This window comes from Triticum aestivum, chromosome 2B (assembly GCF_018294505.1).
Source record: "Triticum aestivum cultivar Chinese Spring chromosome 2B, IWGSC CS RefSeq v2.1, whole genome shotgun sequence".
Lineage (NCBI taxonomy): Eukaryota > Viridiplantae > Streptophyta > Magnoliopsida > Poales > Poaceae > Triticum > Triticum aestivum.
Window position 1 is genome coordinate 370,641,678 of NC_057798.1, and position 71,476 is coordinate 370,713,153.

Here is a 71,476-nt window from a genome sequence, read left to right on the forward strand (position 1 = left end):
ACCCTAAGAACAGATCTAGGTCAAGAAGAGGAGAAAGCTTACCGGGAACGGAGAAGATGCGGAAAGATGCCGCAATGCTCTGGTACGTTCAGGTTGATGCAGCGGCCCAAGACGAGGCAGAGGTCGACGGCGGTGGCGGAGCTCCAAGGCTGGCGACGCGAGGAAGACGAAGAAGAAGGGACGAAGGGAAAGGGAAAGAAATGACCCTTCGGTCTTATTTATAAGGCAACAGAGCTAGGTCAAGCGCGCGGATCCAGGAGCTATTGTTAAAAGAGGGCGTTATAAATGAAAAAAATTCATGATGACGTCATGCCGGCTTACAGTAACCAGAAATGATGATGACACGGCGGTTTACCAATTACCCGAAGATGTCCAAGACACTAGATTTTGTGAGGGATTGACATGAACCAGTTCAAATCAATCTGGGGCCTAATGTTGGGGATATTACCACTAGGCGTGAACCGGCCTGCTTGGGCCGGGATAACTTCATTAATGGTATGAACAGGTGAAGGCCCAAGGCCTGTAGCCGGTTTAGACCCTGTAGCCGTAAACGGGCCTGATGTGCAACTTGTATTGTAAGTTAGGAACAGAGAGATACCAACCGGGATACGAGTATGGACTGGTTGGGACTCTATGGACCGACGGGCGTCACCCGTGTATATAAGGGGACGACCCGGCGGCGATTCAGGGGGAGAATGACAACTCGAGTCTAGGCGAAGCTTGTTTGCTCCCTAGCCATCGAGACCACATCAATTCCATCGCAACTAGACCTAGGCTTTACCTTCATCGAAGGGGCCTAACTAGTATAAAACCCTCGTGTCTTTGTGTCCGCCTTAACCCCTTCAAGTAAACTCGTAGCGATGGCTCCACGACTAAGTCCTTTCGCTAGGACATCTGCCGTGACAAATCCACGACACTTCTCGTGGAGCTTGAGGAGCGACTGGCCCAAAAGAGGTGGATCACGGTCTCTTCGCCCGACGTCGCCAAGGAAGCTGATGACCATTACTGGCGGTAGGCACTCAATCAACGGGCTAGAGTATGCGGGTATGTCGCTGGCGCCGGATATGATAATGAGATCATCGTCAGCGACGGCCTGAGGCAGACTATGTCACAGGTTAAGTGGCCTACCCCCAACCCCTCGGGTTCAACCATCGCCGACATCATCCATGGCCCCACCGCTGATCTCCTCTGTCTCACTATCAACAATTTTCCATACTACATCACCATCGAGCCCCTTTTGTCATTTCTGAAAGACACGTTCTGCGCCGCTGGCTTGGGATCCACAGCTTCCAAGTTAGACCTCATCAACGGCAACCATGAGGAGGGCACCCTCTCCAGCTCTTCCAAGGGAAAGAGCCCATCTGCTCTTCCAAGGGGAGAGAGCCCTTCTGCGACATCAGGGAGGGCACCCTACAGTCGTGCTCTTCCAAGGGGGAGGAGCCCATCTGCAACAACATGGAACACATCCAGGATCTATGCTCTTCCCACGGGAACGAGCCCATCTGTGACAAGTGAGGAAACCCATGATTTGTTTTGCCATGCCTCTTCATAGGGGGGAACCCATGATTTGTTTTGTCGAGTCCCTTTTGTAGTGTAGTGAGAATATGCCCAGTTTTAATTGCTATATTTTGCTGTTTCCAGTATGCCTTGTTTATTTTAGTTGTTCACAATGTGATGCTCTATATGTGCAATTATTTACTATAGTACATTTCATCAATCCAGTTTTAAACATAGCGATAGGGATGCATATATTTGCTTGATGTTAATTCTATTATAGCTAGCATATGCCTCTTTTAAAGTTTTTTGATTGTTTGGTTGTTTGTAGTTAGCATATGTCCAGTTTCAAATGCTATCTTTTGTTGTTCTTAGTATGCCTTGTTTATTCTAGTTATTCACAACATGATGTTCTATATGTGCAAGTATGAACTGTGCAGTTCAATTTCATCAGTGCAAGTTTCAATAGACTACATTTGGTTACTGCATCTTGTAGTTAACACGTCTTTCCATTTTTATTTAACAATAACCAATGTACTTATACCGGCACAATACAAGTTTGAATGGTTGTTTGCTTGTTGATAAATGTTAGGCCTATTGCAGTTAACACACCTTTCCACTTGTTTTGCTTTACTAGTGTGCTTAAACCTTCACACTGAAGCTACCTTTTGGAGATTATTTTGTCTACCATGGATAATTTTGGTTGATGTTTAGCCTGTTGTGCTTAACATGCCTCTCGATGTACCTACACACGACAATTTTGGGAACGATTGCTATTTCCCATCGAGGTTAGTTTCATCACATGGCTTATATATACTCACTGTTTAGGATATCGGTAGCTGGTACCATATAGGTCGGGGGCTGATAAGGGAATAATCGGTGAATCGGACTTTTAACTGAATATATGTGCAACCCATTTATTGTTAGGTTAACTAGGGTCGTATGTAATATATCTGAGGCTACATAGCAACATGCACTATACTTAATGTTTAAATATGCAATCCTAGGCTACATAGCAACAAGAAAGAGTGTTACCTTAATGTTTTGATGATGTCTAGATATACGTGGATACTCAACTTAGCTAGTGGTTAGAGTTAGTTTCTAGCTCATGACTAACCCTGAACTAACTCCAATACTCCATCCAAAGAGGTGTTTGGATGACAAGTTTAGATTGATAATAAATGCACTTGGAGAACTAGCTCCAATTAGCATCTCTTGGATTGGATATTTTTTGGGTGGTTGGATGCAACTAGCGCAAACTAGCCCTCATGTTTGGATATACTTTAGGGCTATTTGAGCCTGAACTAGCTCAAACTAACTCTAACCCATGGATACGACAGTAGTTAATCAGCCGATAATTTGTAAGAATGCAACAAACTCCTTCCGGCCCATAATATAAGATGTTAATTCATCTAATATGTGAGTATATTGGATGTTATAAGATATTATAAAGAGTGTTGTACTACATCATTGTGCAATTGTTGTTTAGCTTCTAATATTAACTTGGTGCTTTTAGGTACATATGTCATTGGTAAAGATCCGCGCTTCTACCCTTTCTGCGTATGGGGCAATGAGATATCGGTGAACCAGCATCAAGTGAGGAAGATGATAAAGATTGTTAGTAAAATGGGTCAAAAGATGGCAATTAAACTATTTGTTTACACTTTATCCAAGACAATAATGAACTACATGATGGTAAGTAAGAACTCTGCAACCTTCTTTTTACTGCCCATAATGAGTTGTGTCAGATGAGAATGTTTGAATCTTTTTCCTTTGTAGTGGTTGCCAAAGCAGTTTACTCAAGATTACCTCTCAAACTACATGATTGGTGCGCATGCAAAGGTTAAAGTATTTCTACCAGAACACGATGATTATCTATATGTTTTCATGAAGACCGTGAAGGATGGGTGGTCGGCCATCACAAGGGGTTGGAATAGAGTCGTGCGTGCCTTCTGCATGGAGGAGGGCACAATATGGGCATTCCGCTTCACCTTGTTCAGCAACCAGAATGTATTTCACCTCTTTCTTTACCGTCTTTAATAGTACAAGTATACAACTGTGGTTCATCATTCTTTATTTGGTTCTTATGTAATTCTTGAACATATGTACCTATGAATCGAATAATGCATTGGTTGTTTGAACCTGATGGATGTGAATAAAGCTATAGCATACATTCAAACTCAAATCCGGTACAACTTGAAATAGTAGCAATTAAATTACGGTAAAATTATGCTCTCCGGGTCGTTACGGCACACACGGTTGGTAAAACACAAACGTTTGCGATATACACCATAACCCGACACGATTCACAGAGAGGAAACGTGTGCAAGCATGCATACAGTTGCCGTTTGCAAAGCGTGTGCGATGTCAGACAACATCACAAATGGTGTGGGCAAACTAAACATTTGTGATAGTTGCCTTATCATACACGATTCGCAACCATGAACTGTTTTCGATGAAGTATGCATCGTAAACATTGCACCACAGAATAGCGTGTGCGATAGTTGTCGTGTACGACGATGTTACGATGGTCCGACGTTTCGTAATCCTTTCCAACACTCGTATGACGATTGGCTAATCTCATTAATTAGTTATCGCATATGGTTTGGGAAAAGCAAATGTTTGTGATTGTATGCTTATCATACATGTTCTATAATAGTGAACCGTTTGTGATGGGTCGCGCATCGTAAATGTAGCACCACAGAATACCGACTGCGACGGAAATGTGAGAACAAACAAGTAGGAGTATTGTATATGCTTCTTGGCTCCCTATCCCCGACGGTTTCTGGGTCATGTGGGAAGGACCCCCTATTGCCCACACTCACTTGGCGACGGTTCCAAATGGCGTCACGGAAAGGGGTTAAAAACCATTTGTAGAGCACCGACGCGTACCAGTGAGCAGTAGTACAAGGAGGGGCCTTGAGACATTCCAATCTCTATTTTTGTGCAGATCAACTAAAATTAAGCACCCCAGTTTGCAGAAACACATAAACATTAACAATGGGACTAGTTGATGAAACATATACTAACAAAGAGAAGCACTTTCTTTATCTACATTGGAAATGAAATGATAGAGAGGACACTAGCTCTATTTTAACTGTATTATTACTTCATTTTATCAGTGGCACTAGGGTCGAGCAGGTGGCAAGCGAGGTGTACCGTGTGTCGCAAGGATGGAGGCCGGGGGTGCTTAGACTGGGATGCCAAAGCTGGCTCTTTCAGTCCCTATCTTCCCCCTGATGTTTCTGTGGTAGCTTTTGGGTTGTAATCCAATCTTGGTCGAGCTGGGGCTACGTCCCCCTACCTGCCAAACTTATGTGGCAAACTTGTCTCCTGCTAGTACTCAGTCTATTCTAGTAGTAGTTGCATAACTCCTTGTTTACATTAAGATGTTGTCAGAAAATGGTTCTCTATGGTTGGGTTTCTTTAATAAAATTGGAGGAAACCCCCTCTATTGATATAAAAAAATCAGGGGCACTAGCGATGCCAAAACATTGCCTCAAATTAATAGTGCCACTAGATTAAGGTGAAAAATAATAACATTACTGCTTTATCATGGCAGTGCCAAAATAGTAGCACAAGAGCAGAGTCAGCATGCAGGATCTTTGGCAAACGGTCGGACCAAAAAGGAACATACCTCATGATGGGAACCATATCTATAGTCAATGCCATCGTAGAAGGGATAACACCAGTCACCAACATGGATGATTCAATTAATGGGACCTTTTTGTGTAGTTCACCTAAAATGAAGCAATGTTTGCGTCATGCAGCTAGCAAGTACTTGGTCCCATGAGCTAGTAGCTTCTTCTTCATTAGGTGCAATAAAATTGAGCAACATCAAGGTTGATCGTGAAGCTCGTGGAATGTTCAACTATAATTTGGATATCATTTTGTTCAGTTCAACTAAGATCAAGTGTGAAATGTATATCTCTGTTTTATTGCAACTAATCCAAACCTGGTCGAGTTGGGGCTGCCCCTACCTACCTAGCTTATGTGGCGAACTTGTCTCCTTCTAGTACTCAGTCCGTTCTAGTAGTAGTTGCATAACTGCTCGTTTACACTAAGATGTTGTCAGATTATGGTTCTCTATGGTTGGGTTTCTTTAATGAAATCGGAGGAAACCCCCTCTTTTGATATATAAAAAAATCAGTGGCACTAGTGGTGCCAAACCATTGCCTCAAATTAATAGTGCCACTAGATTAAGGTGCAAAATGATAACATTATTGCTTTATCATGGCAGTGCCATAACAGTAGCACAAGAGCATAGTCAACATGCAGGATCTTTGGCACACGGTCAGACCAAAAGGGAACATACCTCATGATGGGAACCATATCTACAGTCAACGCCATCGTAGAAGGGATGACACCAGTCACCAACATGGATGATTAAATTCATGGGACCTTTTTGTGCAGTTCACCTAAAATGAAGCAATGTTTGCATCATGTAGTTAGCAAGTACTTGGTCCCATGAGCTAGCAACTTCTTCTTCATTAGTTGCAATAAAATTGAGCAACATCAAGGTTGGTCATTAAGCTCGTGGAATGTTAAACTATAATTTGGATATCATTTTGTGCAGCTCAACTAAGATCAAGCATGAAATGTATATCTCTGTTTGCACAAAAAGGTGGAAAGGAGGGTGACTAACATGTGATGAAACATATATCAAATGAAAAGAAGCATGTTTCTTATCTGAATGGCTATCCTACAAGGACAATAGCAATTTCTAAAGCAGCAGCATTGCTAGATATTAGTGTGGGCGTTGGGATTAACTATGACAACCGTTAAATACAACATTACTTTAATGGTGCCATTGCTTCATTTTACCAGCAACATTACATTAACAACTGCTAAACAGTTGGTATTTGGGCACGAGAGAGTAGGCAGACCAGGACAGTTGCATTTTGAATGAAAGAAGCAACTTATCTTAATGGGAAATTTAGCAGGACATTAAAAACAGTGCCATTGATTCATATTACTCGAGGCATTACATTGAAAACAACATTGGTTTAATGTGTCCCTACTTTAACAGTGGGACTACTACATTTTACCAGTGGCATTACTACATAAGAGGGGTTCGGGGCAACAAACATCCCAACGGGATATCTGGGTTGGTCCCATTTTTGTTCAGTATAGCCACATTATACTGTGTGAGGCTAGCAAACCTAGTGCTGGACATACTCTATTGACTTGTCCCCCAGTCCCCACTTTCTTTTCTTTTTCAGCCAATAGATTGGTTTATATCGAGTTTGTACTGCATTTCCCTTTATTTCCCTATTAGACCAAGAGACCAGTTCGATAGCCAGTCTCTACTACTTTTCGCCCCCAGTATTTCCTCTTTCGACCAAGTCCTAGATTTAGGTAACAAATCTTCCCCCACCCCCACCCCCTTTCTTCCCTGTTTGAACCAAGTAGTACTAGATTCGACTAGATGAAGTAGTACAACTAGATTCGACTGCATGAAGTAGTTTTACCTCTTAACAGTAAAAAAATTGGGTGGCTTTCGAATAGTCGATCGATCCTATCTACGAGGGGGCCTAAGAAATAGTAAAAATACAAATGTAGCAACGTGAGGAGCTGGGGCAGTAGAGAAAGGCCAGTTTTGAAGGAAGTTATACCTGAGGGTCACCGGGGTGTCACTAGGTGGGCGGCGGGAGGCAGGATCTGCACATGCTACGGTAGGGAGGCATAAGGGGTTGGAGGCCCTCCCTAGCCAGCACTGTGTGGGAGAAATGGCAAGGCAAGATGATCGGGACCCGCCGATAGTGGGTAAGAGCCGTCGCTGAGGACAACCGCGTGAACGCTGCACCTTCTCACCTTCCCCGATGGAGGGGATCCGGTCGAATCTATGACCAGCGGTGAGCAAAGAGAGAGTATGGCCACCGCTGTCGTGTTTATATCTGGAGAGGACGAGAGAGTGTGAAGAGAGCAACACTACCAAGCAAGCGCGGAGGCTCCTGCCCATATAGTGGAGTAGTTTTCTTTTTTCTACTGGAGCCGACTTGACTCATCAATGACTATCGAGAAGTCTTCATGCATGTGCCCCGGAGGCGCAGTTGTAGTCATTTCGATTTGAAGCACCAGAATAACATATAACACGAAAAAATGCCACATGACAAGAAACCATAACCTCACTGCCCCAAGGAGACAACATGAATCCCGATGGACAAACTAGATGAGGATTAGAGCTCAAATTAAAGAAAAACTCATAGAAAAGGGATCAATGGATAGATGTACTAATTAACATAGTCGGCTTGACCTAGATGGCAGCTGAGTAGTCTTCGTACATGTGCCCCCAATGACCAGCGCCTTGGAGGAACGCAGTTGTCGCTGTTTAACCCTCGCAGTGATCCGAAGCACATGACACCTAATATTGCAAGATGACAAGAAACCTTTTTTTAGATTTCTCATTAGAACTACAACCCTGTACAACACAGCCTGCACAATATGTAGACGATAGCCAATCCAGTCGTCTTCTGGAGTCTGGTCACATGCATGGACGAACTGATCTCCCGTGTCATGTAGGGATCATCCAGGCACCGACGTGTATACAACACTGCTCCACTACTATCGCTCATCTCTCTCTTCTATTAACTCGGCCGACTTGCGGGGGACGGGCGAGTGTGCCTATGGTTGATTCTAAATTGCGATCCCACATGTGTGTGCAAACGCAATATGATGCGCGTTCCACGGTGTGCCAGACCGAACGACCGTGTGGGGTGCGACGCGAACGCGACGGGCGTGCTGTATACTCCCTCCATTCCTAAATATTTGTCTTTTTATAGATTTCAACAAGTGACTACATACAAAGAAAATTGAGTGAATCTAAACTCTAAAATATGTCTATATGCATCTGTACGTGGTAGTCTATTTGAGATCTCTAAAAGGACAAATATTTAGGAATCGAGGGTGGGGCTTTTTCCGCATGGTAGGCGGGGCAGTTCTGCCTAGTCGGTTCAATAGAGAGGTAAGAAGATGAGGGAGTAGGCTGCTGCAAACATAGGGTTGTGTGATTTGACGGTTCATTGCTGCTGGACAAGTGGGGTCCTGTGATTTGACTTGCCATTATCATTATTACTGCGGCGCTACGATCGGCGTGAGTCTCCCGATTCCTGACCACCTCCATGGTATATAGGTGCCACGTAATGTACTACCTAGCTACTTACTCCTTGGCAAATGCAATAAATAAGTACGAAGAAAGAGATAAAGAGAAGTTAAAAAATACTCTTATAGCCAACCTTATAGTTAACCTTGTTCTATGAGTGAGTGGGGCATGTGAAAGGCAGGGTAGACCCTCTTATATTCACTACCCTGCAGTTGTTGTTACAAGAAAAATATTGTAACAAGGCAGTACTATATATAGTGTTAGGCACTATTTTGAAAAAATGATATTGAATAGAAATATTACGAGATGTTTTTTTATCGATGTTAGACTTCGTCAAAGAGTGCAGTAGTGGAGTGTATACATGATCAGGATTCTGAATTCCATATTTTCTTCGGAAGCGCTGAATACACTTAATAAATTTAATTGCACACCCCATGTCTATACACATATTTATCTGAGGTATAGTATCAAGGTTACTCATAACTTCTTTTTGTGTTGGATTCATTTTGAAATAAGGCATAACATATATATGAGAAAGTTTAGTTTGTGTTGGATTCATTTTGAAATAAGCCATAACATGTATATGAGAAAGTTTGGTTAGACAGTAAGTTCAAATTGGAGGGGGAGGAGGAAATAATGGTGTACAAGTACAAGTATTAACTAGAGATAATAGTATGAAAATGTGCAAGTATAATAGAAGAAATTTGTACTAAAGTGTGGTAGATATATGCATGGATGAAACTAGGACGAGTTGGCAGTTGGACAAGTAAGGAGCCGAGTTAGTTGGGACATAAATTGATGTGCATCTCCTCAGTAAATCCATGATGAAGGTGGTAGACATATATGAATTGTCTCTACTTGTTAGTAGTGAAATAAGATATTTTTTAGTATTGATGGCGACTAAAAAACTGAATCCTTGTTTTGTCTTAAGAAAAAATGAAACTTTCACTGAAGTGGTTCTTGTAATGCGGAAAAGTTTTCGTTCCTTGCAAAGCAGGGTATGACATGAGGAAAGTGGAAGTGAAAAAATAAGTATTGTTATAGAAAATTATGAAGTGAATATTCATACGGAAACAAAACTATATGTTGGTGATATTATTGTTTAAATACTATATTGTACGGAATGATACGTAGGGTCAATATTCAAATCTAAGAAGTGTCATGTGAGAGAACATGGGAATTAAAGATATGTGGTGGCCCAATATTAGGTTAAATGTGACAGTACTATCATGGAAGAGGATTTGAAACAGAAATGCAGGTGGTACACATAAGGAATCATTCCTTGGAAAGCGGAGCATTATACACGAAAATGCGAGTAAATAAAGAACTGATATTAAAAACAACTCTGAAGTGAACATTTTTATGAAAATAAGATTGCATGTTGCTGATATTATTTTCTTTAAAGACTATATTTCAGAGAATGATGTGTAGGCTTCAAATTAAAGTATAATAAGTGTCATGTGACAGAACTTCAAAATTGCAGATACATAGACATGTATATTAAAAATGATACCCAACCAAAATTTATGTATGCTTAGGTTGTGGTCTAGCAGTAGGTAAAATATTGATACAAGTTTGTAGGTTTGAATTTGTATCAAAATCAGGATACATTAAAAGAACATATCAGACTAAATATTTGGAAAGATGATCAAATAAATAGAGGCAACTAAGGATGTACATTTTGTTCATTCAATAAGCAAACATAGAATGAACTAACAACTAATAATTAAATCAGAAATCAAACATTTCGTTGAAACTTGTTGTTCTTTCTTGGTGGCCATGTCTCAAAAAGAGAGAAACACTTGTTCTTCGAAATCTTGTCCTCGTGGAACAAGCCTCTGCGGTTGTTGCAAACAAGGCACTACAAATATGCCAACGGGTAATCTAGAAAAAAATAGTCAAAATGCTTTGGAGGAGATTAAGAAGTATACATCATGATTTACCTCCACATCAACTGCATTGGAAATGGCCGCGGGATTTTGTTTTCGTGGCTCTTCTTACAGGGGCAATATCGACCACATCCACATGATGACAGCGTACTCCTCGTCCACAACTTTTGTGGTTGACATCTGGCAAGGGTTAGCAACAGTGTCTAGTAGAACTCTGAACATAGCAGATCTAGAGGATGGGACTGGAAAGTAAGAGGATGATGGGGAAAGAGAAGCGAGAAAGAAGATGATGTGCCTCTGGTCTGCGCACTACATGTGTTAATGTTAGCTAAGTTGGCTTCCTCACTTGTTGCCTGTGCATAGTAATAAATTACCAGAAAATGATCTACTGGAATAGGCACAAGTTCCAATGGTGAAAACTGAATGCACAGACTAAGTTTCGTGACGAAAAGCATTTGAATCATAGACTGTAACTAGGTAGAACAAGAGAAAACACGTTAGCATTGAAAATAAAATCAAATAATCTAAAAACCAGTGCATTTTGAAGAATAAAGTTGAAATCATATCTACTAGGGCACAAGTCATCACTATGACATCAAAAATATTTCACAAATCAATAGTTGACAATACAAGGATGCAAGTATTGAAGAATAGAAGGATGCATATTTGAGGCAAGAGAACAGAAAAACATGGAAAAGCAGCAATAGCAATTTTGCATGGGAAGAACCATGCATGAAAGACAGAACACATAGGAAAGCACGATCGGATGAGTGGAGATCACGTAAACAAAAGATTTGGATAGATGGGAAACAAAGATATTGGTAATTCCTATGGTAATCGTTCTTGTAATAATAATAGGAACACCTCTGATCTTGAGAATAATATTAAAAAAATTATCAATGCTCAAAAGAATTTTAATAATACGATAGAAGAAAAGTTGAATAAGATTGATGATATGTCTAGAAGCGTTGATGGAATTTGTCACGACATAGAAAATCTCAAGTTAAATTTTTTGTGCCTAAGGTTGAGGAATCAATTAAAGCCTTATATGTTTATATGGATGAAAGAAATAAAAGAACCACTATGCTTAGAGCTAAAAGAGAATTTTTAGAAAGGGCAGTTTCTAGCGATTGCTTTCATAAAAATGATGAAGATCTTAAAATGATTGGTGTTTCTTCTATTGATTCTTTGTTAAGTAAAATTAAGATTGATGAAAAAGGGACTTGAGAAGAGTCAACTTTAGTTAGAAGACGTCCCCATAATTTGGAGGGTGAAAATCTTGTTGAATAAATTGATGAAAGTGGGTTTGGATAGGTCAAAATTTTAACTAGTGACGTGCCCACTCTTTTGGATTACAAAGAATTTAATTATGATAATTGTTCTTTGATTGATTGTATTTCTTTTTTGCAACCCATGATTAATTCACCCCATACTTATGAACAAAATAAAGCTTTTACTAAACATATCGTTGATGCTATGATGAAAGCTTTGGAAGAAAAGTTGGAATTAGAGATTTCAATCCCTAGAAAATTACATGATGAATGGGAACCTACTACTAAAGTCAAGATTAAAAATTATGAGTGTTTTTTATTTATGTGACTTGGATGCTAGTTTTTCTACAATTCCGAAATCTTTATGTGATGTGCTTGGTCTTACCGATATTGAAGAGTGTTCTTTAAATTTGCACTTGGCGAATTATACTATTAAAAATCCTATGGGAAGAATTAATGATGTTATTATTCTTGCTCTGTGCCCATAGATTTTATTATTCTTGATATTGATTGCAATCGGTCTTGTCCTATTATACTTGGTAGACCGTTTTTACGTACTATTGGTGCTGTGATCGATATGTAAGAAGGCAATATTAAATTTCGATTTCCACTACGAAAGGGGATGGAACACTTTTCCAGAACAAGAATTAAGCCACCATATGAATCAATCATGAGGGCATCTTATGGATCTAGAACTAAAGATGACAACACTTAGATCTATGCATTATGCCTAGCTAGGCGCATAAAATGATAACGCTTGTTGGGAGGCAACCCAATGAATAAAATTTATTTTTTGTCTTTTTCCTTTTGTTCTTGAGGCTTTTCACAATTATGCTATTGTTATGATTGTGTTTTTTATGTTTTAAGTACTGTTTGTGCCAAGCAAAGCCTTTGGGATCATGTTGGGTGATAGTTGATTTGATCTTGTTGAAAAACAGAAACTTTTGCGCCCAGTAAAACAATTTTAATTTTTAACAGAAGTGCGATAAATCCTTATTTTTGCACACAATATTGATATACAAATTGCCCACGTTCTCCTAATTCTTAAGAATGTTTGGAGTTACACAAGTATTCGAAGTTTTCAGATTGCTACATGTTGTTCTGGTTTTGACAGATTCTGTTTTCTTTGCATTGTGTGCTTATTTTGATGAATCTATTGTTTGTATTGGAGGGTATAAGCTATAGTAAAATTGGAAAACAGTAGATATAATGCAAAAAATAAAATATGAATGGGTTTGCAATAATACTTAGAGTAGTGATTTGCTTTGTTATACTAACGGATCTCAAGAAGGTTTTGTTGAGTTTTGTGTGATTGAAGTTTTCAAGTTTTGGGTGAGATCACGATGGATGAAGGAATAAGGAGTAAGAAGAGTTTAAGCTTGGGGATGACCGTGGCACCCCAAGTTATTATCCAAAGAGGAACAAGCAACTAAGCTTGGGGATGCCCCCGAGTGGTATTGTAGCGACCCGACCTCAAACGGTCAAGCCTCTGTGTATTCGTGCCATCCCTGGATCAGTATGCTGGAACACATAGTACATCAATGTATATATCAAAGTGCAATCACATGTATAAATAACGTAAAGCTGATATATATCTCATAAGTCTCAATGGAAACAATCAATCGGGGGTGGAGTCCCATCAATGCCATCGGCAGGTTGAGTGTAGATCGTAACCTACAACGAAACTCACTCATCGTAGAAAATAATAATCCTACAACATGATATGTTGCGGCCGTGTAGGTCAGCACATTGAATGTACTGGCAAGATCACTTGAAGAAAAACATATGATAAATCTATACTATATGCAATATGGCTTGGTGGCTCTGTGTCTAAGTTTTGTTTGTGTAAAAGCTGCTTTATTTTCCCTACATCAAAGGATATAACCGGAGTCTGCACTATAGAGTTTTCTATCATGACATGGTTCCGCCAACCGATGTCTCATAGCCCAAATCATCATAAGTTGCCCACAATTAAGTTTTGGATCCGGTGTTGAGAGTTCCGAGATAGATCCAAGTCCAGATGCTCAAATTGTCCGTAACCGTCGATTAGGTTTTAACCCTCTGCAGAGGTTTGCATACTTTACCGGCAAGATTCGATCCCTCTTTGTACGTTCTCGCACTTCAGGGTGTTTGAGAAAAAGATGACCGAAACATGGACTTTCGAAGAGTTCCCCTAACCACTGTCCGACGCTCATCCAATCCTACCGTAGTTCTACATCTGCTAGCACCGTCCCAGCAAGAGTCACAACTAAGGTCAACCAAGCCAGAGTCCATAGTGACTTGCGGTTGCATAGGTAAGCTTTCGGGCATGAAGTATTCTTCCGTCTCTTTGAGTCTGGGTGAAGCTTTCCGCAAGATGTCATGGCGCTTCTGCATGCATACCGGCCATCCACTGGTTTCTCCAGGGTGCCCGTCAACCGTCCTTCACCCAGTAGTGTGTATTGAATTCTTGTCTCGAGTCTTGAAGTCTTGAGGCATTGAAGATGTTGTCCTTGCAGATGCCAGCATGGAGTTGTCGTCATTGACGTAGAGTCCTCCATTCTGACAACACTCCCGAAAATTCGTACCAACTCCGTCTACTATAGCGTATCATTTAAACTACATAACATCTCGGGCTTGATAATCAGGGAGATGGGTTCCTACCTCATGCATTTGACTCAACTACAAGAAGTCAATAACACTACTGGAGGGATCTTAAATAGTGACACTAAATGCAATAGAAACATAGGTATGGAAAGCATGGTCAAAATGAACTTGCTTGATATGTTGATGAAAATAATAATGCCCTCGAAAACAACTTGTTACTATTCGTCACTTTCGAAGAAAATCTATATTATACAGAAATAACATTCACATAAGCAAGCATTCTAGCAAGCAATTCTAACAATCATTAAAGAAATCAAAATGCAATTCATCAAATAAAATCAATAAAGAAAATCAATAATAGAAAACCAACATAAAAGTCCAAGAAGAACTTCAAAGAAAACTACGAGAAAAACTACTAAGGAAAAGTCTAAGACTTTACTACAAACAATAAAAATAGTTTTTATCCTACATAAAACTTAACAGCAAAAGAAAGCTCTAAACTAGTCAATCTCTCCCTATTTTTTTTAATCTTTCCCTACTAATAAAGCGCCTATTGCTTCTGGTCGTACGTCGTCTGTAATTTTGTAAAAAAGCACTTCTCTTTTTGACAATTCAACCCGCGGTCCCTGTTTAAGTGGATCTGGCAAAACGCTTCAATTTTGCACAAAACACCCTGTTTTTTGCGATATTCAACCCACTGTCCGAACAGATTTGTGTAAAGAAAAAGAAAACGCGACCACACGAGGAGCACGGGCTCGCCTCCTCTCCCTCATCGCCGCCGCCGCCGCCACCACCAATGCCGGCCGTTTCCGGCGACCTCCGGCGCCGCGCAGCACGCCCCCGAACTCCCCACGGTCCGCGCCTCCCTACCCTCCGTCCATATTCTCCGCTCCCATCCTCTACCGCCCGCTCACAACCCCACCCCCCGTGGCTAGGGTTTCGGGCAGGGCTTCGCCGGAGCCACGAGCGCGATGACGGCGGCGGTGACTCGGAGCCACGAGCGTGATGGAGGCTGGGAAAGGACTGCAGCACTACTACTCGCGATGACAGGATGGTGTGTGCGCTGCCCCAAGGCCGGAGCCCACCGAGTCGTGCAATCAACCCTGCTGCTTCCTCCAGTCGTCCCTCCTCCATAGCTGCATCTTGGTGAGATCCCTTCCACCCAAGCCTTCCCTCTTTCTTTCTTTTTAAAACTGATTCCCAATTCCTTGATCAAACCATGCTCCTCTGCTCCTGTAGGTCTTTCTTAGCTACCAGTACAATGCAGATTGCTTTCTCTATTCAAGTGATTTGGTTGTCTATGTATTACCTGAACTCCAAGGGAACCAACTTACATGGCGTATTGGATGGCGATCAGTAGATGTTTTCCTGATTTGTTCACTTCTTTTTAATAGGTCCTGTCAGATTACAAGCATGAGCTTTGTGCAATTGGCAGAAATCTGTTTGTAATCAATCAAAGACAATGAGAACATTTACTGAAATCTTTGTATGTGTTGATCCTATGAATTGCTTTGATTGGAAGTCCAACGACGATCTCATCTTATAAGGAACTCACTTTTCAAACATATGCATTAGTAGTTTTTATCTCTTTGCTTTTGCCTTCTGAACATATTGGATTCACTAATGAGTAGTTAGCAAATGCAAATCATTGTATATTGTTAGTTATGTGTCTTTTCATATGAAATACTATTATTTTGGGGAAGGCATATGGCTGAGTTTTAATAAAACTCCTCAGATTTTGTATAGTGAGATTGTCTTCAGCAAACAAGATCTGTATTATTATTGGGGTTCTTTTATTTTTGTTCTAGGTGTTACTAGTAAACATACACGTGCAACGCACGTCTCGATCAAAGCATCCTATGAAATTCGTGTGGGTACTGAATTCTGAATTCATATTGAGATTAATTAACTTCCATGTAAATGGAGCTTACTTTATACTACTCCCTCCGTTGACAACAACACATGAAAAATAGTAATAAATCCATGTAATAGCAGCATCTATGACGGCCGTATAGAGATTTAAATAATAAAAATGAATGATAAAAAGGGTCTGCATGAAGCAATACAGTGCTATATGATATTGAACCACATTAAACACATTTGCAATCTTTAAATCTTTGCACATAGGGTTGGCCTTGTTTCAGAGGAGTTGTGCGGGTCATCTTCCTGATTAGTAACATTTGGTTTCAGGCCTTCAACTCTTCACCCCAAATCATTTTCTTTTGTAAATAATCTGCAAAAGAAAGACCAAATTAGGTTGAAAAAATCAAACCACATAAAACGGAACACCAGAACAATCAAATGTGTCATCTAAAGATAAATGCTTAACAAAGAGTGAATAAACCAATTTTGATTTCTACTCCCTCTGTTCCTAAATATAAGTCTTTTTAGAGATTCCAATATAAGCTACATACATATGTATATAAACATAGTTTAGAGTGTAGATTCACTCATTTTGCTTCGTATGTAGTCTATATTGAAATCTCTAAAAAAACTTATATTTAGGAACATAGGGAGTATACTACTAAAATCAGATATAGTCCTGATGGATCTCAGATATAATACAAAGGAGAACTAGTTTAATAGTAGGTTGAAGATTTTAAGAAAAGATCAATCTATTTTTTAGCAGTTGTGTTTCCAAACCAAATGATTTATATTGCAATAAAACTTGCCATGAGGATCCTTGGTTCAGTTGCTACCACAAAATATATATTATGAACACATGATGCTCTCAATTATGAATCTCATCCTCGTGTTGATGCCACAAAAAAGGAAATTAGTTGCTAAACATCCTTGGTTCAGTTCGTGCAGCAACGGGACATCCACAACCCTTTATGCTGGATACCCTACATCCACAGTATATACACAAACGCTTGCATGTGGATCTGAACCCTCCATGCCCAATCCTTTTATAATATACAACTAAAATAATATATATATTAAAAAAAGTGAAAAGAAAAGGAAAATTCCCTCTTCAGATGACACAAACAGGTCAGGTCAGACTACCTTACAGTGAGAGAGAAAAATTGATAGCATGAATAGAGTGATATCAGCTGACCAAAAATGGTAGTTTCAGACGCCAATAGAAGATATGAACTCAAGGGGCCATGCACAAAAGACTAACATTAAAGGTGAATCACAATACATGATAGAAAGTGCTACTGAAGCTTAGGTGAAGCAAATTACCCAAGAGAAAATATGTATCGACTGTCGAAAGAGTGTAACCAGAAGGGGAGCCTTGGCGCAGTGGTAAAGCTGCTGCCTTGTGACCATGAGGTCACGGGTTCAAGTCCTGGAAACAGCCTCTTACAGAAATGTAGGGAAAGGCTGCGTACAATAGACCCAAAGTGGTCGGACCCTTCCCCAGACCCTGCGCAAGCGGGAGCTGCATGCACTGGGGCTGCCCTGTCGAAAGAGTGTAACCAGGTCAGACCATCATATAAAAGAGTGTGACCAGCAGCAGATTTCAGAGGGAAGTTGATTTTACCCCTAAATAAGATGATCCATTTGACATGCTGTAAATGGACTAATGAAATAATGTAGAACTCCTCTGCAGATTGTACAAAGTGTCAAAAATGTGTTTAAGTAAAATGTAGAACAATGGAAGTAAAAGTTATACACCTGAATAAAGCATAACCTACAAGAATCACAAGGGCTAAAAATTCAGAACGCAGAAAATTTACATATGCCAAGAAGGTCACTGACCAATAACCATGTGTACTTCCATATTATGCAAACAAGGGATAAAAATTGTTTGATCTGCAGTTAATCACCTAAGCATTGGTTTAACACAGTGGTGCTACTTTTCTTTTTTGTCCAAAACGGAACCATCATGTCTTGAGTTTCCTAAACAACAGTAGACATGCATAAGAATCCCAGTACTCCTGTTAAAAAAAAGAATCCTAGTACTAATGTGCATCCAGTGATAACCAAATATACAGCTCATTAGACAACCAAATATACACAAAAGCAAATATGCTAAAAAAGTCCTTTTGAAGCACAACAAAAACTTTGTATTCTACTTCTTGACCAAATATAAAAATAATAATGTGTATCCAATGATTTTTTTACCCAATGCATGAATATAGATAATGCCACGTTACTCAATAACTATGTAAATGCCTGATGATACATGGTACTACAAACATGATTAGAGCATAACAGAAGGCTCCTGCAATGCTATTGTCATTGTTTTCTCCGATGATAGCTGTGAACAGGAAAAATAATACAATACTTGAATGTGATTCCATGTGGTTCTGAAGCCATTAAGGAAAAGGTTCATGACATAAAACCACTTTACCCTAGTCCTTGAAGATGATGTTTCACCAACTTACGTTCGATTCCTTGCAGCACTTCCTTCGGATTCTGGACCAAATTTTGTATGACTAAAGAAAATCACTTCCTATCCCAAAATTGACTAAAAATCTCAAGCGTTTCCATACTAAAAATCATAACTGGACCAAATTATTTTTAAATTTATCCAAGATTTGTTGCGCGCGATTGATATGTCCACCGACAGATTTTTGGTTTAGGGTCAGTGCTTTCAATTGGAGTAAGTCAGACATAAGACTAAGCATCAAATTTATGCCACCAATGTGTTTACAACATGGATAAATTAATATTTACTGAACACAATTAAGAAAAAGCGATGCCAACTATATATTAGTTTATACCCGGAAAGTTACAGTACTGAACACAATTGAAGAAAAACCTATGCCAACTACAGATAGTCTATACCGGAAAGTTACAGTTATTTTATACCTATAAAGAACTATTGTGCAATATGAACATTACAAATCGTGGATACATTGACAGGTTGATGGCATAGCAACAGAATTACAACTATATGCATGTATCACTCCATTTTTTTACAAATTGTCAAACTTCGGAATCATCAGAAATATGTTATGATGCGCACCTCCAGATTTCCTCAAACATTTTCATTTCCACTAATATGAGAAGCATGTGACATAACAGATCATGTGTCCACTCAAATCTGTTTGCAATGAACCAACAAAATCTGAAGTGCAGGCATTTTGAAATTCAGTAAGACTGGGGCAAGAGAGCACTGACCGGCAGTATGCTGGCGGCAGAGGGCTCTGCGCCACCACGCTGGTGCGCACTCACGCACGACGTTGTTCGTCGGCGGCCACCCCGCGTGCGTCCACGTTCCCTGCTGAAAAGTTAAAAAGAAAGTCATTAGCCCTGACCATACAAATTCTTTTAAGATCACACAAATAACACAGAAAATCACATATTGTCTGCAACAGTATAGGCACTCAAGCAGGGATGTTTTTCCTTCATCGAGAAGAGAGCTTCTTTCTGATAGGATTTCGAATAGAAAATAAGAGTACGTGGCGATCTGCTTCCTATTTTACATAGCATACCAAATATTCAAAATGGTAAATTAGTTTTCGTGCAATAGGATAGTCTGAGTAAGAGTGGAAATAGAAGGGCACTACTTCTGTTACCTTCATATCATAATATGTGGAGGATACTCCCAATTGGTTCCTATATATAGCAAATCTGTGTAAAGAGTAAGAAGGTTTTTCCCTGCTACTTGAATCAGTGAAAGACAAAGAAGAATGTCTTTACCTTGACTTTACCTTGATAGGGTTTCAGAAAGAAGCATGTTTCAAATAGAGTCCGAGAGATACAAAGTGTCGCAATTGAGCAGAACAATTATGATTAAACGTGTAAGCTGTCCACCATTGCACGGTCGCGTGGATTTGTACTGTAGTCACCAAACAAAGTGGAAAAATAAGGTTAAAAATGATCATGATTGATGTTCAATCCTTTCATTGTCACAAAAACATTTTGGAAAATAGCAGTATACGAAATTACGAATGCAACCACAACACCGCCCTGAATACTCGTCTAGAAATATACTTTTTCTGCAAAATTGACTGATCTTCACCACTGTCTATTACAGCTACAAACATAATGCATACAATCATAACCACAAGCATCAAATTCTATTGTGTATGGAACATAAACTGGATCATATACTGGGCAGCAGAGGCAGACCGGTGGGCCGCGGCGTTCTTGGGGCAGCAGAGGAGGACCAGCTTGGGTGGTGGTGGTGGTGGGGGGTGGCTGCTCACGGTCGCATGAGGACCGACGGCGGCGGCGGCGGCGGTTGAACCAGCGCAGGAGGCGGGGCCCGGCGAGGTAGGGGAGGCGTGCGGCCGGCAGGGTTGGGGAGGCGACCGACGGGGATGGCAGACCGGCGAGGTAGGGGAGACGTGCAGCCGGCGCGGGAGGGGAGGTGGGCGGCGCGGGAGGCAGGCCGGCGAGGGAGGGAAGGCGTGCGACCGGCGCGGGATGGGAGGCGGGCGTGCGAGAGGTCGTGCGGGGAGTTGTGCGCAGCGGTTTTTTTCTCTCGAAAGGGTGGGCAGGGTTAGTGGCTTAAGCGTGGCTTGTAGTGTTAAACACCAAAAGATTAAGAGCCATTAGATTTTGACGATGGATGGTTGTGATTGTTTGGATCTACCCCTCTTATAGTGGTAGTAGATTGGGGCGTTTTTTTTCATGGTTGGAAACAAGATGTTCCTGATGTTGGAGCTCACAGAGAAGGGTATTATGATAGTCTACTTACTTCTGAAGGTGCATTAGAAGATAGTGGATGTCCAGATTCTTTGGCTTCAGAAAGGTGGTGATAAAAATCCTGAAGTATTTTCAGCGTTTTCCTCTTAAAATAGAGGGCAAATAAAGAAGGTACATAGTCGTGTTCATTGTCATGGAAAATTATTATCATTTTTGTTATCCTGAGTAGTTGTTGTTGGATGTTATTTGTCTCTTTGAAAAACATCTGATGTAAATTTGTTGTACTCCAACTCACAAACCCTACTACTAGACCCAAAACCTACCACTAAATGGTTCCAAAAAATTGCATGTTATTGTAGAAGTCTTGATCAATATTCTCGTGTTACTGTTATGTAGTAGACAAATTTTTATGCTAGGACATTTTTAACTTTTCTTATAGCAACTATTGCTCTGAAATTCTTTGCTAGTCTCTTACTTCTATTGACGGCAGAAAAAGAACACATTTGGGTACACCCACCAGGATAGTTTGTTCTATGTTTATCTTACTTTGGGGTTGCAGACCCAAAGATATCAAGATAACTCATTTACATAGTATATTAAATCTCTTGATGGTATAGCATGACATTGGCAGGAATTATTGATGACTACTTTGATGGGTACTTTTCTGAAGAAATGATTGTCCCAGGTATTGTGATGCTCGCAGTTCTATCTTTCAATGCTTGCATATGCCATTGTGATACAAGAGTACTTCCAGATTTTGCAATGTTCATGATTCAGATTGACCATGATTGATACTGTTGTTTAAGATCATAAAATTTGTCATGTGGATTAAATAGGCACAGTTCATTTGCTGAAGGCGGACGTCTACTCTACTCCCTGGGAGTGCTCCTGCTGGAGCTCCTCACCGGCAAGTCCCCGACGCACGCATCCATGCAGGACGGCGTCGGCGGCGCGCTCGACCTGCCGTCGTTGGTGCAGTCTGGTGGTGCGCGAGGAGTGGATGGCTGAGGTGTTTGACGTGGAGCTCGTGCAGCTGGGCGCCATCACTGATGAGGAGATGGCCGCGCTGCTGCAGGCACCCACAGAGCTATGGGCATAAAGGCAGCAACTCGAAACTCGATGGTTTGCACACAGCAGCACAACACCACGGTCTGCATGCGGCATGACCAGCTCCACTCAGGATTCAAATTATGTAGCTGTATAGGATACTCCCTTTTGTTCAGGTTTCCATGATATTTTTCAGTTGAATTCAGTTGCAGATTCATTCAACTCATCTCCATTGCCACACACAGAAAGACTTTTATTTTTATTTTTCTTTAGTTTAGTTCAGATTTTCATTATTCCAATTTTGATTTTGGTTCAGTTTTGGTCAGGTTTTCATTGTTTTTCAGTTGAATTCAATTGCAGATTCATCCAACTCATCTCCGTTGCCATGCATAGAAAGGCTTAGATTTGATTTTGGGTCAGTTTAGTTCAGATTTTCATTATTTTCCAACTGGGTTTAGTTTAACATTCATCCAACTCATCTGTGAACACAATGATCAAGTGTCTCTCTGGTTAATCAGGTAACCTGGGCAGTACTGTTTGAGATCGTTGGTGAGGGACTACTACCGCGAGCTCGGCCTGAGGAAAGATGCCGGCAGGGTGAGATCAAGAACATGAATTGAATGGTATGCAGTACTATTGGGCTTGGCATTATTTTTCCAGTGAATTGTGTTTTTCTCTGAGATGAATTAAGTGCACCAAATATATGTATCTAAATTATTGTAATCTTTATTGTTATCCATTACGTCTAAAAATTGATGTTCAAAACTGTCTTCTGAGAGTAGTTTTAGTTGGTACAAGTTTCAGGCACCAAATACACAAGAATTATACTATCATAATAGATGTCGTTCTAGCAGTTCAACTCATTACGGTACAGAGGGAGTTTTTGCTAAATGAGAGGCATAAGCATGATCAGTTAAGCTGATTCAGTTTTATGCTTAGAAACCAAATCACCTTTCACTCATTATTAGTGGTAATGGTTGTCTCTGTTTTTGTCTTGTCAAATATGTGCCTAGGCCTCTATGTTAACCAGTTCCAAAAACATGCCTGAAAAAATCTTGCTTGGACTTTTGAAGTTGTTCTGAGTGGATGCTGGTCATAGATGCGACGCGCCAAGCTCCCGCAACCGCAGCAGAGGAGCCGGAACTTGCAGCAACATCTACGACACCCTCCCAACGAGCTGCAGGTAGGCCATGTCGTAGACGATGGACCGACGACAACCACCAGGTATGCCCTCTGCTCCTTGCCCTTCACGCTTGGAATCAACAAGTCCACATAATCTTCAGTGTTTCACAATTATGGTCTTCTTCATGTTCTCTGATCAGGTTGTAATATGATAATTATTTATATGTATAAATGTTGAGTTTTTTTAGGGAATGTTGATGATTTCTGTCGGAGATTATGTTTCTACTTAATCATCAAACAAGGTGTTCGCTGGACGCAAGGATAACCTATCAAGTAAGGTGTTCGTGCAGTAGGTTACATCTTACACATTTTTTATTTGGTGAACTATTATCTACTCGAGGATAAATTATGGCTAACATGCATTTAATTATACTGTTGTTCGAAGGTGTAGTCAAATGGCAATACAAGTTATGGCTACAATGCTGCCAACGGCTACTACTACGGCGTCTTTATGGCTTCTGGAATATTGAACTTCAGGTTAATGAAACAACCGTGAAAGGTTTTCTAAGATAATCCTATATCTCTAGAACTAAAAACTAATTAATAATGTTGAATGGCATTACTAACTCTATATTTTGTTTGCCTTGCACAAATCTAGCACCTTCTGAGGTGTTGCCCAGAGCATGCTGTTGAACATGGAGGGTTTGAGCTAAGAAATACTTGCAGGCTGCCAATGTATTAGTGGTTAGGCATTTTTAGATTTGTCATGTTTACATGTTTACCAGGGTAACCATAGCGGCTTCATTGCATCATACCCGAAACTGAGATATTTGAAACGGTCCGAGGTGCTACTAGACCAGTAGATACAATTAATGATTATCTGTCCAGGCGACTCTCACATCATCCTGGGCTAGCTCCTCGACTTGGACAACAACAATTGTTGATCAAGTCTACTCAGCCATCGCCATGCGATTGTTAGTAAATCAAGCATTCTTTTCAAGAATATTGTTCCAAGTACGTGAGAACCCGACCTTGCATGTGGCCGATTCAATTTGTTTACTGAAGAAATTAGTTTGAAAATGTTCAGTCTTACACATGTTCACACTATTATTGTTTCAAAAAAATAGGTTTGCATTTTTTTAAATCATAAAAATTCCCCCCAAAAGTTCCATTTTTACTAAAAAATTTCATTTAGAAATGTACAAAAATATCAAAACATTCTTTAAACAAAAAACACATGTTAAAAATGTGTTTTTTTAAGAAATGTTCTAATTTTCATAAACATTTATTATTTTTAAAGAAGTGTTCCAATTTTTACATAAACCTTAACTTCTATTAAAAATGAGGAAATTTTCATGTTTTCCAGAAAAGCCAAAAAGATGACTAACAAACTAATCCATGCAAAACTGCTCTTCCATCTTATGAAGAATGCTAAGTTGGCTTCTTCATGCCCAAAATTAATTCTACAAAAAGTAATAATCAGCTTTACCTTATTATCGATGTTTAATAAAATTGGATATATAAAATGGTGCACAATGAAATATGAAGCAGGTTGTGCCTCTTTTTTCGCCCGGTGCAACGCACGGGCATTTGTACTACTCCCTCCGTTCCTAAATACTTGTCTTTCTAGGCATTTCAACAAGTGACTACATACGGAGCAAAATGAGTGAATCTACACTCTAAAATATGTCTACATACATCCGTATATAGTAGTCATTTGAAATGTCTAGAAAGACAAATATTTAGGAACGGAGGGAGTAGTATATATCTCCCTAATCTCTCCCTAATAATAAAGCACGGATTGAGTCTCCGGGTTCACCGTCGCTGCGTTTTTGCAAACAAGTCCCTCATCTTTTATGAAATCAACCCGCACTCCATATGGGCATCATCAACCGGGTAGAGGAAAAAAACACGTCATCGTCGGTCTCGCACACGAAGGAGCAGTCCGTCTCCAACACGAACACGAGTGCGAACTAAAAAAGTCTATCTGTCGCTGATTTTCCCCTCATCCCTGTCTCTTCTGATCTCTCTCACCTCTCGTTGCTTTCCGCCGTCGACTGATTCCGAAAAGCGTCGCGCTCGACGCAGGCGTGCTCGCTGCCGCCGCCGCCGCGCCCCCGTCCCCCTCTCCCCGGTGCCCGTCCTCTTTCCACCGTCGCCGAATCCGGACGAGACCGGCAGGATCCGCCGCATCTCACGCCCGCGTCCCACCGTGGCTTTCGGCGGCATCGGGGGCGCCGGTCCGCCCCCGCTCCTCCGGGGCTGGCAGAACGGCGGAGCGGCGCTCTGGTCAGGTTCCTCTGCTTCGAGGGCGACGCGTGGGCTGATGTCGAGGGCGAGGCGGTTGTGCCTCTGCGCCGGGCGTTCCTGGACGGGAGGGTGGTCGCAGAGGCCGTGTATGGTGGCAGGGAGTTCCTGTTCGACTTCCTGTGGATGGTGCGCATCGACGCTGGCACCGCCGAGGTGGTCGCCATGGGCTGGATTGACCGCGGGGCCTGCTTCTTCCCTGTGCCTTCACAGATGATTTGAGCAGATATGGGGATATCTACTTGATGAAACATAAGTTTGAAACATTTGAACAGTTCAAAGAATTTCAGAGTGAAGTGGAAAATCATCGTGACAAGAAAATAAAGTTTCTACGATCTGATCGCGGAGACAAATATTTGAGTTACGAGTTTGGTCTTCAATTAAAACAATGTGGAATAGTTTCACAAACTCACGCCACCTGGAACACCACAATGTTATGGTGTGTCCGAACGTCGTAACCGCACTTTATTGGATATGGTGCGATCTATGATGTCTCTTATTGATTTACCATTTTCGTTTTGAGGTTATGCATTAGAGACAGCTGCATTCACGTTAAAAGGGCACCATCTAAATCCGTTGAGACGACACTATATGAACTGTGGTTTAGCAAGAAACCCAAGTTGTCGTTTCTTAAAGTTTGGGGCTGCGATGCTTATGTGAAAAAGCTTCAACCTGATAAGCTCGAACCCAAATCGGAGAAATGTGTCTTCATAGGATACCCAAAGGAAACTGTAGGGTACACCTTCTATCACAGATCCGGAGGCAAGATATTCGTTGCTAAAAATGGATCCTTTCTGGAGAAGGAGTTTCTCTCGAAAGAAGTGAGTGGGAGGAAAGTAGAACTTGATGAGGTAACTGTACCTGCTCCCTTATTGGAAAGTAGTTCATCACAGAAATCAGTTCCTGTGATAAATACACCAATTAGTGAGGAAGCTAATGATATTGATCATAAAACTTCAGATCAAGTTACTACAGAACCTCGTAGGTCTTCCAGAGTAAGATCTGCACCAGAGTGGTGTAGTAATCATGTTCTGGAAGTCATGTTACTAGACCATGATGAACCTATGAACTATGAGGAAGCGATGATGAGCCCAGATTCCGCGAGATGGCTTGAGGCCATAAAATCTGAGATATGATCCATGTATGACAACAAAGTATGGACTTTGATTGACTTGCTCGATGATCAGCAAAGCCATGTTAAATAAATGGATCTTCAAGAGGAAGACGGACACTGATAGTAGTGTTACTATCTACCAAGCTCGACTTGTTGCAAAAGTTTTTCAACAAGTTCAAGGTGTTGAATACGATGAGGTTTTCTCACTCGTATCGATGCTTAAGTCTATCTGAATCATGTTAGCAATTGCCACATTTTATGAAATCTGGCAAATGGATGTCAAAACTGCATTCCTTAATGGATTTATTAAAGAAGAGTTGTATATGATGCAACCAGAAGGTTTTGTCAATCCTAAAGGTGCTAACAAAATGTGCAAGCTCCAGCGATCCATCTATGGACTGGTGCAATCATCTCGGAGTTGGAATATACGCTTTGATAAGTTGATCAAAGCATATAGTTTTATATGGACTTACGATGAAGCCTGTATTTACAATAAAGTGAGTGGGAGCACTACAGCCTTTCTGATTAGTATATGTGAGTGACATATTGTTGATCAGAAATGATGTAGAATTTTTCTGCAAAGCATAAATGAGTGTTTTAAAGGAGTTCTTTAAAAAGAAAAGACCTCAGTAAAAGGCTACTTATATATTGAGCATCAAGATCTATTGAGATAGATCAAGACGCTTGATAAGATTTTCAATGAGTACATACCTTGGCAAGATTTTTGAAATAGTTCAAAATGGAACAGTTAAAGAAAGAGTTCTTGCCTGTGTTGCAAAGGTATGAAATTGAGTAAGACTCAAATTCCGACCACAGCAGAAAATAGAAAGAGAATGAAAAGTCATTCCCTATGCCTCAGTCATAGGTTCTATAAAGTATGCTATGCTTTGTACCAGACCTATTGTATACCTTGCTCTGTATTTGGCAAGGGAGTACAATAGTGATCTAGGAGTAGATCACTGGACATTGGTCAAGAATATCCTTAGTAAGGACTAAGGAGATGTTTCTCGATTATGGAGGTGATAAAAGAGTTTGTTGCAAAAGTTACATCAGTGCAAACTTTTACACTAATCCAGATGACTCTAAGACTCAATCTAGATACATATTGAAAGTGGGAGCGATTAGCTAGAGTAGCTCCGTACAGAGCATTGTAGACATAGAATATTTGCAAAATACATACGGCTCTGAATGTGACAGACCCGTTGACTAAGCTTCTCTCACGAGCAAAACATGATCACACCTTAGTACTCTTTGGATGTTAATCACATAGCGATGTGAACTAGACTATTGACTCTAGTAAACCCTTTGGGTGTTGGTCACATGATGATGTGAACTATGGGTGTTAATCATATACAGATATGAATATTGGTGTTAAATCACATGACGATGTGAACTAGATTATTGACTCTAGTGCAAGTGGGAGACTGAAGGAAATATGCCCTAGAGGCAATAATAAAGTTATTATTTATTTCCTTATAATCATGATAAATGTTTATTATTCATGCTAGAATTGTATTTACCGGAAACATAATACATGTGTGAATATATAGACAAACAAAGTGTCACTAGTATGCCTCTACTTGACTAGCTCGTTAATCAAAGATGGTTATGTTTCCTAACCATGAACAATGAGTTGTTATTTGATTAACGAGGTCACATCATTAGTAGAATGATCTGATTGACATGACCCATTCCATTAGCTTAGCACCCGATCGTTTAGTATGTTGCTATTGCTTTCTTCATGACTTATACATATTCCTATGACTATGAGATTATGCAACTCCCGTTTACCGGAGGAACACTTTGGGTACTACCAAACGTCACAACGTAACTGGGTGATTATAAAGGAGTACTACAGGTGTCTCCAATGGTCGATGTTGGGTTGGCGTATTTCGAGATTAGGATTTGTCACTCCGATTATCGGAGAGGTATCTCTGGGCCCTCTCGGTAATACACATCACATAAGCCTTGCAAGCATTACAACTAATATGTTAGTTGTGAGATGATATATTACGGAACGAGTAAAGAGACTTGCCGGTAACGAGATTGAACTAGGTATTGGATACCGACGATCGAATCTCGGGCAAGTAACATACCGATGACAAAGGGAACAACGTATGTTGTTATGCGGTCTGACCGATAAAGATCTTCGTAGAATATGTAGGAGCCAATATGGGCATCCAGGTCCCGCTATTGGTTATTGACCGGAGACGTGTCTCGGTCATGTCTACATTGTTCTCGAACCCGTAGGGTCCGCACGCTTAAGGTTACGATGACAGTTATATTATGAGTTTACATGTTTTGATGTATCGAAGGAGTTCGGAGTCCCGGATGAGATCGGGGACATGACGAGGAGTCTCGAAATGGTCGAGACGTAAAGATTCATATATTGGATGATATGGTTAGGCCAAGGGGTCAAGCCCATGAGGCTTTAGGTCGGTGCAAAAGGAGTTTTGCGGAGGCCAGGGGGCCAAACGCCGGAGACCCTGGCGTCTGGCCCTGGGCCAGACGCCGAGGCCCATGGCGTCTGGGCCAGACGCCAAGGATTGTGGCGTTTGGTCCTGGAGTCCGAGTGGGACTCTTGCCTTTCGGGCAAAACCGACTTTGAGGAGGCTTTTGCTCCAAGTTTCGACCCCGGGGCTCAACATATAAATAGAGGGGCAGGGCTAGCACCAAAGGGACACAAGTTGATCCACGTGATCTATTCCTTAGCCGTGTGCGGCGCCCCCAGCCACCATATTCCTCGATAATACTGTAGCGGAGTTTAGGCGAAGCCCTGCTGCTGTAGTTCATCAAGATCGTCACCACGCCGTCGTGCTGACGGAACTCTTCCCCGACACTTTGCTGGATCGAAGTCCGGGGATCGTCATCGAGCTGAACGTGTGCTCGAACTCGGAGGTGCCGTAGTTTCGGTGCTTGATCGGTTGGATCGTGAAGACGTACGACTACTTCCTCTACGTCGTGTCATCGCTTCCGCAGTCAGTCTGCGTTGGGTACGTAGACAACACTCTCCCCTCGTTGCTATGCATCACATGATCTTGCGTGTGCGTAGGAAAATTTTGAAATTACTACGAAACCCAACATATGTATCCCTACAACATGCTAGGTGATTGTCTGATCTACCATGTGATTTGCGGTTCATGCGAAGTCATGAAATCTGGTCCGGATAGTGACATGATTTACTCTGTTTGATCAAACAGGTAGAAGCTGAAGCTGTTTTACTTTAATCTGATGAAGTCCGTGCTGCTATAAGCTAGGAAATCGAAAAATTCAACATTGGCAAGCTGGTCTTGTGCTCTTTGTCTAAAAGCATATTCTGAAAGCGAGGTTCTTATTGTGGATGTTTCAGCGTCAGCCTGAATTTTCTTTAACCTACTACAGAAAGACCTTTTAGGGTGATTAGCTGCAGTACTGTGACAAATAATCAAAAAAGATCATTGTCTTCTCATTTAATATTCTAGCTGCCGGCCAAACATTGAAGGTTGCACTACAACTACTTGATTACAAGTTTTATGTGAATTTTTTTTGTATAGCTTGCACAAACTCAGTGAGATCAGGAATCATCATCTCTCACATTTTTTCTCTTCAAAGGGAGGTGTCATCTCCTACATTTTTTTCTCAGAATCAACCATGTTTCTAATCCTAACCAGAAAGTTTCCATCGCTCGGCTCCTGATGGCATGATGCCTCATTTAAATTCTCTTATGTCATGGTGTTTGTATTCAGAAAATTAATTTATGATGCCTCATTTAGATTCTCTTATGTCATTGTGTTTGTATTCAGAAAAATAAGGCATGCTTATCTTATCTCGGTGTGTTTGTGCTCAGAAAATTAATTTGCTTATTTTTGCTTTTTGAGGGCTATAACAATAGATTTCATTTTTGAAAATCTGCTTCTTCCCTATTCCAGAGAGCGGGATGAAGAGGAAGAGAGGCGAGCCTGAGCTGGAGTACGGGGCCTCGTCCGGGGTGGATGAGAGGTCCAACGAGAGCAGCGACAAGATGCAGGGCCAGCTCCTAGCCGCTGCGCGCGGCGCCGACGGGGGCAATGCCAAGTTCGCGTGGTATGGCGCTCCATCGGTGGATGTGGCCGCGACGGCGGTGGAGCACGGGTTCGGCAGGATGAACAACCGGGTCCTTTTCCATCGCGCGCACGGCGACGACGTCCACCTCTCGCCGCCTCGGTCTCCTTATGCCAGGTCAGGTCAGAGTTCTGAATTTGTGGTTTTGATCGATGGCAAGCATGAATATAGGCATATAGCTGTAGGATAATTTATCAGACACAGTTACCAATTCAGGATCTATTCCAAATTGCATTCATATTATCCCTCCGTCCCATAATATAATTGATTCCATGTTATTTTAGCCTTTGGTTTCTATATCTTGATTCATACTCCTAGCTCAAAAATTATGGGGAAACAAGTTTGCATGAACGACAGTATTAGTTTATCTATGAATGCAGTAATTTGATTGGGTAATGGTTTGTGGAAGGGAGGAATACGAGCAAAACTAAATCATGTTTCCTGCTACCTAGAGTCCGGGTGATGAAATATGTTCTGAATGTTCTGTGAAGCAGTGCATAAAGGAACTTACGAGTATGAAATCATTTTTATGCAGCGCAATGCTAGCAAATGCAGATGAGAACGGCGAGGCGCATATCATGTTGTGCCGTGTTCTGTTGGGCCGGCCAGAGGCCATCCCGGCCGGGTCCTCCAAGCTCCACCCCAGCAGTGACAATTACGACAGTGCCATCGACAACATGCAGAACCCACAGTGGTATGTTGTTTGGGGCAAGGACATGAACATGAGGATCCTCCCAGAGTACGTCGTCAGCTTCAAGTGTCCCAACCTCCATCAGATGCAAGGTTAGTGAGTGCTCCGTCTGAATTGGTGTTGTAATTGTTCCGAGATGTGCCTGGATCTCATGTTATTATTCGTTGAAATTTTGGGTTTCAGGATCATCGGGAGCGAACTCCACGCTAAAGAAGCCTTCGCCGGTGGCTCATGACATGTTTCCGACGCTTCTAGCAGAGATCCAGTGGTTCATGCCATCTTCCAAGCTGCAGACATTGCAGGGAACCTACAATTGCTTCAAGGTAAATTGGTGGGGGTGCTTATTAGTATAGGGTGTGCCAATATAATAGCAATTACGGAAAGAAATCTAGAGAATTGGTCTCTGGCAGGGGGACTCTTGAGAATGGAAAACGGGGGAAGGGAGATGAGTTTGGGTGTCTTTTTTTATATATAGAAAAAGAGAGTGTGTTTTATCTGTAAGTGAAGTGTGTACGTGTGAAGTGCTTTTTATTGGCTAAGCCTAAATGATGAAAAAAATAAAAAGAATCTTCCCAACCAAGCAACAAACTCTATTGATAAAAATCAACATAGTAAAAATAGTTAAAAAATGTACATAGTTATATATTTATTCACACTTTCTAAAAACTGGTCAAATTTTCCTTAAAAACCAAAATAAAAAGTATTCACAATATTTAAAAAACATTCAAATAATGTTCTCCCTAAAAAAAATCGAGTTTTAATAAAACATTCACTTTTAAAAACAAAGAAATATTCATGTTTTTCAGAAAAAAATAAAAAATAAAAATTGATTCACAAACTATTCCAAACTAATCTTCCATCAGATAAAGAACGCTAAGAGGGCTTTTTAACGTGCAAACTTCAGACTCTGAAAATAATAATTAATGCAACTTTATTACAAATGTTAAACTATAGTGCATAATATCACATGGATAAGGATGTATATAGATGGATTTTAAAGTGAGATTCACCCATTTCCACCGTTTGTAGTCCATATTGAAAAATCTTCTAAGACTTTATTTAGAAACGGATGGGGTACTTTGTTTGTAGTCTTTGTACAACCTGCTTCGTTCAGAAGAATGTTCTATCAAAGCAACCATGTCTGATATGTTCACATGAATTTTTTCATGTGGCCGTCCCTCACATTCCTTTGCTTTCAACTATTCCAGCCAGCTGCAATGAAGTCCTCCATAGAGAAGGGTTTGCAGAAAATGATCTTGGCATCCCAGATAAGCAGGTCGGGGTCAAAGCCGGTGCCCGGGGGATTTCAATGGATCACCAACACGAGAAACTGAAATGGCAGGACCAGAAAAGATGGTCCCAGATCTCACTGCAGCCGGATGTGCAAGAACACATCAATGATCATATGTGAGACTGTGACACTGGAATTTTGTTGATGGAGCATTACCTCTGCTATTTAGCTTCTAGAGTACAATGACTTGTATGTCCAACTATAACAGCTAGCAGCATGGTTTATCCCCTTCTGGTTGTACAATTTCTCTAGAGTGATGGCATAGGAAGAGCATGTGTATATGTTGAGGTTAGTCTTCTGATACTAATGCTCCAGATGTTCTTTGTAAACTAATGCTGCAAGTGTTTGTTTGGGACAAGACAAATAGTGTCCCAATTTTTACGAAAATGTGAATTAACTTTTATTAAAAATAATAAAATTACCAAAATTAACCTAATTATCGATGTTTATTTAAATTGGACATAAAAATGATGCATAATGGCACATGAAGCAGATTGTGCCCTTTTTTTGCCCGGTGCAACGCACGGGCATTTGTACTAGTAATAATAATATAATAATAATAATAATAATAATAATCTCTCCCTAATAATAAAGCACGGATTGGGTCTCCGGGTTCACCGTCACAATACGCTTTTCTTCGCGTGAATTTACGCTTTCAGTTTTATTACATCCAAGGTGGGACTATTTTACTTGCGTATCCGAGGTGGTACTATTTTTATGTTTTCTGTGTGTTTTTACGTAGTTAATTGCGTTCTGTGTGTTCTAAAGATGTTGGGCCGTCGATGCCTTTCTATATTAGGCTGGGCCTTCCTTCGTTCTGCAAAAAAGATACCCTGATGCGTTACCCAGCAGATCCGGTCTCCATCCCTAAAAAAACCAGATCCGGTCTCCTGCTTCTTCAATCGATCTGCTTCTTCCTTTGTAGAGCACAACAGCTCGATGCCCTTCCACGGCAGACCAGGTCTTCTTTCTCTTCTTCTTTGATCCAACACAATCTCCTTCCTCTTCTTTCATTCAATCTTTCCAATTTTTGATCCAATCCTTCCTGCGCTTGAAACCTTCTCTGACACAAACACTTCCTGCGTCCATGGGGAGCCCGGCAGGAACTCTGGCAGGGTCTCCTTTGGCTGTTCCAAAGGCCAATGAACGCGCATATAAATACACATCTACTCCCTCGACCGAAGCTCCAGCTCAATTGTGTCATTATTTCGTGCTCAACAATGGTGTCTTGTCGTTCTACCAAAGTCGACGGAATCTCGCCGCTCTGTCAACCTCGCCGGAATTTATCCGTACTGCCGACTTCGTCAGAATTACAATGCGGAATCTCACAAGCTACAGCGATCTGGCAGGTGCTCGGTTTGCAAGAAAAACAGCGACATCCTGCAGCAGTTCACCGACTAAGTCGGCAGCCTGCAGCCAGCAGGAAGCACGAGAAGCAGAGAAGCAGCAGCAGGCCAGCAGCGGAGCAGTCAACAGCAGCAGGCAGCCGGCGCACGTCACGGCGGTCCGGAGGCGGAGTGCGGCGATGGTTGCCCAGGCCGGCGGCCGGCGGACCACAGTTGGCATCAGTGAGCAGCCGCTGGTCGAGTCAAAGGCCTAGGAAGGCCTCACACATGGACCCTGTCAATTAAGGGAAGGGGAGAAGTTCCTGCAAATTTGGGGAAAGGAGAAACGATTGAGCATTTTTTTGTGAAATAGTATCTCTCCCTAATAATAAAGCACAGATTGGGTCTCCGGGTTCACCGTCACAATACGTTTTTCTTCGCGTGAATTTACGCTTTCAGTTTTATTACATCCAAGGTGGTGAAATAGTAGAAACGAACGAGCATGGGAGGTCTGTCGCCTGTTGGCGCATTGGGCTCGGATGGCCATTTAGGCTTAGTATTAAAAAAAAATTACACAGTCACTAACGCGGCGATACGTACTGCTAATCCAATGATTCAGTGTGATACTTGATGACGGAAGAGCAAAAGCTTCGTTTTGCGGTCTTCCAAGTCAAGATTTCCGTGGAAGTCCGTGTTGATTCGTCAGTTGTTCGGCAGCATAGGTGTAGATTAGATGGATTCCAATTCTACATATAGGATCGATGGTTCCAATTCTACATTGCGTGCACGCATTGACTGCTCCAGGCTTGATCGCTCAAGTATGGATTTCCAGAAAAAAAATAGGATTCTGTGCAGAAGACGTCGGCACAACCCGTTGAGAATCAGGTACCCTATTTTGTATTTCGCGTTCGTGCACATATGCTTCACCTTGCATCGTCAGGGCAGTGCTGCCATCGCTTTAACTACCATCTGTATCGTCCCGTGAGGCGGTCCAGTGGGCACACTATGCATGCCAGGATTCAGGTTTCAATTGACTGTAGGTAAGAAACTGGATGGATCAGCATGCATACATATACAAGCAAATGGGGGTCGGCAAAAAACATAAGGTGCATATTGATTTACCTGATTAACAACATTGCTAATCCTCTACTCGAGTTTTATTGTTGGCAAGATGTTGGATGGATATATATGTGTACATGACCAAATAGGATTCAGCAGAAATACAGAAGGTGCACCGTATTAAATAATTAGTGTAGGTTTTTTTATGTTTGCTCAGAACATAAGACATAGTATTTTTGTTAATCCTTAGCTGATTGAATTTCATACAATATCAATCACATAAAATTACATGTCAGTTACCTAACCTTGCAGTATTGACAGTGCGTATTCCTTAAACTAGCTGCATTATTATATAGTTCAAAATTAAATATGAAACGAGGTTGAGACAAGGATGGTTCATGGTTGGATGTTGATCAAAATTAAGGCTTAGAAAGATGAGATATATAGATGTAGGAAAATGATTGATGGCCTATTCTCTTTCTGTATAAGGCGGTACCAAGTAATTGATTGAATTCATATTGGAAGTCAACTTCTGTGACATAATTGTCTTAATCAATTTGGAGCATTGAGTGTGCAAAAATCGATGTAATACAATTTCAATTCGGCGGATATAGTGTAGTTTTATATAGAGTTACAGGAGTTTGTTTACCTCCGTGTTTTTGATCCAAGATTAAGATGTGGGTATTATATGCATTGTCGACATAGCTTGGAAATTTTAACAAAATAGAAACTTTTCATTATTTTTTGGTCATATGCTATATTTTTCTACGAACAAAAAAAATTTCACTCTTATTTTTCAGCTCGACCCACTAGCGCCTGTCACCAAAGTACAAGGAGTTGGGACTTGGAACTGTGTGCGACACAAACTCCGCTCTTTTCTCTATTATATTAGTCAAAGATGGGGGATCTTTGGACAACGCTCCTAATATTTATTTTGTTTCTCGTGTAGTAGTGTGGAGGATTTCAAGGAGTTTCTTGATGATGTCATGTCTGGTGATTGGCCATGGGGAGAGGAGGAGGTCTTGAGCCATTGGGTTAGTGAAGTGAGGTTTTTTATCTCCCGTTGCAACGCACGGGTATTTGTGCTAGTATTATCTTTATAATAATAATAAAGCACGGATTGGGTCTCCGGGTTCACCGTCATAATACGCTTTCTTCTCATGTCATAATACGCTTTTACGATTTATATGGACAAAATCGCAATATAAACGAGGTGGTACTAAATTTCTGTCTCGCAATTCAATCATGCGTCTTCCGCGCCTGGGCTTCAGCCCATCTAGCATGCATGTTCTGCGTCTGGGCTGGATGCAGCTGTGGCGGCCCATGCGTGGGGTGTTCAGGCGGTCAACGCCGCATAACCGTGCCTCCCGATCCCACCTCCAGCCCGCCGCCACCTCCCGGCATGCCCCGCCCCACCTCAGCGCGCGCAGCCGGCCGCCGCCGCGCGCCGCCACCGCCGACCCCGCCAGCACGCCTACCCCTATCTCTGGGTCGAGGCGGGTCAACGAGCGTGTGGGGCGGCAGGCGGCTCTCCGGCTCGACCCGATCGGATCCGATCGAGTGAGGCCTGCACAGGGCGACGGCGGATGGGCTGGACGCACAGAACGACGGTGGCGTCCGGATCCAGGCGAGCGTCGGCGGCACAAGGCGTCGTGGTTCTCCGGGGCAGCGCCATGGTTGCTCCGCCGTGCTCCTGGAAGAGAACGAGGAAGGATGAGGGAGAGCAAGCATGGAAGATGCCGAGAACCCAAGCTGCTCCCTCCAGCGTGCCCCCTCCATGGCTCGTCGTCGCTCTGTGACCACATCCAGCTCCAGGCAAGCCTTCCGGACAGCATCTCTCCTCCCTCTCCCTCCATCTTTATTTGTCTGCTAGCTTGCTACAAAATTCTAGAACTATCTGATTCCAAAGGCTTCTGTTGAAAAGTAGCATGATTTCAAATGCTTCTGCTGAAAAGTAGTGTCAATCTTCAGCAGAAGCCTTAGTTATCCATGGTCTCTCATCCTGACTTTTGAAAAGCAGTTCAACAATGTCTATTGGGATGTCATCTCTCATGGCAAGTTTCTCTTCTTCGGTAGTTTCCCCTCAAAGGCTGTGCTTACCTGGAGAAACCAGAGGATATAAATGAGGCTGTACAATTAATCTCTTAAGTATTTAGCAGAGAAGCACTATTGTGCAAACACTAATATTGGTTTCCCCTCTCTTCGATTATAGTGCCAAAAAAATAATGGTGCCGAACAGCACATACATAAGTGTGGTGGACACTATCCTGCGGCATGATGCTCCTGCTTCCCTGCTGTTTGCCATGGATTTAACATATTTGTCTTGTTGGGAATCCGAGCAGCTGTTGCAGAAGGACGTCAACCTCCTTAATCCGATGGCTGAGCTAGAGAAGCACTCACAAGAAGAAGCATCTCGTGCAGTCCATCAACTCATCATGTACGTGCGCATCAGATCATGTATGGTCCAGAGGAAATATTCCTTTCTCTTTCAATTGATTTGTCTCCTGGCCCCTTTTGTCTTTGTTTTATATGTCCGTAGGATGTCATGTGCCAGAACCGCTTCAACATGTGAGCATGATCCTTTCCAAGCTTTAGTAATGTGTTGCTAGCGAAACACAATAACATTAATACCATGTATTTTGTATTATTGACTTGGGGAATTGATTTAAATTGCTATTGGTGGTTATAATAGTTTGCTATACTTTTAGTAGATTATGTTTATGCAAGTTAGACATAGAGCGGCTGTTCGAGAAAATATGTAGATTTAGGAAGTAGGAACAAGCCCATCCTGTACTACTGTTGCGTTTTGCTGATGTGCTCCTGTCGCATGTGCTAATGTTTGGGCTCTTGTCGCAACATCTAAATTATTGTTTGAAAAAAGGGAGGTTTAATTTAATGTAATTGTTTTTTATTACACAAAATGGACCACAATGTCGAATCAACCATTGTTATACACTTTTAGTAGTACGGTGTGGGATACTTTGTCTTTGTTTTCGGACAATCAACTCGCAGTCCAGGTTGAAGTGACTAAAAAACGGTCCGTTTCTGAATTGGGATCTCCACCCCATATCACTATCCCGACACACAACACATCTTGTCCTTCTCTGAGTTTTCGCACTGCCAGACCTCCTCTCCGACTTCCGGCCTTTCCGCGAGCTCCGGCCGATGTTGTACCACGCACGACACCTGGGGCCACCCCCGCGTCGTTGCAGTTTCCATCTAGGATGATTATAGCTTTCACGAGCTTCGTCAGCCATTTGCATGCTAACTATTCGGTCAATTGACCCAACGGACCGGAGGGAATTTTCTGTTTTTTTACTTTGGTTTTCCATTTAGTACTAAAGTGATCACGACCACAACCACTGGACAAGGCTAATCTTATGAGGAAGGCATCAATAGCAATCTCATCGAGTGGGTTGTGTCGCTTTGTTTTGACCTGTATTTCCAGGGCTCCAGCATGCTAAGCCTAGAAGTCATGCAACTGGTTATCCTACCTCCCTTCTTTCAAAGAAATTGGTTATCCTACCTCTATCCATGGCAATGTCCATTTTCTTTTGGTAGTGATGATCCGCATCATGTTGTGGTTTGTAGTAAAAAATATGTACCCTTTGCAACGTTCATTTCTTAGTGTCAGTTGACTTCTCAACTGTCTTCCAAGTGACTAATTTTTTAGTAGTTTATCGCTAACAAAAAAGGAATTAAAGAGGGACTTGCATGTTTGTGGGAGATTATGGTGGGCAATGAGAAAAAGCAAAGACCCAGTAAATGGGTCTGGCATGCGTGGTGAAACGGAATTAAAGAGAGAGACTTGCATGAACGGTTGATGGGGGAAAAGGAAAGATCCATTAAATAGGTAAAAAAAAATCCCTGATATTGCGACATGCATGATGGGGGCTAACAAAAACAGAATTAAATAATGGTGTGAATATACTAAGTAGAACATTTAGTCAAAATATCTTATTGTCTTTTTTTTCGCGCGTGACTTCTGACCGCTATATTTTTGTATGAGGGTGATTCTTTAGCTAATTTGCACAATATGTTGTATCTACCTATTTTGTGAGTGATGTGCTAGCGCTTTTGTCGCTTTTCTAACATATTCCTGGCAAACTTATTAGCACAACATTTCCTTGTTGTATTGGCAAATCTAGCCCTGATGTTAATTTCGCTTTATACTATATTGTGTAGCGTAGCCTTTCAACATTTGCATTTTATGAGAATATTGTGGACACTTGATTTTTAGTTACATTATTTTAGTTTCTAATATGTTGACATAGAGAGAGAATAAGCCGTAACACGAGTGGGGTGTTGTGTTCAAATGGAGGATGTAGAAATAGAGGACATAGACATGTGTGTGTGGGTGGAGCAAATGGGCAGGGTTTTGGGTCGTTTTATTATGTTTTCTCCCGTTACAACACATGGGCATATTTGAGAAGAACTATTGCTCCACGGAGAAGAATGTGCGGCGAATTTTCCTTTGCAAATATTTTTTTGATGATAAGGATTTCTTTTCTTCCGTTGCAACGCACGGATCCTTTTGCTAGCCAAAGATGGGGGATCTTTGGACAGCGCTCCTAATATTTATTTTGTTTCTCGTGTAGTAGTGTGGAGGATTTCAAGGAGTTTCTTGATGATGTCATGTCTGGTGATGGGCCATGGGGAGAGGAGGAGGTCTTGAGCCATTGGGTTAGTGAAGTGAGGTTTTTTATCTCCCGTTGCAACGCACGGGTATTTGTGCTAGTATTATATATATATAATATTTTTCTCTCCCTAATAATAATAAAGCACGGATTGGGTCTCCGGGTTCACCGTCGCGGCGTTTTTACATAAAGGTCCCTATGGTTTTTAGGAATTAACCCGCAGTCCACTGTAACCCAAGCGTAAGTGAAAAAAAAAACTGTTCGTACGCAGCCCTTACTCGCCCGACCGGCCGACCCTGAAATTGCTCCCCCGCACGAGAACGTGAGGGTTTCTTCCGCCGCCGCGCCCTTCCGCCCCCGCGCCCCCATCCCTTCGCTGCCGCCGCCGTCCATCTACTCTGCGGTGCCCGTCCTCGATCTGCGGTCTCCAAATCCGGACGAGATCGGCAGGTTCCACCCCATCTCCCGTCAAACCCAGCCGCAGCTGCTCGTCGGCCATGCGGGGAGCACGGACGAGCTGCTCATCGACGTCCATCCCGCAGCCCCGCCTACGACGGTGCCCAGCCTCCTCGACAGCGCGCCTCCTACTTGCCGCACGGTATGTGTCCTCTGCTGCATAGATGATTAACAAGCACCGCCAAGATCTGTTGATTCGACCCCTACCCCATCTCAGCAGTTGACAATGATTAAATGTTTCTGATTGCAGCCAGATTTTAGTAGGGGGAGGATGGATACTGCAGGGCTTTCATATGTTTTTTGATTTTGCAGATAGGGCTTTCTTCTATTTTGGCAAGGGTCAAGCTAGCAACTGTGAAGATGCAGAATTCATGCAACTCCATCTTACTCCAACTCTCAGGTTTGTCTTTTTCCATCCTTAATCACATGTATTTTTTCGAAATTGATTAATCACATGTATTTTTTCGAAATTGATTAATCACATGTATGTGTTTCTACCATCTTGATCATGCATGAATAGGATTACTAGACGGAAGATGTTTGAAGTGCAAACTAATATAATGTTTAGGTTCAGATTTGGTGAGAAAGTGAGAACATGAATACATCAGAGATCAGACTCTATGCTCTGTAGCCAACCACTTTTTTCATGTAATTTTGTTAAGAAAAGAGAAACCATAACATGCAATGCGTACCAGCCAGCTGCTAATAAGCACCTTCCCGAGATCCTGTGAATGTTTACTCTCAGCACACGGTTGCACTGTCATTAGGGCAGCCCTACAGTTTATAGATGGGGGCATGGGCCATAATTGCACAGTTAATACTATAGTAAATAAATTAATATTCCAGTTACTAATCTTTTGTGCATTATATCATAGAGCGTAGACATTAGGTTTCAGTTTGACTCATGCATGCATCAGAGACCTCTCAGGTTGACCTGGGTGGCTGACTGTGTCTGCCACACAAGTGGGAAGTGCAAATCATTCTGAAAGTTGATTCAAGTCTGTAGTGCTTCATCAACTAGATTTATAGATGCTACACTTTTGTTAATATGTTCAATATTTTGCCTTCCGAGACTAAACAGTATAGCTGCTCTGCATCCAGTACACCTGCTCAATATTTGTAGTTTCGTTGATTCAGATTATCATAGGTAATTCGCATAATGGATCGTCATAAATAATTTGCATCATGTTGTACCAACAGCCAAAGAGAGTGCATGGTTCTACTTCTGTCTGTTTGTTTGCTCTGAATCGGCTGTGAAATTCACTACTGGTACTGCAGGATCCAATAAGTAGAGTAAATGAACTTGGGTCAGAATATGAACAAAGCTCTCAAGGTAACTTAAACACCTGATCCTTCATTACCTGTGAGTGCCAATGAAACCCAAACCTGTATGCATGCAATCTCCGTGCAAGATTGTAGCCGGGTACAATACTTTCAGTACTCTGCCCAAGCATAATTCTTATTGCTCCTGTCCTTCAGGAATAATTCAGTATCAGGCTAAATAGGTTCAAGAATCAAACAAATTGAAAAGCATACTCTGTTCTCTTGTAGAGTGTAACTCGATTCAATTTTCACTTAACGATAATGCCCCAAGATTTGATGTGTGACTGGCTTTTTTATGTCGACTGAATTCTTCTGTTACAATCATCAGTGGAGATTTCTAAAAAAAATGTGGATTGGTAAGACTAAGTTCGAATTATCATATTTAATGGGTCATAATTTCTTATTCCAAAAGCAGATGTTACATAAAAATACATTGATTGCTTTTATAAATTTAAATGTTACCAATGGTCATGCACGTCGTTGCTGCATGAGTTCATGTCGTCGGCAGTGGCTCGCTCGTCAATAAGGCCGATGAAATCAGAGGGAGCACGAGCGGGTCCGGGGACGGGCACACTTGATGCTTCTTTAATTCACTGCAGCAAAATACTAACAACATCAACATCGACAACGTTTTTCGCACACAACGTCACTCCCCTGACGGCATCTCTGATACTTCGGCCCCAGACCAATTAGTTGCAGCATCACCATAGATTGCCCTCCTGTAGAGCTATAGGTTGGTGTGAGCTCAGTTTGATTTTGCCCGGTTTTGATGTCTACTGTGTGTGCGCGTGCAGGTGCCGAAGGCGTCCGATCGAACTCAGCTGGAGGCCAAACAGGTTCGGCTCTCGGACATGCCACCATTAACGCTCGATGACACCGATGCGCAGACTGTAAGTTTACCCCCCCCCCCCCCCCCCCCCCCAGTCCTGATATATTTGGTGCGAGAGACCCTGCATTTACATGATATTGCTACGAACGCGTGCAAATTACATAATTTGTTATACATGCTGCTTAACTTGTTCACCGGTGCTGTTCATTGGACCTTAAGAACAGAGATGACACCTTACCATAGGCAGCTCTTAATTATGTGTGCATTAATTCAATTCTAAAAGTTGATTCAAGTCTGTTGTGCTTGAAGTAGATTCATAGAAGCAATTCCGTTAGTATGTGAACAAAAAGCTTATCTTATACTCCCTCCGTCCGAAATTACTTGTAATGGAAATGAATGTATCTAGACATTTTTTAGTTCTAGATACACCCATTGTTATTTATTTTGGAGACAAGTAATTTCGGACGAAGGGAGTATGTGTGACCAGAGTTGCAGAATATGAATAGGGGAATGATCATAGATGCCAACACCTACAGTGTGATTTATCTTGGTAGAGGTGCACTGGATTCGTAAGTAGTTTTGGTGTTTTTTCTAGATAGCTCAAGTATTTAAGCTTCTGCAATCATGAAAAACAGAGTAGTCCATTAATCCTTCTATAGGTGGTCTCGTTGATGCCTTTCCCCCTTCATTAACAGTACAATGATGCTTTCTCTGTTAACCTTCTCTGTGGTGTTGGGCGCCGCGCTCTTGACCTTGGAAGTGTATTTGCAATTTTACTCATAATACTTTTGTGTGATAATAATGCTTTTGTGTGATAGTGAGGCAATTTAGTTGCATGCCTTCAGTTACAAAAAAAGTAACAAGAGTTGAACATACGAATTGGTCATCAATGGCCGCAGAACAGGAGAGCAATTTCAATGGACAATGGAAACATGAGTAAAACAAGCAGCTAAACGAAGGCCGCTTGCCCAGAGTGTCTCGGAGGAGGATGTCACTGCCGCTAGATTGGCGGATGACTACTTCTTGGTGGTCTATGGATGTCGCACTGTATGGATCTTTATCTGTAGTTGGATAGTTCCTGACCTCATTCCAGGAGGATGATTGGAGCCTGGTACTTCACTTTTCTCCTTACTGATAATGCTCCCGTTCATTAATTTGGTTATGCTCATGACATTGCACATTAGTTGCTGCGAGCCAAGCGATAGAAAAGTTTGAAACTAATGCTACAGATGATTTTTCTTTTTTCTTTTTTGTGACATTTTTTTGGGTTCAGCATGTTGATAAGAACTACTCCCTCCGTTTCTAAATATAAGTCTTTTTTTAAAGATTCCAATGTGAACTAGATAAGGATGTATATAGGCGGATTTTAGAGTGAGATTCACCCATTTCCACCGTATGTAGTCCATATTGAAATCTTCTATGACTTATATTTAGGAACGGAGTGGGTACTCAGAAGAATGTTATATCAAGCAATCATGTCTGATATGTTCACATGAGTTCTTTCATGTGGCCGTTCCTTACATTCCTTTGCTTCCGACTATTCCAGCCAGCTGCAATGAAGTCCTCCAGAGATAAGGGTTTGCAGAAAATGATCTTGGCATCCCAGATAAGCAGGTCGAGGTCAAAGCCGGTGCCCAGGGGGATTTCAATGGATCACCAACACGAGAAACTGAAATGGCAGGACCAGAAAAGATGGTCCCAGATCTCACTGCAGCCGGATGTGCAAGAACACATCAATGATCATCTGTGAGACTGTGACACTGAAATTTTGTCGATGGAGCATTGCCTCTGCCATTTAGCTTCTAGAGTACAATGACCTGTACGTACAACTATAACAGCTAGCAGCATGGTTTATCCCTTCTGATTGTACTATTTCTCTAGAGTGATGGCATAGGAAGAGCGTGTGTATATGTTGAGGTTAGTCTTCTGAAACTAATGCTCCAGATGTTCTCTGTAAACTAATGCTGCAAGTGTTTGTTTGGGACAAGCCCAAATAGTGTTCCAATTTTTATGAAAATGTTAACTTCTATTAAAAAATAAGAAAATTACCAAAATTAACCTAATTATCGATGTTTATTTAAATTGGACATAAAAATGATGCACAATATGGCACATGAAGCAGACTGTGCCCTTTTTTTTGTCCGGTGCAACGCACGGGCATTTGTACTAGTAATAATAAAGCACGGATTAGGTCTCCGGGTTCACCGTCGCGGTGCTTTTACAAAAAAGTCCCTGTGGTTTTTATGCAATCAACCCGCGGTCCCTTTTTTAAGTGAAACCTTGAAAACGCTTCGTTTTTACAAAAAAAAAACTCTATTAAACCAAACCAATCCTCTGCCTCCTCCCCTGCTCTTGCCATCGCCCGCAGAACACCACCCAATTCATCGCTCGCTCGCCGAGATGCAAGCGGCCGCGGCGGCCGGGAGTGGATGCGCGGGGGAGAAGTAGTTCGGGTTTGCGCCGCCGCCCTTTGCCTCCACCCCACCACCGTCCACGCCACCGCCGTCCGCGCCGCTGCCCTTTGCCGCCGCCGTCACCACCGCCGTCCGCGCAACCGCCTTTGCCGCCGCCCACACCACCGTCCGCGCCGCCACCACCGCCGTCCTTGCGCCGCCCTTTGCCTCCGCCCCCACCGTTGTCCAAGCCGCTCTTGGCGTCACCGGGGATCCCGGTCGCGCATTGAATCCATCGCAAAGGATCTCGAGGCCTGCCACCCCGCCCGGCGCACCCATCTAGAGGCACATGCTCTCCACGGATCCATTGGATCCCTTGCCGCCTCTCCTCCTCTGTGCTTCGCTGGAGAAGCCTTGGCCTTGCCCTGGATGCTAGATTCTGCGATTCCTCACCTGCAATATGGATTATGGAAGTGCATCTGCACCTGGGGCGCTAGCTGCTGATGGCCAGAGATAACCGCGATGTGTACGAGGTGAGAGAATTTTCCTCACTAGGTAGCAATCTACTTTGATTCTTTACCATCAAGCATCTCTTCATAATCAATTATGCTCAGTTTTTGACAGTCACACGACAACCCCTAGCAAGCCTTTCGTGGAAACATCGAGTATTGTTTAAGATTTGTTGTCCACGGGAAACTAATTAATGTATTTGGTGGATGTACAGGGCTACGTAGTGGTTGCAGTCTTGTATTAACAAGTGAACAATTTAGTGTTCATTGGCAACAAAAAGAAGTGAATAATACCATGCTATATTTAGTGTTGCTTCCTGGTCCTTGGTAGATGATGCATTCTTCTTCTGCATTGAAATTTGGAAATTGAATCTGCATAGTATTTATCCGTATTTCTCCAAGATCTGAGCATACCATCTTAGTAACTTCTGAAACTTCCTGGTGGGACATAAGTTCAGGAGTGTAATTTATCTCAAGTGCGTACTGAACCTTAATAACAAGGGGATTCTGTTATTTCTTTCTCAATTTACTTGCATCTTCAGAAATCTGGTGTATAGAGCAGCATTGTTCAGTCTGCATGGTTATATTATTCTGAAGTTTCAAGGAACAAAGATGATGTATATTTGAAGACGTACGGGTTGGGAACAGAAATAATGTGATTTCGTGGAACAACATTAAATAGGCAGGAGGACAATGGAAATTTTTGGGTCAGTATTTTCCAATTAGATACATATTTCAACTTGCAATTAGGAGGTTCTGAACCTCTCTTTTCTTGATGGAGAGCATGCAATGAAAAAACCAGCACCACTGGTTTGTCACAACCAGAGGTAAGTGCATGGTTGTTTGGGTGATAGCCTTATAATTGTCACAGTTAATTGATGGTCTGCATCCATGGTATGGCTGCGTAACGTTTATGATTTGTCTCATATTAGTCATTCACCATGTTCCTCTTACCATCGCCTTGACTGGAACGAAGGTGCTTACCATGGCTGAACATTTATTTAGCAATCTATTGCCGCTCGATATTGGCATGTTCCTTCCGCCACGGAGCATGATTTGCAAAGAATGGTGGAGTTGCTTGGTTGTTTCTATGAATTGGTGGAGGATGTAGAGTCTCATATTCATTCCGTGTCCAGGTCCGTACCTTGCATCAAATTCCAGCCCTTACGGCCACTCGAAGCGCTTTTCACTGTACAAACAGCATGCAGAGAAGCTAATGGAGTCTTGTTCAGGTTATCACTGCTTTTGCTCCAGCAAGGTATCCTTCTCCCTCTTTATTGACCTTTACGTTTGCCTGATTAGTTAAACATGAGTCACGTGATTCCAGTTACGCATGTATAACATAGGCTTTTTTGTTGGCTCGTATTAACATGGGAACTGAGTAAATTTCTCCAAATGTATTGGTTCGTATTAACCTGGGAACTGAGTAAATTTCTCCAAATGTATTCTTTTGGTTGCTTTGGGTAAAATGCTTGGTATTTTGTATTTTGTGTTCATATTAACACTTCTGCAAGTCATCACATGCCTTTAATATTTTAGAAAGTACAACGAGTCTTGCGAGGGGTCCTCGAGGAAGCTCAATATATAGATGACTATTCTCAGTGGAGATGATACCAGAGATGTTATTCTGAAGTAAGCTCCTGCACACCATTCTTTTGTAGTTCCTTCAGAAGAAATGATTCCATTCTTGTACTCGATACTGAAGAGTGGTTGCTGCTCATTCATCTTAATTTAATATAATACCAGCGTGTGATCCTTGGACAAAAATAAGGAAGGTGAGCTCCTAAAAAAAGAAGGAGAGAATAACCTTTCAAAGATATTACGTGGGCTGAAATAAGGAAGGAGAGTTCCTTTAAAAAATGAGATAATAATATGTTGCGAAGGAATTATAATACGAGGGCATGATGAATATACATAAATAAGGAAGGAGAGTTTGACAAGAAAGAAACGCCTTTAAGATTTGAAAATTAGGGGGTCCTTTAGGGTCAGAATTATTGTACAAAAATTGTATCAAAAGTATTGTATGTGTAACTAACTAGGCGAAGGAATTATAATTCGTTATTTCTAATGTACTGGAGATGGTCTAACAGAACCCTTTTAGCGAGATTTTTTCCATGACAACTTACAAACAATGCCTTTAAGATTTGAAAATTAGGGGGCCTTTTAAGATCAGAATCATACGTACAAAAATCTTATCAAAAGCATTGTACCTGTAGCATGCTTCTTAATGTAGAATTAGGAAAAGATTTCCTCGCTTGCAAGCGTTGCAACGCTCTACAATGCCTTTAAGATTTGAAAATTAGGGGGCCTTTTAAGATCAGAATCGTACGTACAAAAATCTTATCAAAAGCATTGTACATGTAGCATGCTTCTTAATGTAGAATTGGGAAAAGATTTCCTCGCTTGCAAGCGTTGCAACGCTCTGTAGCGTATCTGGGGACGAAGCCACGTAAATCTCTCCTCACCCTAATTAATTTCTCTCCCCTGATGAATTCAAGGGTGGACCCACACTAACTAATCACCCCTCTAATTCAACTGTGGGGCCCACACTAACTAATTTCACCCACCTGAATTCGCGTGAATTAGGCTCGCCCGTTGCACGCCTTCCTGCCGTTGCCGGGTGGCATCATTCGGATGTTGTTGGGCCTTTCGATGGATACACCATTATATTTCCCGTTGCAACGCACGGGCATATGTGCTAGTAATAATATAATCTCTACCTCTCTACCTAATAATAAAGCAAATTAGGTTTCTGTCGTACATCATAAAAAATACCCTCGAAGTTGGTAAGAATTACCCACCAATGCCACCCGTAAGTTAAATAAAAAAACGATTCATTTTTTTCCAAATTCGTCGTCGTTATCAGCTGTTATATAAGGGTGATACTGCATGCATAGCAGAAGCTCTGAAATGGCGCAGTGGCGCAAGCCTTTTTGTCCCACCGCGGACACCAGGGTTCGAATCCCAGGTTCTACTAATTTTCCCAGCCATTTTTGTCACGCACCTCCCCTCCCCACCCAGTGTGCGTTCATGGCCGGCCCGGAGGGCGTGACGCCTATGTTTTTTTTATTGCATTTCGTCTTTTGTCTTTTTTTTCTCATTTCTTTTTTTTTGTGTTTTTCCTTCTTTAAATTAATTTGAGATTTCCAAATTTCAAAACATTGCAAATTTTTTAAATCATGTTCGAGAAATCATAAAATATTTGTGATTTCAAAAATGTGTGGGACATCATAAAAAATTCGCAGTTTTAACAATATTAGTGATTTTAGAAGAGTGATTGCAAATTCTTAAAAAATCAAAATTTCGAAAAAAATGACAGGAAATAAAACTATGTTCATGATTTTGAAAAATAATCGTGTATTCAAAACAAATTCATGAATATGACAAAAATGTCCACGAAATTTTAGAAAATATTGAAAAACTCAAAAAAATTGCAAGTTTGTGGTCGATGAGATTTGTTTTAAAAGTTTAAAAGTATGTCGTGCAACGGCAAGCTCATTGCCTTGGGATTTACCATGTCGACTACATTGCGATCACGTGGATATCGCATATGTTAGGGTATTGAGTCATACTTATTTGGCTAGAGTGTAATTCTTTATCCTCAAGTTCTGCAAATATTTCCCCTCTTTTTGTGATGCACCTCCCCTCCCCCAGTGCGTGTTCATGGGCCGGCACGCAGGGCGTGACTCCCCTATATTTTTTCATTTCATCTTTTGTATTTTTCTTTTATTTTCTCATTTCTTTTTTTTGTTTTCTCCTTTTTTAAATTAATTTGATATTTTCAAATTTCAAAACATTGCAAATTTTGAAAAACATGTTTGAGAAATCATAAAATGTTTTCAGAAATGTGTGTGAAATCATAAAATTTTCGCAGTTTCAATAAGTATTAGAATTTATAAAACTGTTCGGAAATTATAAAACATGTTCGTAACATCGCGAGTCACTGTGTTAAAATAGAGAACGCTCATATGTCAGGGTATTGAGTCAAACTTATTTGGCTAGCATGTAAATTTTTCTCTCCCGTTGCAACGCACGAGCATGTTTGCTAGTAATAATAATAATAATAATAATAATAATAATAATAATAATAAAGCACGGATTGGGTCTCCGGGTTCACCATCGCGGCGTTTTTATAGAAAAGTCTTCTGATTTCTTGGTAATTCTACCCGCAGTCCTCCTAACAAGTCAATCCGAACCGGTACGCGAGGGAAAAAAGAAAAAACCCGCACGACGGCCTACCTCCCATCTCCACGCTCCAGCGCCCCGCCGACCCTTGACATGCGCCGCTGCAACCGGCCCCCGCCTCTTCGCCACCGCCGGCCACCGCTCGGCACCGTCCCTCTGCCGTGCGCCGCCCCCACCCCTGCTACTTTCCACCACCATCGCCGGCCACCGTCGCCGCCCCTCTGCTGCCACCGCTCGGCACATCCCCTCCGCCGTGCGCTGTCCCCACCCTGCTGCTTTCCACCATCGGCGACACTCGACACCGGCGCCGCACCTTCCCCCCAACTCCTCTCTGTCCTCATACTTTGCCGCCACCGCTTTTTATCAGCCGACCAACTCCGTCGAGTCCCACCCCTCCTTCCCCACATGAGCGCCTCCGGATCCTCCTCATCCTCTCTCTGTGTGTGCTCGATCTGGATCCACGCCTTTGCATCGGCGTTCTTTAAATCTCCGATGAACATCTCCCTCGATGGATGGAGCAGCATCGCCGTCCACGTCCGCGTTCCCACGGTCGGATCCGTACCACCGTCGCCCGAGTCGGCGTTCCCACGGTCACGTTCCTCTCCACCATAGCCCGCGCCCGCCCGCGCTCATCCATCGCCGCATACTTAATGGCTTCGGTGACCACGGCGCCCTGTCTGCGACCCAGGCCTGCTTGGACGCCGGATGGATGGATACATGCCAAGCTCATCCTCGGTGCCCCGGCTGCGACCCATGGTTGATTGGCCGTTGGCTGGAAGGGGGCCTCCTGCTCCTCCTAACTAAGCTTGACGTGGGGCGGACTGACAGCCTGGTGTGTGCGACCTGCGGACGGCACCCACTAAACGACGCATCTTCTTTTGTCGTCCTCATGCTCTCTGCCCTCAATTTGTTATCCTATCTCTCTGATTGTTGGCTACATGCGCAGGTGTTTCAGGCATTACCGCATGGGCGGTGACTTGCATCTAGTAGGAGGCAGCAAGAAGCAGTGACGATTCTGAACTAGCTGCTATTAATGCGCACCCTCCCCTCTCATCTAGGAGTACGTACATGGATTGTCAACGGCCAAACTACTCTCTTGATTCTTTCTTTTGCGTTTTCAGTTTCCACTAACAATCCATATTTGGTAAACCGTGAACCCTGTTCATGAGCATCCGCCAACAACCTATTTGATGTTATGCATACGACGGATTGAGATACAGTCTAATATTCAGGTCAAACTCTTACCTCTGTTTAGAAAATCAATATGAAGAAATAGGTGTATCTGATGTACGATCTGCACTTAAGAACAAGTGTGCCTGTTGTTCCAAGCCGCCGGCGATGACAGCCAAAGAGTCGGCGAGGGTCAATGGTCCATTTGGTTTCGTGGGGATTATTCAGTAAAATGTGATCTACACTGAAGCCAATCCGATCGAGGTGAACGGAAGTTGGTAGATTATTCCGGCGACGGGGCTTCTGCTTGTGCGGCTCTACATTCACGAAGTAGGCACTCCTCTTCCTTTAGAGGAAGGTGAATCTGCGCGATCGTTCACTGAAAATCATGTATTGTGGAATAGTGAGGGAGGAGATACTCTTCAACAAATCTTCTCCGATTATACGGAAGCCGGGGACGCAAGCGAATTCGTCGCAATAGCCACCAATCTGGCGAAGCGGTTTCGCCGCGCCGACCTCGGTGAACCGGATTCTCTCGACCCCGATGCGCCTTTGGAAGAGCAGGAGGCTCATTCCACGGGATCCCTTGAAAGCACAAAAGCAAATGATGGGGCGAACGAGGCAAGCCCGTCTTCTTCGCGGAAGCGTAAAAGGTGGGGTGATGATTCGGGGTCCGAAGATGATGGTAAGGTAAATCAAAGGTTTTCATTTACCTTATCATCGTCATAACTTTCTTATCTATTTGTGTGTGCTATTAGAAAGGGAAATTCGATACAACCAACGCGCAAAACCTTCCGTCTTTCCTATGAAAACAACTTTCGCCTGGATAGAATAGTTAGCCAACATGAATTCCTGCTTATTGTCCTTCCTACCCATAAGTGAGAGCAAGGCCGAAGTAGATTCTCTGACCTCTGCCCTGGAACCCCACATCGGGAGGCTGCCAATACGTACTGCTATTTGACCTCGATACCCAGTCCGCTGATAAGAAAACTTCTGTTTCACTTAGGTGATGCCAGTGTGGAAGAGGAGATTCGAGCCTCATAAGTGAATACGGAAATCCATCTGAACTGGTATCCATCCCTGGTAAGTAAGCTTCCTCGCTCGGTTTGTTTGCTATTGCTATAGTTCGATCCTTAAAGAGAATCACTGGCCCGACTATCTCGAGGGATGGGATGAGAATTGGAGTGAGAATAGGAATTGGAGAACAGAAGCAAGTGTGGAAAATGTTACTAATGTCAATTAAAAGAGTTGGCATCGGATCAGTGGTGTCGTTCGGATAGAGGGAACGAATAGTGGGTGGAATCCAAAAATCTTCTTTCCTTTTGGGGATGAGAGCGACTACACTACATAATTGGAACTTGCCTTTGCTTTATTGCCTTAGCTTCATTGGTATTGGAATGAATTGTCTTCTATGTGGAGATCCAAGGCTTGGTTTTCTAGCTAGAAAGCCATTGCTAGCATCTGTTTGATTGCTGGGTTGAGTTAGCAAGTTATTTATTATCCATTGGCCACATCACGATAGCCGTACTAGAACTTGACTTTCCCATTCTTGAGCCTGGCCACTACTTTGTTTGATTTTCTTGTCCGGGGTTGATGGATTTGCTGCTCTAAGGCATTGGAGGTTTAAAATTAGCATCTCGTAATGATCAGGATCTCTTGCCAGGTTAGGATAGCATCCATTCACTAATCGAAATCCGCTTTTCATTCTTGTTTATGGATATGGATCTGTTGTATCTGCTGGAGCTTGCCCCGGGCATTCAAGCAAGAATTTCCTGCTCCCTGTTCTCCGATAGATCTGCTCTACATTCCGGACTGGCCGGCCTATTATCACAACTTGTGATTCCCTGAAAGCCTAGCTATCAACCATCGACCGAGGATCAAGAGCAAGTTCATTTTCCAAATCCATATTCTGGTCTCTGGGCAAGGAAGTGAAGCACAACTGTGTTTCTGGGGAAGCAGGTTTTCGCTCTTCCTTCGACTTCGATATATGTTATTTCTGAGGAATGTTACTAATCCGAGTAGTAGTTGTTGTTGTTGATGGACGACTAGTTCGAGTAGTCGTTGTTGATGCCAGTCCAGTGTGGGTAGACGAACTAACCTAACCGTCAACTAAAAACAAGCTGTAGAAATGGGGATCAATGGCAGAATTTACATATAAGTTCTAAGTAAAGGTTTCAGGACTCAGTGGAAGTGATCCGGTAGACCAGTCAAAGAAAAGATTGATCAACCACTCACAACTGGAATCAAGCAATCCTATCCCAACAACCCAAGATCTTAGACTCGGCTAGGGATCATTTCTATCTCTATCTCTTGTGACCTGGAGAACTGCACTTTGAAACAGGCATGTCAATCAGAAACAGCCACAGGAAGCCCTCGGATTGAAGCTGAATCCGCCGTTCCGGGTCGGCAGGAAGGTACCAGGCCAGAAATCTCAGGAAAAGCAGTTTTTCTTTAGTGAATTGACGCGATCTATCCTTTGTTATCAACCCAATGAGTAACGTATAATGTGTAGAAGACAAATGGAAGCTTTATAGCACATTCCCTCTCTTTATCGGGATTTCCTTCAACGGGTTTCAAAAGTGAGTTCTAGGGAAGATTCGTCTAAAGAAACAGGGCTTGTCCCAAAGCCAACTCATAACAGGCTCCCTGACTCACAGAATAAAGATAGATTTCCTTGCATCGGGACTTGCTTCTCTTTTCACATCCGAGGATCGATTTCAAGAACATGGTCAACTTCCATTCGATTCGCACTCTTGATGAAACGCATCGCTCCGCACTCTTGTTCGAAACTCTACTCTGGAGAAGGGCCCCCGGCTAAAGAGAAAGATCTGATCTGTCTTGTCCCTTGGGATCTTAAGTGTGGAAAGAGTCTAGTCTCTTTCATTGCCAACAGTGAGTGTAGGCTATCTTTCTACCCGGATAGGAGTGCGCGCTAGAAATCTCTTCTCTTCTCTTCAGCAATAGTGGATTTCTGAAGCAAAGGTCGAGTACTACTGATTCCCCATTGGCCAGGCCCCAGCGTAAAATGGATCTCTGATCTTGCCATTCCTTCAGATCTGGAAGTTTGCATTTTCTTCGGAATGTAAAATAACGTATCAAAGATTGGTTTTTGAGTAAGGAATTGTAGCATGGGCAGGCAATCTCTTCGATTGATTCCCCTCCAGGAATTACTTGAATTAATTAGCCGGCCCACGGAGTGAAATATCGAACTTAACCTATAAATAACTAGTATCTCAAAAACCAAATAAAAGGCTTTCTTTTAAGCTTGTTAATGGAATTCCACAGGAGTCAAGCGCTAGCAAAGAAGAATTGGAAAGCCTTTTTAGTCGCTACCAACTTGGTTTGATCCAATAAATTAAGATTAAGGTATCTTGCTAAAACAAGCTTTCTGCAATTGCTACCGAAACGGAGCAACTGCAAAATGAGATTGAAGGGCACCGTAGAGTGCTAAACAACCAGTTGAGAAGTGTTAAAACAATGGATCCTGCAAAGAAAGAAGCGCACATTCGCGCTACCAGAGAGCGCATAGAGGGTTTGGAGGAGAGGCAGGAAGCGCTGTGGGTGGAGCAGCAAGTGCTCTTTATTCGTCTAGCATCTCGCTAGAATAGAAGAGCCCGTAGACTCTTTTTAGTTTTCTAAGGTTGGTTTAAATTCAATAAGTGTCTGGAGACATTTGTTTTCATGTCAGGTGTTCTTTGTCTTAGTTTGATTCTGATCTACTCCTATGCTAAGTGTCTTTGTTTGGTTTGATTTCTTGTGTTTGCATGTATGGGCTAGCCGTCAGTGTTCAATGCTTATGTTAATATAATAACGCCAAAATGTGCTGCAAATTCATGTTCAAGTTGAAATAAGGCCGAAGGGCTAAGTGTACTACTGGAGATTATATATTCCAGCTCTGAAGTTTCCTTTTGAGCCCCCGTTCTACTATGGTTTTGATTCTAGTTGAAGCGTGCGACCATCTATTCAGATGAGGAGACCGAGTAAGAAACCACTACGCGGAGAGCAAACAGATCAATCTCTATCTATGAGTTTCTCAACCAAGATCCACTATTCAACCAAGACCCGCTAACTAATACTTTTACGCGAGCTTAGTTATTGGAAGTTGCAGCCGAGGAACTCTTATCCCTTGTCACAGTTGTTGCAGCACAAGGCTTTGTCGCGATTGGGTCATATGTCAGTACTCTCACATTCCCCGTGGTCTCCCTAGTATGCTGAGCTGAACTGAAGTGAAGTGAAGCTGCGGGCGATGATGGACTGATCCCATGCTATTCAGGCGCCTGACAACGCTGGCTCCGACGGTGATGAGTCTAACAGTGGCTCAGATGTTTCTCTTCCTGATCCTTCAAGGTCCCCCGTTCCAGACATCGTCCAAAGGCCGTTGGCGCTCTCCCATCTGACAGTGCGGGCTCTGCGTGTCGCCTATGGCAACACTACCCGAGTGGTCTATTGCATAGTGGATCCACGGGTACCCCGTCGCTGCTTCATTTTTATCAACATCCGGTAAGCAGAATAGACAGAGAACTGTCCCGATTTCTCGTAATGCCAGGCCCAAAAGTCCTCCATCCGCATAGCAGCAAAAGTAGGCATTTCTTTGATACTTACTCACCTGTGGCTAGATTTACCACCATTCGAGTACTACTATCACGGGCTGCCTCGCACGGTCTTCTCGTTCATCAGATGGGCAGACGGCTTTCCTTAATGGGGAGTTGGATGAGGAAATTTACATGGAGCAGCCAGATCAAGAGTACCCGCGCATTCGCCTAACCCCGAATTTTTTCGATCAAAATGAAGATTTTTTAGAAAATAAGCCCAAAAAGCATCTGACCTTGAAAAGAATCACCAGTTACTTGATCCATCCCTGCGGTAAGTGGGAACGAATGTGACAACCGATGGTAGTAGGATTTCCACAGGTTGAGCTCCTTATCTTTTGACTTTTCTAAGGATAGCCGAGTAGATATACTCAAATGGGATGAATCGAGCACGAGAAATCACTAGGCACAGGGGAGCCGTAAGGAAGAGGAGTAATATCGTTCTAAAGTTCGCGAATTCGATTCATTTTGGAATCGATAAGTGAACACGGAATCTCGTCTTGTTCCCCTTGGTTCCGAGTCGATTTCGCTTGTCGAAATCATTCAATCCATAAGTTTTTGTTTTTTCGATCGGATTCCTTCAAGAAAGTATCGGAAAGCAAAAAGGGACTCGTTCACCGTATCACGTCCAATACAGCTATGCCACAAGTTGACCTAACCAATTGGTAAACAAAACCCAAGTTAACGGATCGACCTAGGAATAGGATGAATAGAACCATTGAATCGTCACCCAATGGAGCAGAGAGCCTTCCTTTAAGAAAGAAATAACTCCCTACAACAACCGTGTTTCGAAACTCGATTCATTATCATACGATAAATTGCATGAAAAGAACCTTCATTCCTACAGAGAGGTTGAAGCTAAGTTTCAAGACCTAGTACGGGCAAAGCGCAGTTCAAAACCGAAAGGATCAAAGAAAAGGGAATATCATGAAGGTAAGCACATTCTATTTTTCTTAATTGACAAAGCAAAGGGAGTTATCAACCCTTTTTTCTGAAACCCTATAACGGCTAGTTCCCAATGCTCGGCTTCCTACCTCCTCTAACAAAATCAAAGGTAATATCCTCCGTTTTCCAAGAAGATAAGTTCTACGGCAAAGGATGTCAACGGAACAGTTTCGGCAAAGGCAAAGCCCGGGAGAAATCCAATAGCGTATGGCGATAATGTCATCCCCACCGAATCCTCATCTTCAAAGCATTTTCTTGCAAGGGCCTATCGCGAAAGAACTCAAGCCAATACTTTTTCATTTTCATGTAGTAGATCCTAGGAAACATACGTACGAGATATTTACAACCCTTCTTTGGCAAGGGTATCCGGTAAAAGGAGGACGGTTCCTAATCTTTTGATCGGCAAAGGGTTCGATGCATTAGTTTTCGACTATGAACGAGTCAATCAGCTAGATCTACTTATGGCAAACGACACCTTCCTTTCCCAGCCAATGGTACGTAAGGTAATGGTTGTTCTTGAAGTTCAGATCAGGGAATACCCTAGGTTTCGGCTTTTTCCACGGTTCCGTAACGGTAGGTTTCGGCTCCTCACTACATCCCTTCCGCTCCTACTAAGGACGCTGCTGAACCGATAGAATTTGCCGAGCGAGCACAACTATAACTTATGGTATTTGACCAGTGTTAAGCATTAGCCATCCAGGGAATGAAACTATGCGACTACCTGCGCTGTCACACGGCTCCATTTGTCGAAGAAAGGGATAACTGCCATTAAGGCAATGAAATTGACGAGGAAGAGTCAGGAGTTTGGCTGCGCCAAAGCAGAGGAACGGAGGGAAGCAGCCGCCGCTGCACGGGTCCTGCGCATTATCAAAACCAGGCAATGTAGTCAATGAACAAAAGTTTCGTTTACCACTGGGGTTCTTCATATGCACAGTCAGCTCAGGTAACGTCCAGAGGTGTTAATACAAAGCAAGAATTGGATTCTAAGCATTGCCATTTCGTGTTCAGAAGTCTGAAGCACATCATTTGCGGGAAGCAGCGAGGAAGAAAAGCGTACCGTATTGACGGTAGTGCAGAATGATCTCCGTCACGATATCGTACGTATCTCCAGAGCACGAACGTACGGTATACAATCGAGTTGCCCGACGTCGGACACAAAAAACTTTCGAGCACCCTGTTCATTTAGCCTCTTAATCGATGGAAAGAAAATAGAGGTCTGCAGCAAACAAGAGCAAGCGACACTAAACTACAGTAGTGATAAATTGGTGGAACCTTCTGATAAAATGACAGATTGGAAACCAACACGTCCAGAAAGTCTGAAGGATAAGGCTTCTCTCGTCCAAAGAACAGTACTGAAGGCGAAAGATACTCCAAAATATGTCATTGGATCCAGCTGCAACAATGAAGAGCACCGTCTTGAAGAAATCACTTGCTGCTTCCTCCACCATGTTCTCCAGTATCTGGTCTTTTCGAAGTAGCTTATTAGCTGATAAGCACTAGCTGAGGCATCTAGCTGATGAGGTAATCTCTGCATATAATACCAACCAAGTTGGTTGTTGTTACTACATGCTGCGAGCATTTGGGAAAATGACAGAAACATAAAATGGGTTTCTAGCTGCATAAGCACAATTATACAGAAAGCAGTCTCCTTTATTCGTATCTGGGGAAAGGGCTGGTTCTCCAAATTCTCTTTAAAGAATGTTAAAGCAGTACTATAATTTTCTGGTGAAATGGAAAGTGGTTGCTACCATATTGTTTGTAGTGATTACATCATAATCCTCATCTTCAAAGCAAGGCTATCCACCAGGGCTTCCAATGCTAGGCTAACCTCGGCAAAGAACCCAAGGGATTTGCAAATTCTTGAATCGATAGACTTTCGTACAACGGCAAACAAACAGACGCGATAGAGGGTTTTACGCTACTTCACAGTCAGCAGCAAGAGTGGATGGTATAACTCTAGCCAGCAGGCGGGAGGGAACGAAGCTCTTTCCTGATCTTGAGCTAGAATCCCTGACGTTGGTTGATTTAGCTGTGGTGTAGCTTAGGATCTTAAAGCTATGCAGCTGGGTTGATCCCTATCAATGGAATGGAGCTTATCAACTCATGAATAGCATGGATCGCCTTCTACTATACCGGGCTAAGGTGCAACAATGGAAGCATACCATGGATAATCCAGAGATACATCCTACCTATGCCGAGAGCACAAAGATCAAGCTAAGTAAACATGTCTAGTTAAAGCCCACTGGAGTAAGGAAAATACAATAGGTTGCTTTTTTCCCACCATACCTGGCAATGATTGGTATCCCTTGATATGTTAACACAAACTAACCAGTTGTCCCTTCCCCTATAGGGGTTTCCTATATGGATTCGTTCCCCTGAGCATCTTCCATGCATTGACGTATATGAGCGTAGTTATCAGGTACGCCGGGAGATGGATTCTATCCCCGGGGATAGTGATTGATGGCATAGAGTTTTGGTAGAAAACTCGTATCAAAATCATACCAAAAGAAAGTCTCGATTCGAGGAACGGAATACAGGTCCATGATAGAACACAGACCGGTAAGAGAAAGGAAAGTAAGCATAGTCTTCATTGAACCGGAAGAACAATTAGATTTTCCGTCAACAAAGTAACGCTGTGCAAACTCATCTGATCCCTGTTTGGGACTTCTTCTTCATGTCACGAGCCAGAATCGAACCGACACTTTCCAGATGCATGGTCCGGATAGATACCTATCAGATCGCGACTTTGATTTCTTAGTTCAAGAGGAGACCTCCCTTTCCTAGCGACTTTGTTTACTCATCGCTAGTAAGACTGTCTGCTGATCCCAGGAGATCAGGACTCGTACAAGTATCTGACGTGATTAGGCAGGGACATGATTCGAACCTGCAGTCTTCAGGTCATGAGCCTGATGAGTTGACCAATTCCTCTCCCTCGCTTCTTCCCCTGATCTTTCTTTCCCTCTTCCCATAAACATTGATTCTCTCTCCTAACCACTCTTAAATATGTGAAATACACGGAATCGATCCAAAACTACAAGCAAGGGAATCAACTCTTATTGCCGTAAAGGAAAAATAACCCCTTTCCTTTATATACATATATATATATATATATATATATATATATATATATATATATATATATATATATATATATATATATACAAGGAACAAGTAGCCTTCGCCACCTACTCCTGAATTAAGGGAACGCGAGAAATCTTTCTCTATGTCAATTCAAAACAAAACAAACGGACGACTGAATCTAAAGTCTACTAGAGAGAAGATTGGCTCGAACGTCAACTACGGATTGCTCTATCCAACCAACACATACCGTTTGCTATGATATTGTTTTGCTTTACCCAACTCCCCTTTTTGATAACAAGGCAAAAACCTCCGACCCGACATTCATGAGTTTCGAATGAAGAATGAAGAGTGCCCTGCCCCTCTTTTTTTCCCTAAATCTTGGATTTGGAAGTTGGTAAAGACCCACCCCTTGTTTAAGTCAGAATGAGTCCCCAAGACATTGGCTTCCACCAACAGTGAACTATTAAGGATCACATCCCGCGCATATTCTACATTATAGCCTGCAACTAATTCAGCTTCCACTTCTGGGAGATCAGACGGAGCTCGATTAGTTTCTGCTAGACGAGGAATAAGGAACATAACCAATACGGGGAACAAGGGAATATCGGACCATATCTGCTTTTGCGCCATGACAATCTCACTCGAATTACAGGGACCTACACATATTAGTACAGTATACCGGGGTCCCCGGCCAGAACCACACGTGCAAGTTTCCCTGCATGTGGCTCGTCCGTGCTTTTATCCGAGGCGCTGCCTGCGACTCTGCATGGGAGAAGAGGTCTGAATTGCAAACTTTCGTGTTCAGAGCATTGCATTGTCTAAGGGAGTAGGGTGAGTAAGCTGCGCCTACCAAGCTAAGCTTTCGTCGAAAAGGCATCACTGCTTCCTTTTCGGCGCCCGCCCTTTATTTAGATGTTGGGGCAAGGCAAGCCCAAGGAAAGTCTAGGTTGGCGCTCCATCTCGGCCGGCATCCTGCTCTCGAGAGGGTGTGGTCCTTGAGCGAACTAGTCATGTGCTGTGTTGCCCCAACGCAGGGGCATTTGGTGAGGAGCTACGGTCCGGTGGTTGACAAGCCACTGATCGGAGGCGACTGGACTGGAGTGCTTTCATCAAATGATGCATGTGGGCTGAGCCATTCCCATCCCAAGTGGTGGCCCGATTCGGCCTGGCCTGGTCGGAAAGAGATTCTAAATCTCAAATATGCGCACCGAGAATAGATATCTATGTTAGCTAGCGGGGGAGGGCTTTCCCCTGGTAGTCCCGCTGCGTCCTCTGACAGTCCGTCTCGTCTCATCTTTCTTTGGCTATACTTGTAGCCAGCCATATTAGCTCCACATTCCACCCTTTTTGATTTCTGACGAAAAAGGCAGTCATCAGTCGCCCCCTTTCCTATTTAGCTTTGCTTGCTGCCTATTATGAGAATAGGTCCTGGTTCAAGCGGCCCGCCTTTCATCATCATCTATACCAGCTGCCACGCACGATCCCATAGGAACGATTTCATCGCCCTAAGAAGCAGAACGCGCCATCACCTACAGCCCTTTCCTCTGCCGGGGACTTTCACGAAATGAAAACGGGCGGCATCATCGTATGCTCGACATTAGTTGCCCTGGTGTATATCCCGGAGTACTCCTATGGCCGATCTGTCACCCATACATGAAGGCCTTGGCCCCGTCCCGTGTGGAGAATTCCCCCCTTACGGCACGGCTTAGTCTGTTATTTTATTTTGTCAGAGTGGATTCGGACCGCCACTTCTCTAAAAGCATGGTTCTTGCCTCCCTCTCTCCTCCCTCCTTGGAGCTCGTCCATTCGTTGGGTGATCCCTTGCTCCCACGTTCGAGTGTTTGCTCATCGTTTAGGCCGGTGAGTGACATTTTTGCTCATTGCAGTCGCCTCCGGGGTTCTTCGCACCTGGGTAGTACCAGGACCCTTGTGCCCCGGACTGCACTGCCCACCCTATGACCCAAAACTCAAAATGAGCCTTGCAACGAGACGCGGACATTCCTCATGCTGTGGTTCCCTCCGGTCCGTTCCCGGGTTGGGTTAGGGGAAGATCCGAGCGATTGCTTTCGCGGATCCAAACGTGCTCACAAGGCGCACAATAAGAATAAGACCAATAGAGACTTCATAAGGGACCATTTGAGCTGTAGATCGTAATGCTCCTAGAACAACATATTTCGAATATAGAGGACATTCCCAACAATCCACGAGAATATCATACCCAACTATGAATCATACGAGCACATCCTCTGTCACCCCCACCGCGCATACGGCTCTATACCCCAACCCAACTTGCTCTGGCCCTGGGTCCTCCCGCATCTCTTCCTCGGTAAGCGGACCGTGGAAGCTGGGGAGTATCCGCTTGGGACTGATAGAAAACAGCATATCTTTTCCCTCCCGACCCCTATAAAAATCTAGTGGAAGTCCGGTCGCGTCGGAGACATCTTTATCTGATTTTGAGGCTTCGTCGTCCGGCTCCTCCAAAATTATGTTAGGATCGACTGGCTCATCCTCATCATCCGAAAAGAAAATAGAGACAAAACAGATTGGTTTCAATGACATATCTAATCAGACTGAAATTGATGTCGAAGACACGATCATTCACATCAATTGAAGCAGGCAGGAAGGGCGCGGAAGCTACCATTTAAGGAATGCAATGCAAGCAAGGTAGCTTGCTTACTCTCCATCTAGCGTGCGTTAGCGGCAAGGAAGGAGGCATTGGAAAGACTAGACCATACACATTAATTAGTATAAGAAAGAGGCATTCGGGAAGCGACTAGTCGCTTCTGGCGAAGCTTAACAAAGGCCGACTACTACATAGAGACAACTACTACCAGTCATGAGCGATAGTGAAGCCGTCAGAGGCAGAAGCTATCGCTTGACGGATGAAGCCGAGCCGATACGATAGGCGGGCGAAGTGAGCGAGACCAAGACGGGCCAGGCGTGGAGTGGCGAAGGGGGCCTACTATATGTTTACGTGATTAGTAAGCGGTTCAAGACATCGAACGAAAAATCAAGTGAACTAATGAACAGTGTGATTGATCAGACAAGTACCAAGGAGCAAGAAAACGTATGCACTTTAGCAAGGGATGAGCGCGAAATCCGTTGCTTGTTCTTTTGGTAGCCTTCTTTCATTTCCGAATTTGCTTGCGAGCAATCCTTGCATTAGTATGAGTTCGTTGACCGCGTAAGGGCGATCCATCTTGATGACGAATTCCACGATAACGAGAAATAGAAATTAATCGTTCGATGTCTGCTCGTTCTCCCCTCTTCAATTCCCAATGAACAACATGATCTTGAGCTATCATTTGTTCAATTTGGTCGATCTGATACTTAGTTAACTCATTCATCTTGATGTTCCCACTGATACCTAATCGATAACGAAGCTGAATGGCTTTTTTCGGTCCAATTCCATCCATTTTTGTTGAGGCAATTCTTACTTGTTCATCGGGAAGTGATCTAGCTCCTGAGATATATGACACTCTTTATCCTTATCTTTTCCTGGTCTTCTCGGCTGGAAGCTACAATCTACACCTCTCCAAACACAAACGCAATATCTTGAGTACCCGGAACCATGTTTAGTCCTGCAAAAGCGCAGCTGTAGCCCCCCTAGAATCTTCGGCTCCTCGTTTTTATTCAATTATGAAATGACTCATTTTGATGGAGATTTGTAGCATCATTCAAGCAAATACAAATTGAGATCGTAGAAACATGAGCTTGTGATATAGCTACACCAAATTCCAGACCGGTTAATGCTAGAACTATAAATAACGGACCAAGATCTCCTATGAAATAGAAAATATTATTAAGAAATAGCATAGTCCAAGCAAACCCACTTAAAATCTTTACTAAACTATTACCGACCATCATATTAGCAAATAAACATACTTAGTGACTAGCTCAAGTGCATTTGATTGCAAAAAAGACTGGCATTGACTCCGGGTCAAATCTACAGGAGGCGTGCAAATCAAATGCGAAAGAAAGGAAAACATTTTTGTTTCTTCTGCTTCAATGCCGTGATATACTCAGGATGTTTACGATACCTACCCATTAATTGCTCTAACTTCTCGTGGTTCACCCCTAGCTATGCCCGCTTCTATGAAATTCCAAATTCTGCTTGCAAGCTCATCAAAGCTAGGCAACTCTTTGTCAGTGATTTCATGCCTACCAAGCAGGTACACTCTAATGTATACACCCTTTAAGAAAAGAAATCCTTCTCGTATTCTGCTGCTTTTTTGATTCATTTTATCCCAATAATAGCATAGACATCATATATTTATTCTTGCAAGCTCAAGTGCTTGATTGTTGACAAATTCTTCTCTCAGCAGGGCACCTCAGGTACCTGTCTATAGTTTCCTGTCTTGAAGGGGGGCGACGCAGCTATTTTCTTTAACAACACGTCATTCAACGAAGTGTTTCGTTATTTGGTCATCATTAAAAAGTTTCTAGTGATAAAGTGAGCCTATTATATTAAGTTTAGAGGATTCTCCTAACGTGATGAGTTTAGTTTCTCACTTTTAAAGATCACTGGTGGCAATGGTACTTCCTTTTATGCAACAACTCATGTATGTACCATTTGGTAATTGGAGTTTGATAAGACCATGGATCCTTATATACAAAACATACTTGGCCAACTAAGGCCCTGCAGTCCAATGTCCGATATGGGCAGCAGATACATCAACCTCCTAGAGTTTATTTTCCAATATTTGAAGGGGCCAGGTCTTGGATACAAAAGTGTGAACATTACTTTTCGGTGTACCAAGTTACGGATTGGTACAAGGTAGAACTTTCAGCTATGCACCTTAGGGGGAGAGCTGAAAGCTGGTACAACAGTTTCTTAGTGAATAGGGGACAAGTATCTTTGCAAGAGTGAATTCAAGAGATTGTAGAGAGGTTTGAGGTAAGAAATGTGGTTGGTGTAGTTGATGAGTTTAAGCACTTGAGGCAAAGAGGAAGCCTAGAAGAGTACAAGTCACACACAATTGGCAGAATTGAGGGCTGCCATGTTGAGGTGCAATCCCTATTACGATGACAACCTTTTTTGACAAAGTTTTCTTGGGGGTATTGTAAATAGAGATAGATGTTTCGTCCGGCTCTGAGAAACAATTCGGCAACCCCACTCTTCCCTTTGCCTCTTCGACATCTATTTTTGAAACTTGATTCGGTTGAGTTTGAAGCAAGGATCTAATCAGATAACGCTTTGTTCTCCAATGAATGGAGGTGGAATAATTTATTGAGATAGAGAAAGCTACATCTCGACTTTATTTAAACGAAAGAAAAAGGTTAGTCCTGCTCCTAGACTTCCAATTCCAAGTAGTAGTAACGGAAAGGAACAGGTTTAGGAGAACTTTTTTTATGTCTTTCTTATAGCGATCGCTGAAAGTCAGTCAATGCCCTGGCTTCAATGAATGAAGACCGATGGGCTACGAAGTGGAGATGACGTCATCGTGTCATTGCTCGTGATGTCTTCACCAGGATTTGACTTACCAATGTGAAAGGTACCGTGCCAGTGGTTCTATCATTTAGATAGAGAGTGATCTTTCCTTCTTGTCGAAGAAAGATATGACGTTGGGAAGGGAAAGGGAGTAGAAACATTTTCGTAGCCTTGGGGCGAAGGGCTGAGAGTTCCGTGATCCAGTTCTTTGAGCATACATAGGTTGAGGATGGAACTCCTATAGCAATCGATGTGGAAAAAGGCAACAGCCGAGAAAAGCAGAAAAAGCGAGTGAGATCTTGACTTTCTATTATCATACAACATAGAAGTATTTAATCAAATCAGAAAGAGCCCTGGGATTTGACCAAAACGGCATAATTGAAAGCTCTTGTCTCAGTTGCTCGCCTAAGAAAAGGTACCAGGTTGCTCCGTGATGACGAATAAGCAACCCATCCCAATCCTTGCTTTCATAGAAAAAGGTGAATTTACTTGAATATTCGTTCAATGACTCAATATTTAGTAATCAAATCATGCGTTTGTTAGATCATTTAGTGATAAATAAAACGAGAATAAAGAGAGAGTCCTCACCTCAATATCGACAACAATGACCTGGCAAGTGAAGTAAAGTAAAAGCAAAGTAGAGCCCGGTTGATGTCAGATCTTAAGCTAAGCTACGGGGCCGGGAATATACTCCAGGTTGGGAGATCTGTCCTGCCATCGGGCATGCAAGAAGCTATGTGCGCAGGGCATCAGAGGCTTACTCAAATGGAACATACGAATCCAACCTTGCCTGACTCTCTTTTTCATACTTGCCCTCGGGATCAGTGGTAGATTCGTAACGTTATTACTCATGGGTAGCAGATGATGGATCCATTTCTGTTGAAGCAGTGGAGTGAAGAGGAGGGTTGGGTCCCGCCTCACAACGAGCCCGGGTAGCTAGATAGGTAGATAGTAGATAGCAGTCCGAATAGTGATAAAATCTGAAATAATCTTCTTCTTGATTGAAAGAAAGCTTGTGCCGGAAATAGAGAGAGTTCTGCTCTTGGTTGACATAGATTGCTCTACTCTCAAATTGACATACATAGAGTTGAAAACATACTCCTCACAAATGATCATAGTTCACTACTAATGAGCGAGTAACTACTAACGTTATGAGCAAAAAGACGAATCTACTTGGTTCATATCATATGTTCCGCTCCGTTGACAGGTTCATATATGTACCTGATGTTCATGGAAACAACAGGATGATAATTCGTTGATGGGAAACTCACTTTGCTATGCTAGGAAACTGACTAATGAAACTAACAAGTTCAAGTGCTCTAGTCAGGTAGTAAGCTCCAGTGGGAAGCGCTAGTCCAGATAGAAAGAATAGACAGGAGGATTGCCAGGTTGGTCCGCACAGGTGCATATCTGTAGGTTTCAGCACGGGATTCCAGATCGTTGGTACCCGATGTTCAGTTCATGGGAATGGGAATGTAGGAAACTCTCTCTTCCGTCCGGAACATATAGATAGATTGATTGTTGTAGCAGCAAGTCAACTAGATCCAGTGAGGAATGAGAACCTTTCCGGGGGCAAGGGGGGGGGCGAAGCTACTAGCTACTATTACTATTGGCTATGGATGTTCTAACACGAACGGAGTCTATACGAGCAGAGGAAAGCGAAGCGTATTGGTTGGTTTGGATTTCAGAGTGCACTGGTTCTATTCTAACTAGACTCGCATCATAAGTTTGCCTGCTTTAAAATCCCGCGAAAGTACTACTGGCAGCTACTATATGAGGTTGATGCCACGAAGATTATTATATCTACATGAAAGGAAAATGAATGGAAAGGAAAATGAATGTGAAGCAAGAGGATGTGCGCAACGTCGCGCTTGAAAGTCTTGTCTATGAAACCAAACCCTAGTTCCGTGAGGAGGAAGACTCTCTTCGGTCGAGGGATGGATGGACTAGTGCCGTAAGGATGAGTGATGCTAGAGGGAAGTAGATCAATAGGTGGCGCTTGCTTACTGCAGTGACAAGGAAATCAAACACAGTAGTGGCCAGGCCAGTCTCAAGAATGGGTGAGTCAAGTAAACTTGCCAGTATGCCGGGAAGCCGGTAATGCTAGGGTATCTCCAGTCGAAAGGATGCCGAATCCAACTAATACGGCTACGCTTGAGGAAGAAGAGTGCTCCTACTCCTACTTATTCTTCTAAGAATAGGCCCGGTGCTAACTCCTCCTTCCGGACTGCCCTTCATCGGCACGAAAGTAAGATTGGACATGATAGACGGAAGCAGAATCGAGGCAGTATCAGTTTCCAGGTTTCGAGGAAGGAAATGTCTGCGGGGCTCTCTTATTTTCTTAAAGGATGAGTGTGTATACAACCAACCTATAATACGTATTTTCGAGGTTCCTATGCTATGGTATCCAGGTTCCCGTCAGGGAAGGGATAGGGTGCCGTGTTTTCCACAGAACAGTCTGGTGGAATCCAGTGGTATACAGAAGCTCTGTGCCCTTCTCTTTCTCCTGCAGCAATATGAACTCAAAGGGATCCTTTCCTACCCGAGACAGTTTCATAGCTCCTACCTTTACTCTTGATTTGCGCTAGAGTGCTCGTCAGTGATCTCCATTCAAAAAAGTGGAAAGGAATGTTCCATTGCCACGAACAATATGGGCTTTCTCATGGATTCCCCTTTTTCTTCTACACATTAGACTAATATAATTGGATTGGGAATTCGCAGGAATGGGTATTGAGAGGAGGATCACCATGGCCAAAACAGCTCTTGTCAGCGACAAACTCTATGATTTGCCAATTCCAATCGATTTGCATATCAGCAAGCAGGGATGAGCACATCTGGAAACCTTGACTTCCTCTGGATGCGGACCAATATATGCATAAACCTTCGTTGGCTGGGTTCTTGTTTCTCATCGAGAGTGTTGAGACTATCTTTCAAGGAAGCTTCCCAGCATGACCTTTCCCTGAATTGGCGTATAGTGAGGTGAGTATCCGGGTATCATGACAACTCCAGTCAAGCACTGGGCAATACTGGCACTTAGATGGATTAGATGACTTTTGATGATCAGCCTTTACCAGCGGGCACTGGCCACTTACATACAGAACCTATACATTTCCAAATAGGAGATGAGAGAGCCCTTGATCCGGCGCATGACTCTCACGAATGAGAAGCTCAATAGCCATCTATCTAGAGAAGGAACTAATGCCACTGATAGGAAATCCATAGACCGTACGCCCACTTACCACTCTACCACTTCAATTCAATGACGGACTTCGCCGATACCTAGCTTGATAGAGATCGATCACTGGCATGTGGCGTATATTTCCGAGAGAAAGAGGACTGAAATTCACCTTTACCCCTTCTATCACAGGTCTCACTAGAGATTCCCACAAACAAAAGAGAGATTAGGAAGACCTCTCCTTTGCGAACTTGGATGGCATTTTCCGCAATCTGTTTTGTGGATGATATCCTTCCATACCAGGAGGATCTGCTGGAGAATCAAGGGTCCATTCCAATAGACATAGTGCAAGAGAAGAGAATTGGGTGACTTGAATATGCAGCAATTTGCCCGGCTATGGATAGGCAGGCATTCCTTTCTATGGGCCACCCACTGCTCCTAATCAAGAAATTGCTTTAGGGCAAGAGTCATGTGTGACCAGATTGGAAACCGAATTCCATTCCTGATGAGAAACTATCTTATATTCCTCCTATTCTGGAAGGTTTTCTAGCCACCTGCTTAGAGATTTGATGGACTACCAATCCAAATAGCAGTCAAGAAAGAATCCAAGTTGTAGTCAAGATAGATGGAATGGACCAGGGCGCAAGGAAAGAGATCCAGAACGAGACCGATCATTCATTCCCTCTTTCTCTGGCTGTAGAATTGACATAGAACTAGTTTTTCTTCCCAAGGCCCAATTCTTAATGATTGAGGAAATGCACGCTCACATAATGGGAAAATCATGTATAATCCTTACGAGAAATCTCCTACTTTCCTCTCTACAGGGAAGTGCGCCAGTTCGAGAAATATCGTTGATAGAATGAATGCTCTTACGCGCTAATGAATGATGACTTATTTAAAGAATTTCTTGATATCTTGCAGAATGGTTTTCATGCTAATCAGAAGGGAAATATACTTGAAATTGTTTTTTTCTGAATGAGAAAGCCTTTGGCAAACTCCTTGCAAATCTGTTTTTGCCGGGCACAATAGACATATCTGCTCAGTCACAACATAAGGAACCCCCAATGTTCCTCAAAGCCTACCCGACCTGACAACTTTAGTTGAATGATCTAATCCCGAAGCAAGCTTTCTACTTAAATTGCTATGACTGGCCAACTAATGATAGGACTACCTTTCTTGATGCTTTGAATCTGTATTCAAAGCTTTTTTCCAACTACCGGGACTACTAATTTCAAGTACAAAGCTCTCCTATGAATATGCTACTGCTCTTACTTTCTACCTGAATCCGAGCATTGAAGCAAGCTCTTTATCGCGCCATAACCGAGTCTCTCCTTGCAGCTCTGACCAATCCACCCGTCATTGCAAATAACTGCTCCTTACTCTTTGATTGTATGTCCATTTTTGCTTGATGTCTGGCTCACCGGATCTGGTACATGAAAAAGCCATTCCTTTTCGCTTTCCTTCAACCACTCAGTATACTTTTTGACTGGAAGAGTCAAGCGAAAGCAATTAGTTTAGAAGGAAGAGGAAGACCTAGGGGGCTTACGTCCTCATTTCACTCTTTTTGCTCCTGCGAGACACGACTCAACTACTTTTTACAATTGATAGGGTAGCCCGGAGGTCAGGTGAAGGGTCTTCCCCATAAAGATAGATTAGTACTTGGAAGGTTCAGATGAAGGAAGGGCTGAAACAAGGCAAACACTATTCAATGGGGTAAATAAATATGAGCAATCCGTGAGAATAGCAAACCCCTATCTCTTAAAAAGAAGAAGATAGATAGGTCCACGAGTTGAGACAGAGAAGTTCTAACTAATCAAGTAGGAGTTTACCCACGAGAGTCAGAGGCTGCATCATCAAAGGGGTATAGAAATAATTCAGAAGCACTATGGCCTGAAGCGAAGGGCAGGAACGAACGGAATCAATGTGTTCCGATTTATCCGGAGTAAGGACAACAGCTGAGAAGGGACAAAAAAATAGCATAGACAAAAGGTAGGACCAGATCACGCGAAGAGCTCTTCGCCCTATTGATTAGGAATCTCGATCAGAAACCACCAGGCCATGTCTCCCGATAAAAGATGATCCCCACAATGGATGTCAGGCCTTGGCTTTATAAAATCTGATTGGATCCGCACTAGAGGATAAGAATACAGATAGGCTGACTAAGAAGATCTTCAAATTGTCTTACCTGAAAAGATGAGTTATTCAAAGGAATACCTGAAGAATAGAATATAATAGAATAGAATAAACACATGGCACAGCTGGGTGCTAGAATAGTAGTTGATAGAAGTTCTAGTCACTTAAAAAAATAACCACTGCTTAACTTAATTAGATCGTAGAAGATAAGCAAGCGGGTTCGGGCAGTTAGTCCTATTTGAAGGTAAGAAGTTTGGGTAGTAAGGGCTAGGTTTATATAGGGGCTATATTTTTGATAAACATATGGTCTTGCTCATTTCTCATCAAGGAATGGAGATTGGGTTGGTGTTTGGAAGGGGGATTCAGTAAACTAACCTTGGCCAGCAAGCAGAAAAAGGACTGACGTCTAGGGGCGCGCTAGGTTTTCGTTACCGAGATATCTTTTCTTTTTTCCCAGGGATTTTTTGGGTAATCAGCTCCCATGCTGCAAACAGTCAAATCTGAACCTTGTCGCTCTTCTTTCCTCGTGGGCAGGAAGCAGCTAGAACACTGATTTCTCAGCATGTTTCAATCAGGCGGGTCTCCACGGGACCATTATGATAGCTTTCAAGTTGTTGGCCAACTCTCGAATATTTACTCATCATCTATACGATTACCTCCGAACCTACCGTTCAAACAATTGTGGAAAGGTAATTGATACTATTGCGCCGTCCTCTCAGCGGTCATAATTGAATAAAAGGGATCGTATAGCTTTCCAATCTAGCAACACATCTGCTCCCCTCTCAATCCACCAATAACTCCCATCTCCCAGCATCTCATTCCCCCGCCCCGTCGTCGAGAGCAGCCAACCCTTCTCAATAGAATCCATGTGCCATTTCCTGAATGTCAATCTGCCCCTCCTGTCCGAAAAGAAGCATATCCGAATAAAGGTACCAAGGTAACCCTTAGAGTCAAAGCATTTTTCGCTATTAAGGACTTACTAAAAAAGGCTAAAAAACAGGAATCAGTTGGAGGAAACTAAGGACCAGGTTCACATTATCAGTGAGCGCGGATAAGAACGTTTCCTAGAATTCCACATCCCATATTGACTCTACCATCCCTAACGTTGGCCACTAAGTCCAATCTGACCTATCTCAAATAAGATCTTTTAGGATCAATTGGTTAGGCATCCCTCTTCTTTGTTTGCATAAGGCCACTAGCCATCTAGTGTTCGCTATCCTTCATCTTTCGATTAGCGAGATGATCTTAAAAACTACAGGCCTGAAATTTGCCTTTCTTAAGACCCCGTTGAACATATTTTCAAAATGTTCCATCATTGGGTATAAGTAGAATCTTCATAGCCCAAAAAAACACAGTCAAAGTCAAACGTTTGTCGGTGGCACAGGGTTGTGTTTGAAGAAATGGAGTTTCGTTGTTCGTCACATGAAACTCTGCACTTAAGGATCAGCCTCACAAATATGCTCTTCGAACTTTGAAACCGTCTTCTTTGTGGACTCAGCTGTAGGCTATATATCCATGGCTTGTTGAGATCCCCTTCCTCCTTCCTTTCTCACTGGAAAAAGTAGTAGTTGTCAATCGACGACCAGTTATCAATCAATCTGATGAAGGTAACAATATCCTCCTTGAAATCCATATAATCATTCCCTGGAAAATCAACCAGATTCTCCCTCCTCTTATGGCTCAAAGGCTCAACCTG

At 42.6% G+C, this 71,476-nt stretch overlaps 3 protein-coding genes across 65 annotated transcripts; 2 read left to right on the plus strand and 1 right to left on the minus strand.

The window, feature by feature from the left end:
* Window positions 1-16,305: 16,305 nt before the first annotated feature.
* LOC123044951 (uncharacterized) lies at window positions 16,306-20,750 on the minus strand. Of its 50 annotated transcripts, none has more exons than XR_006420812.1 (9): window positions 20,370-20,745; window positions 19,949-20,076; window positions 19,814-19,868; window positions 19,416-19,515; window positions 18,643-18,707; window positions 18,116-18,188; window positions 17,830-17,892; window positions 17,529-17,747; window positions 16,306-16,575 (listed from the first exon to the last, which is right to left on the minus strand). XR_006420812.1 is itself a non-coding variant. In XM_044467836.1 (9 exons), exons 4-9 carry the CDS (start codon window positions 19,644-19,646, stop codon window positions 16,545-16,547), a joined length of 534 nt encoding a protein of 177 aa, XP_044323771.1. In that variant the 5' UTR covers window positions 19,647-19,711; window positions 19,814-19,868; window positions 19,949-20,076; window positions 20,370-20,747; the 3' UTR covers window positions 16,306-16,544. The 50 variants fall into 50 exon arrangements, 12 of the variants coding, with proteins under 12 accessions (XP_044323771.1, XP_044323770.1, XP_044323769.1 ...); XR_006420811.1 differs by having other exon boundaries at window positions 19,938-20,076; XM_044467836.1 differs by lacking the exon at window positions 18,643-18,707 and adding an exon at window positions 19,597-19,711 and having other exon boundaries at window positions 17,529-17,742; window positions 19,416-19,518; window positions 20,370-20,747.
* An 8,826-nt stretch (window positions 20,751-29,576) lies between these two features.
* LOC123039213 (probable inactive poly [ADP-ribose] polymerase SRO3) lies at window positions 29,577-32,660 on the plus strand. The gene is made up of 5 exons (XM_044462472.1): window positions 29,577-29,678; window positions 30,387-30,675; window positions 31,094-31,341; window positions 31,433-31,572; window positions 32,364-32,660. The coding sequence occupies exons 2-5, from the start codon at window positions 30,395-30,397 to the stop codon at window positions 32,658-32,660; spliced, it is 966 nt and encodes a 321-aa protein (XP_044318407.1). The 5' UTR covers window positions 29,577-29,678; window positions 30,387-30,394.
* A 3,554-nt stretch (window positions 32,661-36,214) lies between these two features.
* On the plus strand, window positions 36,215-44,186 carry LOC123044952 (uncharacterized). 14 transcript variants are annotated; one of them, XM_044467848.1, is made up of 9 exons: window positions 36,215-36,739; window positions 37,267-37,361; window positions 39,523-39,607; window positions 39,833-40,159; window positions 40,330-40,417; window positions 41,296-41,350; window positions 42,135-42,230; window positions 42,988-43,280; window positions 43,716-44,186. In XM_044467848.1, the coding sequence occupies exons 1-6, from the start codon at window positions 36,230-36,232 to the stop codon at window positions 41,307-41,309; spliced, it is 1,119 nt and encodes a 372-aa protein (XP_044323783.1). In that variant the 5' UTR covers window positions 36,215-36,229; the 3' UTR covers window positions 41,310-41,350; window positions 42,135-42,230; window positions 42,988-43,280; window positions 43,716-44,186. The 14 variants fall into 14 exon arrangements, with proteins under 14 accessions (XP_044323783.1, XP_044323785.1, XP_044323787.1 ...); XM_044467850.1 differs by having other exon boundaries at window positions 43,069-43,280; XM_044467852.1 differs by having other exon boundaries at window positions 43,074-43,280.
* Window positions 44,187-71,476: the final 27,290 nt, after the last annotated feature.

What these genes read in the sequence shown, in the direction of transcription:
- LOC123039213 (XM_044462472.1), top strand. Translation starts at nt 30,395, where the DNA reads ATGAAGAGGAAGAGAGGCGAGCCTGAGCTGGAGTACGGGGCCTCGTCC. An exon ending in CCTCGGTCTCCTTATGCCAG is followed by an intron (nt 30,676 to 31,093) that starts GTCAGGTCAGAG and finishes ATTTTTATGCAG; the next exon opens with CGCAATGCTAGCAAATGCAG. An exon ending in CAACCTCCATCAGATGCAAG is followed by an intron (nt 31,342 to 31,432) that starts GTTAGTGAGTGC and finishes TTTGGGTTTCAG; the next exon opens with GATCATCGGGAGCGAACTCC.
- LOC123044952 (XM_044467843.1), top strand. Translation starts at nt 36,230, where the DNA reads ATGCAGCTGTGGCGGCCCATGCGTGGGGTGTTCAGGCGGTCAACGCCG. An exon ending in GCAGTCCATCAACTCATCAT is followed by an intron (nt 37,362 to 39,522) that starts GTACGTGCGCAT and finishes TTTCTCGTGTAG; the next exon opens with TAGTGTGGAGGATTTCAAGG. An exon ending in CATCTTACTCCAACTCTCAG is followed by an intron (nt 40,418 to 42,134) that starts GTTTGTCTTTTT and finishes GTGCGCGTGCAG; the next exon opens with GTGCCGAAGGCGTCCGATCG.
- LOC123044951 (XM_044467832.1), bottom strand. Translation starts at nt 19,727, where the DNA reads ATGCTATGTAAAATAGGAAGCAGATCGCCACGTACTCTTATTTTCTAT. An exon ending in TATACTGTTGCAGACAATAT is followed by an intron (nt 19,519 to 19,596) that starts GTGATTTTCTGT and finishes TTAACTTTTCAG; the next exon opens with CAGGGAACGTGGACGCACGC. An exon ending in CTGCCGCCAGCATACTGCCG is followed by an intron (nt 18,189 to 19,415) that starts GTCAGTGCTCTC and finishes ACTGTTGTTTAG; the next exon opens with GAAACTCAAGACATGATGGT.